The sequence below is a fragment of the Carassius auratus genome, chromosome 47, assembly GCF_003368295.1.
Source record: "Carassius auratus strain Wakin chromosome 47, ASM336829v1, whole genome shotgun sequence".
Lineage (NCBI taxonomy): Eukaryota > Metazoa > Chordata > Actinopteri > Cypriniformes > Cyprinidae > Carassius > Carassius auratus.
Window position 1 is genome coordinate 12,179,808 of NC_039289.1, and position 52,139 is coordinate 12,231,946.

The following is a 52,139-nucleotide window of genomic DNA, read 5'->3' on the forward strand; positions in this document are numbered from 1 at the left end:
CTGGTCTTTATGAAATATCAAACTACCATAATACTAACCACCAAAGTACTTTTGTAAGGGCAATATTACAAAATTGGAGTCTTCAATGTTTAAATAATGTTTTTGAAGTATTTCATTCTATATTTTATGTTAATATTTCAAACACTTCCATCATTCACTTCCATCAAAACACTCGCAGTCCTCAGCGCCACCGTATGCTTTTGGATACTATGCGTGACGCGATTGGTTTAAAGAGCGTTGATTGACAGGCGCTCATCCAATCAGATGTGAGCATCAGATAGCGTATCCCCTTCATAGGCGGGCGCTGCGCAAAAAGTGCCACGACTCCAAAAGTCTCCAAAAGTCAGCGGCGATTCTTAATCACTGTGTGTTTGACCTAAGGTAAGCGTTTTATCACTCTTTATGTGTGTTTTCTCCACCAGTGCTGCGGTAATATCAAGTGGCTAAAGTTTGCCAGTCTAACTAACGGTGGTGTTGAAACTGTCCTTGTTTAGGTTGGTAACGTTAGTGTTTGAAAATAATTTGCGTTCTCTAATTAGTTTGAACTTGTGTGTTGTGGTGATCTGATTCAAAAGTTTTGCTTCTGCGTGAAGAGAACGTGTCTGTTATTTTTTTATAGTTTCACACTTCCTTTTAATGTACCTTGGTTGGCTTTATAGTACCGTTTTGAGTAACGGGATTTTCTGCCTTCTGTCTTCTTGCATTTGATTTAAAATATTGAAATGATTTTTATCCTTTAAAAGCGTCTTTAGACTTTAACACTTAATAATCATCATATATCCCTGTTTACCTTTTAGTTTCCAATTACCTTTCATTGCGTTCTTCATGCGTCTAGTATTCTCCTGTATGTGTGATGCTTAAGTGGCAGTTCATTCAAGAAGAAAATGGTTAAAAAAAATAACAAAAACTATTCGATTGTATCAAACCAAAGTAATCATTAAGTTGAAAATTGGGGGATAAAACCGCTTTGTTTAATAAGCTTTAAAGAGAGCAGATGAGCTGGAATTCTATTGGTGGTTCTTATGTAACGTCAGCAGTGTTCCTGCAAGGGTTAATATCCGATAAAAGAAAGCAGCCTGCTTTCATTTGATGTGGAGTATGTGTCCTGCATATAGGAGCTTTGTATTTCCTGTCTGCTAAGGTTTCTCTCTTCTGGGCTTCACATGTGGATCCAAAATTGTGATCATTTCAGGAAAGTATTTGCAAGAAGGAAAAAAATGAAAAACTTTTTAATACAGTATTTCTTTAGACCCAGACCTGAGGAGTTCATGATCACATTCCACGCGCTTTCACTAACAAACCATCAGTGTTACCATGTTATTGGACATGTACCATATTAATAATATTGGGTTCTTTGAAGTAATTCATAAATATTGTTTAGAACAAGTACTGTGGTATCACCATCTGGTATCATCATTGTGCTATAGCACCACCACAGGGCTTTTTGAAGGTGCTCTTTAAGGCTATTCTATAAAAACAAAGCAGTTTATAATGCATGTGTTAAGTTATATGCTGTAAAGAGTATTTACTTTAAGCCCTATCAGCATTCCTCCTTACCTGATCGCCTGAGGCAGATATTTAGATTCCCCCTCTATAGAAATTCCAGGCTAGTTGTAAACGTGAGGTTAGGGGAAGGTTATTATGGTCTGCTGCACACAGACCTGGCCTCTGGAAACTGATTGTGAATGAGGAATGTTGAGGACCGTGGTCTCCGTGTGGTGTTGCATGAAATAGTGGGAAAAAGTTATGGCGGTGCTGGCTTCAGGGAAATTAACTTTTTTTTTTTTTTTTTTTTTAAATTTGCAAGGGGAGGAGATTTTTCACAGTGCCTCAAGGCATCATTTTTACTGCCACCCACTCAGCATTGTGCAACCAGTTTTTTGCCCTTTTATGTAAGCTCAACAACACATGACTAGCCAAATGATTAATACACAACAAAGATGGAAATATGGCTTCTAGGTGACAAATATGCTTGTAGGATATTTCTGACAGTAACTGAAAGCTTTTGCTTCATCCACACAAACAGGTGTATCCTAAAGACCAATATACCAGTTTAACAACACTTTAGTGTTTCTTGAATAATATATTTCAAAACATTATGTAGGCCCATTTATGAAGACATCTACAACTGGATAGAACTTGTTAAATTGGCCATCTACCTCAATGTAAATGTAATGATGCAAAAATGCAACATAAGTTTTAGTGTAGCTTTTTATGTCTGTTCAAGAAAAAAGAAGTTCATTTTTAAAAAAGTTCTTGGTACTTGTAGGAAATGCTAGGACGTGGTTGTTGTTGTTAACATTCAACAATCCTTAACATTAAATAGTCCTTGTTTGCATATTTGTAGGATCGGGATTAGAAGGGAAAGGACTGCGCAAAGATGGATGTTTACGACCCTCAAACTCTGGGAATTGTGGTGTTTGGTGGCTTCATGGTGTTCTCTGCAATTGGCATTACGCTTGTGTCAACATTTTCCATGAAGGAGACATCGTATGAGGAAGCATTGGCCAAACAGAAGCATGACTCTGACAAGATCCAACCCCAGCGCTCTGACAAGAAGAAAAAGGCATCTGAAAAGAAAAACAAGACCAAGAAGGAGAAGCCAAATGGGAACCTTTCAGAGCCTGAGCCTATCCCTGAACCTGTGGTTGAGAACGGTGAGCCCAATGCAGCGCCCCAAGTTAAACTAGAACTGGAACCCCAAACTGAACCTTTGCCTGTTCCTGAACCTGAAGTTAAACCCAAGCCAGTTGTACCTGAACCAGCTCCTAAGATTAAGTGTGCGGTCCCTCCCACTGTAAATGCTGTGGTGGCCCCACTAGCTCCTTCCCCCAAGGAGAAGAAAAAGAAGTTGGCCAAGGTGGAACCGGCCCCAGTCAAACTCGTAGAGGTCCCAGAAGTTGTAGTTAAGGTGGAACCAGTAGTTGCAGAGGTGGCAGTGAAAGCAGCTGTAGCCACTGAGGTTGCTCCTTCCCCCAAGGAGAAGAAAAAGAAGAAGCTGGCCAAGGTGGAACCGGCCCCAGTCAAACCTGTAGAGGTCCCAGAAGTTGTAGTTAAACGGGAACCAGTAGTTGCAGAGGTGGCAGTGAAAGCAGCTGTAGCCACTGAGGTTGCTCCTTCCCCCAAGGAGAAGAAAAAGAAGAAGCTGGCCAAGGTGGAACCGGCCCCAGTCAAACCTGTAGAGGTCCCAGAAGTTGTAGTTAAACAGGAACCAGTAGTTGCAGAGGTGGCAGTGAAAGCAGCTGTAGCCACTGAGGTTGCTCCTTCCCCCAAGGAGAAGAAAAAGAAGTTGGCCAAGGTGGAACCGGCCCCAGTCAAACCTGTAGAGGTCCCAGAAGTTGTAGTTAAACAGGAACCAGTAGTTGCAGAGGTGGCAGTGAAAGCAGCTGTTGCCGCTGAGGTTGCTGCCCCCCCTAAAGCTGAAGAACCCAAAACTGAAGCTCCAACCAAAAAGAAGTCTAAGAAGAAGCCTGAGCCAGGTGAGTTTCCTTTAGACATATCCATCTTGAATCTAAGACAGATGTAATGGTAGCCATTTAAACTTGCACTCCTTGAAATACCCTCATCAGTCCATCCTAATTTTGAATTTCTTTTAAGTGGTTTCTGTGGAAATGGTCGATGCTCCCCAGCCATCAGCATATAAAACTGTGGTTTCCAGTCTGACTAGTGCATCATTCAATGAGTCAGAGATACAGAAACTCTTTGAGATCATCAGCAAGAAGGCAGGAAAGGACTCCTGGCAACTGGTACAAATTCTACACCAGATCAACCATTCTTCAAACCCCTAATACTTGTCTCTTTCTGTTAGCACTCATATATTTTTCCTTCTTTTATCGGTAGGCATCTCAAAAGGGTGACCCAATGGCGGCATTGAAGAAGCAGCTTGAGGAAAAGGAAAAGCAGCTGACCACTGAGCAGGGAAACGTAGCTGCAGCCAAGACCCGTGTCAGGGAGCTTACCAAGGTGACCCCTATCAACATGCATAGCTGAACAAACAAGGTTCAAGCTAGTTTCCACTCTTGATCAAGCTTGAGTGACTTGAGTTGTCCTATAGGACCAACAATGATGTTGATCAAAAATGTCCTATTTGGAAAATCGACATCAAACTTCTCTGACTCTCATTGCTCTGGGTAATAGGAGCTGAGTTCTGCAAAGAGCAAGGTGACATCCGTAGAGACCCATATGAGCTCTGAGCTGAGCACCCGTGGACAGGAGATTGCTGCTCTTCAGGCTCGTATGCAGGATTCTGACCAGGAGCATGTCAAGGAGACACAACAGCTCAACAGCAAGGTCACCAGCTTCTCACAAGTTCCTTCTCACGAAGCTGACTAGTATGTTGTCAGGTTATTGAATGGTTTGTTTGTTTGTGTGGCCACAGATCCAAAGCCTGCAGGAGCAGCTGGAGAACGGACCGAATGCTCAGCTGGCCCGTATGCAACAGGAGAACTCTATTCTCAGAGATGCCCTCAATCAAGCCACTAGCCAGGCCGAAAGCAGGTATTGCCATCGTAACCTTATAGTGTATCCAATGAAGTGTCAAACTTTGGCGTAACTCTTTCCACTCCCCTATAGATTTTAAAAAAAAAAGTGGTGGATGCCAAACTGGGTGGGAAAAATCCAATAACCTGAACAGAGGGAGACCTATCTAGGGACCAGAGATTTGAGCGTGGTTTTCTTTGACTTGGACCTTAGCAACCATATTGAAATGCACTGGCTAATCTTGCTGCCGAGTTTTGCCCAGACAAGCTCCGCTGACTTTTTTCTTGAGAAAATGGAAAAATCCGACTATTTGTGAAATTGCATTTGATTGGTGCAGAAATCCCAGTTGTTAGAGCATGCTATGGAGATGCAGGATCGAATCTGGTCTACACACCCCAAACTAGCTTTGAACCTGCCTCCGTGTATAAAATGTCACATCCATCCATTTCTTCTATGTGAATCTGTGGCTTTTTCATGCACACAGGCAGAATGCAGAGTTGGCAAAGTTGCGTCAGGACTGTGTGAATCTCAGCCAAGAGCTGAATGAGCGCACGGTGGCTCAGCAAGCTGAAGAAGAGCGCAGGAAGACTCTGGAAACAAAGATGGCGGCTGCCGAAGAACAGCTAGCACAAACAAAAGTAGGCCACACATACTGTCAGGCTCCAAAAACACAAAGCACTATCCTTTGCTTCAGATTTAACTTAAATTTTGGCCTTTTACACACAATTTTAAATGGTTGCTCTGGGGTGAACTGTTCTTTTAACTAGTCCTTCTGTCTGTGTTTAGGTGTCCCATGGGGAAGCAAAGCAGGCTCTGCAGAAGAAGTTGGATCACGTCACTGAGGAACTCCGTGAGGCTCAGCAGAGCAGCACCACCCTTCAGGCTCAAGCAGACGCAGGAAAGGAGCAAGCCAAGACCCTCACCGGTCAGTACACACAAACACACACATCTTTCTCTTGATATGAATATGAGTGGTCCCTTGACTCAGTTCCCGGATGGGGGAAAAAGTCAGTTTTAGAAGACATTTAAAGGAGCCATATTCTTTTTGTAGCATTTTATGTTTATGTAATTTTTAAAATGGGAATTATTTATTCTTTTAGAACTCCAGGAGCGTATGCGTGCTACAGAGACGGAGCTGAAAGACCGATGTGAAGAGCTGGAGATACTGAGAGCACAGCTGTCTCAGGAAAAGCCCTCTGTGGAGACGGGAGCAGCAGAACAGGCGGAGGTCCAGGTACACATATTTGGCACTCTGATATGGTTGCCATTGCAATGCACCAAAATCAGGTTAATATCAGATACTGTACTGCATGTAACTTTCGGAATGAATAATTATACTGTTCTCATCCCTGTTTTGATTCCGTACAGAAGGAGGTTGAACATTTGAGGAGCAGGTAATGTGAACTCTGTTTGGATTCATATGATTGAATTACTATGTGTCGTTTTTATTACTACTGTTTGTTTTTTGTTTTTTTTGATGGTAGTATTTCGATGTATTTGTTTGCAGTCTGAAAGAGAGGGAAGCCCAGCTGACCTCACTGGACGCAGAGCTTCATCAGCTGAGGGAGGAGCTTGACACAGTAAAGAGATCTCAGGCTGAGGAAACTCTGAATAGGTATGATATCTTCAAATTTAAGATGGACTCAATCACATCTATTGTTACCAGAACTTCAGTTATCTGTACATACCGTATCAAGCTCTCTAGTCTCTGATCCAAACATGGACCCGTTTTTTCAGGGTAAATGAGGCCAACACCGAACGGAAGGAATACACCGCAGAGATCGACCAACTTAAAACCAGGTATGCAATACAGCTGCTGCTTTCTTTAAGTCGGTTTCCTAGACTATTTAGATTGAGTTTCTTTCTCTCTTTCCATCAGTCTGAAAGAGAAAGAGGATTTGGTGGCATCCCTACAGGCTCAGCTGGATAAAATGGAAAGTGTGAGTGGAGCATTTGATAATTTAATATTTCCATGTGCGTAACACGTTAATTGATTTATAACTGTATATCAACAGGCTGGTACCACTGTAGCAGAGGCACAATTTGAGAAGTAAGAGATTATTATTAATAGTTATTTATTTTATTTTTTTAGATATTTTTAAATTAAATTTTTATTTTTTTTATGCTTTTGATAATGACTTTTGGTTTTTTTGGTGTCAGTCTGGAGAAGGATGCACGCATGATCTCACTGGAGGAGGAACTTCAACAGCTTAAAGAAGAGATGGAGAGAATTAAGGCCAAGAGCAATGTGAATCCATCTATACTCTACCTTTCTATCCATACTTATCCAACTTGTCCATTACTGCCTATCTGTCCAGGCGTATTTAATCACCCTTCTGTCTACATCAAGTCTGTCCTAATCTACCCACTCATTTGTCTATATCGATCTATGCCCATCATATCTGCTCTGCACATCTGTTCATATCTAACTTGTCTGTCCATCCATATCTAAATACCTGCCAGTTCATCTGTCTATCCCTTAGTCCTTCGGCTCTAAATTACAAATCTATCCACATCTGATTGTTGTGTCTTGATGTGTGTGTTCAGGAGCTGTGTGAGAAGAACTATGCTGCGGTGGAGGCTTTGGCTTCTGCTGAGAGGCTGAGTGAAGAAAGACTGAGCCAATCCAAGGCTACACAGGTAACCCTGATATACACGCACCGTATAAACACACACTTAATTGTCCATCTACACAAAAACCATGAAGAATGGCATGTTCATTATCATCAAAATGCAGTAGTTGGCTAAAACTATTAAACATTTCATGTGGTATAATTCAGTTCAAGTGATCAAAGGTGTGTGTGTGTGTGTGTGTGTGTGTACAGAGTGAAATTGAGCAGCAGCTGAGCTCTTTTCAGACAGACACCAGAAACGCCTTCCAGAAACTCTTCCCTCACATCAGCATAGAAACACAACAGGTTAGAATTTTTTTTTTTTTTTTTTTTTTTTTTTTTTTTTTTTTTAAACTACGTACGTGTTGATTAGTTTTCGAGCAGGTATGGGTCATTTAATTTAAAAAATCATGTTTTAGTCCAACTGGCTGGAAGCTTTCACACATGAAGCACAGAAGACCCTCGCACACAGTCCAGCAGAACAGCAGCACACAGAGTCAAGCTCAGATTTGACGGTGAGAGATCATCATTATCACATATCTTCAATGCACGTTTTTTTCCTTCTCATGCTTGATGCTCATCTGAAAATATGTGTCAGGATTTGCAGCAGAAACTCGCTCTGTCAGAGGAGAGCCAGAGATCACTTCAGGCAGAGTGTGAACAGTACAGAACAACTCTCAGTGAAACGGTACAGCGATACACCTTTATCATTCAAATATAAACTAGACACTTTTTTTTTTTTTTTACTTTTTGCAGATTTTACTGATTTACCAGTTTAGACTGATTTATATTCACATGAGACTTCAGTCATATCAATAAAATTGAAAAAAATAAATCTAAATAAAAAAACTTCTCCTTTGGCTGCAATATTGAGATCAGGTTGCCTTTTTTCATACATCCAAGCCAGTAGGTGTCAGTAAAGACCTGAAGAGAAAGAATTCATAATGAATTAAAGGATTTACAGACTAGGTGGTGAATATCTAGAAAGAAAGAAAAAAAAATCTTGCTTTACAAGATATGGCTATAGAATAACCCCTTCATTATCAATCTCATAATGTGTATCTTTAAAACGCAGAATAAAACTATAATATCAAATTCTGTAAACGTTAACTTTTTAGCTCTAAAATTTTTCATGGTGTTTTACACAGGAGAGCATGCTGAAAGCTCTGCAGAAGAGTGTCGAGGACGGTGAGCTTACATGGAATTCAAAGATTTCAGATGCTGAGCAGCAAAAACAGGCGGTAAGAATTAACTTTTACTACACCGAATGGTTTTGCTCTGTCATCATTCACCCCAAAAATTAAAATTTACCCCATGATTACCGAGTTATATAAAAAAAAAAATGTCCTGGCTCTTCCAAGCTTTATAATGGCATCCCTTTTTTTTTTTTTTTTTTTTCTTCAGTAGTCCAAAAGAAGCCCCCAAAAAAATGCATCCATCATTAAAAAGTCCTCCTACCGGCTCCGGGGGTTAATAAAGGCCTCTTGAAGAAATGTGATATGTTTGTGTAAGAAAATTATCCTTATTTAAAACTTTATTAACCGTGATCTCTAGCTTCCGTTAACTGTTGTACATGTGAACACGAGAAAGTGATGTTCCAGTGGAGGACACAGTCATAGCGTAAGATCTGGTGAGAATATGCTACTGTCACGAGAAGCCAGTTTTGTTTACAGGAACAAAGGAAAACCAGTTTCCTCTTGGCTTATATTGGAATCCTCCAACTTTCTTCTTTATAAATCCTCTTTTGGACTTCTAATTCGTGACTGGTGTTTTGTCTTGCTCTCTCCTCTGCGATTTGGCTTTCGTATTTTCTGAGCAGAGTTTACGCTACACCTACATCATCCGCTGGAACGCCACTCTCTTGTGAACAAGCGTACAACATTTAGTGGAAGCTAGAGATTGCAGTTTTAAATTGAATATTTTTATTACAAAACTGCATCAGTTTGCTTTAGGAGGCCTCTTATTAATCGTGTTGGGCAGTTTTGATTATGGATGGATGCGCTTTAATGGACTTCTTGTGGACCACTGATAAATAACACCCATTCATTGCCATTATAAAGCTTGGAAGAGCCAGGCCATTTTGTTTAAATATATAATTTGGACTGGATTCGTCTGAAAGCAGAAAGTCATACACACCTAGAAAGGCTTGAGGGTGTGTAAATTATGGGATGATTTCATTTTTGGGTTAACTATCCCTTTAAGCTATATGGCTCTCCCACAGGCCCTGGATCAGGTGAAGGTCCTAGAGGAGACGATCGAGAAGATAAATGCAGAAACACAAGACACCGATCAGGTGCATGCTTACATTTAGCATTGTTCTTCAGTTTTGGGGACGTGTTATCGGGTTTCTGACTCATGTTGCTTCAATACCAAATGAGTTTTTCTTTCTATGAGAAACTGCACATGTTCTAACAGATGTATAATTTCTTGGTTCTTTGCAGCTGAAGGGGCAGGTGATGCTTTTGGAAGCACAGCTGGAGAAACAACTGGAGTCCATAACCATCAGTCAAACATATGCAGAAGAGATGTTTCAGGTAAAACGACCAACTGATTTAATAAGGTTATTTAACTTTTTCATTTCTTTTCTTTCTTTTTGTTGGTTCTATTATAATAATGTTTAATTTAAGAAGTCTTTACCCAAGGAAGGTAAAATGACTCACTCAAGGGATGTTTTTATTCTTCTCAGCTGAAGGCATTGCTCTCGGAAACTCAGGTCCAGCTGGTGTCAGCCAAAGCGGAGGCTCAGGGACAGAGAGCAGAACTTTCACTGGTAAGTTTCTCTTGGGTTTGTCTCAGGTGAACGCATGGCTTTCTACTTTGAGTGACAGCTGTGCGTTACAGGTCAAGCAGGAGATACAGGAAGTGACTCTGCAAGTACAGAAACAGGAGAGTGCACAGTCTACTCAGGTCAATACTGGTTGTGCATTTATTAACTGTATCTGTTTTCATTTCCCAGTTTGTGTTTTGTCCATCTCGTGTTCTTTGTCTTTCATAAAAGCCTTTTGGTGAAGGAGGGTGTAGCATGGATTATGTATCATATGCTGCCTGGCCTAAAGACAGCTCCCTGATCAATGTTGTTGTTTTTTAGTTTGTTTGTATTGAGCGATTTTTAATGTGTGCATCTATATGCTGTTGTGTCCTACTGTGGGTGTGTAACTGTGACAGTTTGAGTCTTATACTCCCCAATGTGAAACTTCACAGGTGAAAACACAGCTGGAGGAGGAAACAAATAAAGTGCAGACAGAAGAGGACATTCGACAGCAGGTTGCAAAGCACTATGAACAGGTGACTCATTTCAGAGGGATTTTTGGATCTCTTTATTCTGGATAACATAAAAGCTAGTCCTATTATTGTTATTATTATTAAGGTCTCCAACAAACAAAAAGCAAATAGAAATCAATAGAAATACCAATAGGACCTAAATTAATCTAATTTAATAAAAAATCTATTATAAATTCCTTTCATTTGGGTTTACTTTATATTTAGACTTAATTCAATTTGAGTTGATCTTGATTTATTTTGAAGTGATTTAATTTCAACTTAACTAGTTTGTATTCAATTTTTTTACTTTTTTAAAAATTTAATTGTTTTTATATTAATTAAATATTTGTTGGTATTATTGCCAGTTGTTATTTTTTTTTTTTTTTTTGTTATTGATTCTTTTCACTGTTGATCTGAGATTTTGTTTTAAATTAAGCTTGTTAATTTTTTTTTTAATTGCATTTATTTTGTTTTCATTAGATTTTAATAAGTTTTTATTTAATTTTAGTATATAATTTAGTTTGTTTTTAATTTCTTATGTATTTTATAAAATTTGAGTTACTATTATGTAGACTAGTATTCACAATTTAAAATTCTTAGGCCTTTTTATATGTATTTTTCCTCTCAGGCTCAGAAGTGCGTCTGGGATCTCGAAGCTCAGTTAGAAAAGTTGCAAGCTGCTGGAGAAGGACCGACTGCAGAACTTAAGGTCTCCGTCCGAGATTTATTCATAGAAATAAAGAAGAGCGCAATATTATGTTGTCACATTCAAATAACGTTTTAAAGAGCGTACTCAGGAGCTCTGCTCTCTAACAGTGTATATTGTTGCATGTGTCTGTGTCAGGAGAGACTGGAGAAAGAGAAGAAGCTGACATTAGACCTCGGCCAGGCAGCCACTAAACTTCAACAGCTTCTGAAAAGCACTCAGGAAGAGCTAGACAAAGAGACCGAGACTGTGAAGAACCTGCAGGAACAGTTACATGACAAGGTACATTATAAACTCTTTCCAAACAATTGCAAATGTAGGGCTGTCAAACTTTGCCAAGCTTATTTCATATGGAATGTATCAGTAACCTTTTTTTTTTTTTTTTTTGTCTACAGGAAGCTGAAGAGTCTAAAGAAGGGACGTCTGTTTGACAGAATAAACCCAACAACCCAAGTGCCTTAATTGTTCTCAAGCATGATTTACTTTTGTATTCTCTGCTACTGTAGCAAATATGCTGACTGATATTAGCCAGCGAGGAAGCATATCAATATATTTTGTACATTTTGATCATTAGGTGATTTGAACACCGCTCACAGTGTTAAAAGGGAGCAGTGCTCGAGTGAAAGCTACATCGAGTGAAAGATACTCATGCAATCGCTCTTTATCTTTTGTTTGCATGTTCTCATGAGGGTCAATGGAAGGAACATTTCATGATGCAGCAATGCAAGACAAGCTACTACACTTTTGTAGTTCAGCTGGTAACAAATGTGACAATAATGATATAATAATAAACGATGTACTTGAACATGTGGGTTGATCTTTACTTAATCAAGTAGTTTTGGACTACGGTATTGGAAAGTTTGTGGTCGTTGTTGTTTTTTTTTTTAAGAAATGCACACAATGTCAACAAGGAAGCATCACATTCTTACTATTCTATTATTCCTATTCTATTTCAAATACATTCATATTTTTCTTCTTTAAATTTTCTATTTGTCAAAACATCCTGGGGGAAAAATGACAAAATATGAAAATTGTTTTCAACAATAATAAGAAAAGTTTCTTGAACACAAGCAGCATATTAGAATGATTTCTGAAGGACACTGAAGCTGGAAATAATGGCGGATAAATTACATTTGAGATATTTCTATACATTCTAAATGCATTCAAATAGAAAAGTTATTTTCAATTGTAGTAATATTAATACACACTTTCGAATACATTGACGTTTTATCAAGCCCAAACTTTTGAATGGTATTGTAAATATGTAGATTTTACTCTAATTTACTGATCAGATTTTTTTGGGTTGTTAATGTGGTTCACTACATGCGTTTGAACAAACAGGACCACACTGAGGAGATATAAATAGCGATTGGTGTATTATTTGTTTGTTTTAAAAGCTTACAAAAACGTAACCACAAAATCTCATTACCTGTTTACTACATTATATACATTATATTTTATATACATAAGTTATATATTTTCATCAGCACATTACTGCATTTTTTTGTAAAGATTTTGTTTATATTTTTCATATTTACGTAGAATATATTTAATGTCCTGTTTGGTTTCATTTTCAGTTTCATTCTCGTCGCTGATTGGATGCTGCTGTTTGACGCGGTGACGCGGCAAGATGGCTGCGTGCATAGTGGTTTGTGAAACCGGTCCACTGTAAGCTTTAAAAAAAAATTAAGTGCTTTATCTGCGGGATTAAGACGTTGCTTGACCCTGTCCATCTAGAATTCGCATAAAGAATACACATCTTAAATGGTACGGCGGAGGTTTATCGACTTTTTCGAGGAAGGTTACGAGCACCAGGATATGTCGTCCGAGAGGAGACGCGCCTCTACTGTTCGTCAGTGCGGGGATTAACCAGGAACACAATCACACATGTAGGATAATAATAACACAGACATAAAAACCAGCAGCCACGTCTAAGTACAACGGTTCTGCTATGCTTTTGGACATGTACCATTGTTTTTATTTACAGCCATAAAAAAAAAATAATAATAATAATAAAAAAAAATTGTATGAGGTTTTTGGTGAATACTTCAAGATTTGGGCAATCATTTTATGTATTTAATGATGCATTTTTTTCTGTAATATCTGGACACTTCATGCCCCCTAATAAATAAAAATACTAAATTTTATTAAAAATTTGTTCACAATGCAAGAGTTCTATACAAGTTATCATGTATACGAATTGCATTTTACAGAGTCATTTGCATTTTACTCAGCCATTATATGGGCTCATTCTGTTTGTGCACGCTTGGGAGGAAAGGCGGTCAGCTCACAAATATCACAGACCTCTTGCACTGGGCTGAAGAATTTGCTCAAAACAAGATCCGAAAGGCACCCTGAACAAACTAATATACCACAATGGATCTACTTCATTCTATACTATATATTTTTGATGGTGAAACTTTGGTTCACTGCTATTAAGTTATTTATTGCTCTGTTTTGGGTACACTTTATAATGGTAGGTTAGGTTCAAGAAAATGTTATTAAATTAAAGAAATGGTATTGCTCTAAATGTATAATTGCAAATACATGATTCATATAATTTCTTGTGTGTCTGATTGTGTCAGTTAAATAACGGTGTATGAAATACATTAAAAGCACTGCTCAGGGTGTCAGAGCGCCACCTAGCTGGCAAGAATCAGCTATTGTCCTTCATCTGAGGGAGTTTTTTTGATCCTGACAAAAAAAAAGACCAGCTAACATTAATGGACTAATCATATCAGCAGCACATGTGAAAGTGTGAATGAGTACTAGTCAGGTAAAATCACTATCAGACTAATTGTAATTGTAAGAGCAGACTGATTATTTTAAAAGGAGGGAAGATTTACTTCCAATCATTGTGTTCTTGTTAGCAATGGTTACCTCCAAAGAAACATTCACAGTCATCATCGCTTTGCATCAAAATGGCCCCACATTAGAGGAAATTGCTACAAAGAATATTGCACCTGAAAGAACCATTTACTGGATCATCAAGAACTTCAACGAGAGAGGTTCAACTGCAGTGAAGTCTTCAGGACGTCCCAGAGTGTCCAGCAAGCGCCAGGACCATCTCCTCCTGAGGAGTCAGCTACAGAATCGTGTCTCCAATGGTGCATCAAATAAGCCACTTCTCCAAGAAAAACGTCAAGAACAGACTGAAATTGGACTGCAGAAAACTAATGCAAAGTTATTTTCTCAGAAGCGTCCTTCCGACTGTTTTGGAGATCTGGAAAATCGATTGTTTGGAGAAGGAAAGGTGAACGTCCTGTGACGAGTCAACAGTGAAGCATCCTAAGACCATGCATGTGTGGGGTCATTTTTCAACCAAGGGAGTGGGTTCTCTCATAATTCTGCTCAAACACACTGCCAGGAATAAAGAATTGTATCAACGTCCTGCAAGAGTGACTTCTTTCAACAATCCATGTGCAAGTTGGTGATGATTTTTGCATTTTCCAGCATTATGGAGCAAGTGATAGAGAAGTAGCTCGAAGATCATAACATTGAAATTTTGGACCATTTTGAGATTTAGTGCAGAGCAACTTTGTGGACTCCTACTTCGACCTGATCATAAAGACAATGGTGATCATGGACTGGTTGGCCACTCGTTGCCCTCAAGCATCCTATGCTATGAAGATTGATTCTGATATGTACATAAACTTGAAGAACCTGCTGAGCCTGCTATTGGCACCCAACACACCCAGAGAGAACTACATTACAGGCTACTTGATGTGGAACCAGGATGTCATTAGAAACAAAAAATCGAAGTACTATGTCTCAGAGCACCATGTCGCAAAGCACGTGATAAAGAAGTGGCTCGAAGATCATAACATTGAAATTTTGGATCTGTGGTCAGGTAACTCTTCGGATCCCAGTCCCATAGAGAACATGTGGTCAGTCCTCAAAAGGCGAGTGGACAAGCAGAGGCCCACACATTGTAATCAACTCTGAGAGATAAGGCAAGAATGAATCGCCATCAGTCAGGATTTGACCCAGAAGCTAATATCCAGCATACAAGCAGTGCAGATGAAGTTGAAGACAAGGGGAGTAGAGAATTTATTTTTTTCAGTATACCTTTGAAACATGGAAAAATGATCTTACATACTGAAGCAGCAAAATATGCAAAAATATGATTTGCAATGACATTTCAGTCGTGTGATATTTCCATTGAGTTTTGCATTTTGACTTCACTTTACAAAAATCTGCATATTTGTAATTTGCACCTGCTATACATGCAACCAAAAAAATCAGGTTCTAATCAGATTAATGGCTCAATTGGACTCAGGGGCAGACGTAGTGGGCCCCCAAAAGCCAAGGGCCCTCTAAAATGCTTTTCATATGCGAGATGTGCATTAAGCACGGACATGCAAATGGTTGTTGTTTACATTGTTTATTACCATGACAACCATCTGCATGTACGAGTTGAACGTGCTTCTTGTGTAGCAAAATTGCTTTTAGCAAATGAGAAATATTATGTATCTGAAGCACTGACTTTTATATATTACACTTTGTCCACTGTTTCATAGGAAGGACCACCCACTTAAACATTTCAGGCATCACACATGGTTTGGAGTAAACACACACCTCTGTCCTATGTGAGGGACAGACTTGGTAATGGTGTTGCAAACAGTTTAAATGTTAGAAAATGTAATTAAATTATTTATTTATTTATTTAAGAAAAGCATTTGAAAAGGTAATGTTAGGTAACAGTTTATATAAAAAATTTTAAATGTAAAAGACAAAGAAAAAAAAAGTATTTAAAAAATACATTTGTTGAAAGTTCCTCTTATAATTGTATTGGAAGAGGTTTCAGCTCCACCCCCATCAGGTACTAAAGGAAAAAAAAAAAATGCATTTTTCAGTTATTCTTTTAGACGAGCAGTCAAACACACAGACATGGTGATCAGAAGCACGTGGAATAGGTATGTTCATCTCTGCTTTCATTTGCTATTCAAATTGTGCTTTTCATACAGGCGAGGACTATGAGTATGAGGAAAGGGGCTAGTTATAGAGACTAGTTTCAGATTTTTGCAATTCAATACATCAACAAACTTTAGTTGGCTATCATTAGACATTTCAAATTAGTTATAAATAACATCGCCTGATTATAGACTGTACACTACTGGCTAAAATGCATAAAATATGGCAACAAATACAAATAATATTTGGTTATTACTCTGGAAAAAGATGTGTCCCAAATGCATGTTTCTTTGTTTTAAAATTCATGTCAACCTTCCATTTATAGCAATATTTAATCACAAACTGTGAGAAAGAAGATTGTGTAATAAAGACAGAAAACCAGCCCAGCAACTTTAGGACAATGAGACTGATTAGCATCATAACATGTTTGAATGTCAAACACATACAAAAACCATACTCAAAAATGATCAGTGTTGGGTTAAGAGATTCTTTTGAAGCCATCTTCGAAAAATATATATTTTATGAGAATTTGTGGTGTTATTGTCCCTGGCTGTGTGCGTGCGACATTAAAATGTTCTCATCTACTTAAGTATACATTTAAGAATGTAGTATTATTAGTATAAGTGTAGTACATTTTTAAATGAAATTTAAATTAAATTATTTGTGCTCCTGTGGCTCAAGTGGTAGAGCATTGTGTTAGCAGTGCAAGGTTGTGGGTTCGATTCCCAGGGAACACATGATAGGTAAAAAATGTTAGCCTGAATTCACTGTAAGTCACTTTTGAGAAAAACATCTGCTAAATGCATACATTTATTTACTTATTTAAGTGTAGTAATATTCAAAAGATTCATATTTTCAGTAATATAATAAAAACTGATCCGAAGGAGATTATATAGACACTTATGTTTCTCTTTCTTTCTCAGGTGCTGTTCCGCTCATGACAGAGATTTAAAATGCCACATTAAAACAGGTTTTGTTCTGCTGGTTGCATTGACATTATCATTGTCTGTCATCTTTTTTGTCTATGATTTCTCATTCAATCCAGTTAAAGACCGTCACGCTTGGTTTAACCTTGTAAATAAGACTCATAAGTCTTATAATGTGGTGACTGAAGGCTTATCTGGCAAAAGATTTGTCTGGAATTTTGCAACTAATCGACAAATCATTCAAACAATTACCGCACAAAAACATCACATTTTAGTGCATCATCATGTGGCTCACCCGAGCAACTATCATTTCCTTCTGGACGAACCTGATAAATGTAGACAGTGGGATCCGTTCCTGGTCTTTATGGTCCCTGTGGCGCCCCATCAGGTAGAGGCTCGTAACGCCATCCGGAGCACATGGGGGAATGAGAGCTCAGTGCAGGGAAAAGCAGTGCTGACTCTGTTCTTGGTGGGTTTGACTGGAGGACCTGAAGCTCAACAGAAGCTGGAGGAAGAGAGCCGTCAACACAGAGATTTAGTGCAGAGCAACTTTGTGGACTCCTACTTCAACCTGACCATAAAGACAATGGTGATCATGGACTGGTTGGCCACTCGTTGCCCTCAAGCATCTTATGCTATGAAGGTTGATTCTGACATGTACATAAACGTGGAAAACCTGCTGAGCCTGCTATTGGCACCCAACACACCCAGAGAGAACTACATTACAGGCTACTTGATGTGGGACCAGAATGTCATTAGAAACAAAAAATCTAAGTATTATGTCTCAGAAGACCTGTACCCCGCATCAAAATACCCCACATATGTGTTGGGAGTAGGATATGTGTTCTCCAATGATCTTCCAAAAAAAGTAGTTGATGCTTCCAAGGACATGAAGCCATTTAACATAGAGGATGCGTATATGGGCACTTGTCTGAAACGGCTGGGCATAAAACCTTCACGGGCTCCAGATCCTTCTCAATTTCAGACCTATATGAAGGATTCTAAAGGTCACGACCTTTCCAAGGTCATTACAACAATTGCAAGGTCACCAAAGCAGATAATAGAGTTCTGGCAAAAAGTAAAAAGACACAAGTGAACAGATACCAGCACACAAGGAACAGGAATGAGCAAAATTAAAAGCCAACATGTCCCCTTTGAATGGATAGCAGATAACAAAATCATTTGCTGTGTGAAATATGATTTTTGTTTGAATAAATGTATAAATAATGTGTATAATATTTGCATGTGTGAGAGGAATATATCAGCAGCTATTAATAGCCAGGGGTGCACATAAGTGGTCCGCAGGTCCGCATGCGCGACCAAAATAAAAAGTGCGTTATATTAATATGTTCTGACAGCGCATTTGCGTACCGACATGGTTGACAGCTGTTAATATAAAATTACCATTTTAGATCACAAACTGTACTATATAAGTTTTATTTTCAACCTGAAAGCATAAATATGGAATGATATTACGGACATTATTCAAAAGGAATTGCAAATTGGATTTGCAAATGCGTTTTCAATTTTTGGACGCATAAATTGTGATATAATCCAAACGCAAATGCAAATCGTGCATTACCATTTGCATTTTCGTTTAAGCGAACGCACAGTGTCTGCCAAATTTTAAATGGAAATGCAAAGTCCGTTTGAAATTGTGTTTCCCATATCTTACGAGCTATGAGCTTGTCATATTTAAATAGCAATATTATTTACAACATTTGCCTTTGACTTCATAAAAGTTGCAGGAATTTCAGAAAACCTTGATGGTGGATACCGCCATTATTAGACAAATTCTAACATTTTAATATTTTTATTTAGTTTTTGTGAGCTGCCAAATACATATTTGAGTTATGTTATATACAGAGGACAACTAGAATCCTCTTGTGGCTCTTCCTTTTTCTTTTTCTCAGTACTTTTTTCACGTTTTAGCCCCACCCCTGGTTGAATGATTATAAGAAGGAACACATTAACTCAGGTATTGTAGGGCAAAACAACTGAGATACTTTTGCTTTCATTGGATTCTTTAGATAAGAATAACATGTGGTAATGGCGATCGAATGCATACGGAAGAGGTATGTTCACCCCTGCTTTTTTATTTCCTGTTTAAACTATAATTTACATACAAAGACCAATACAGTAAGGGATGAATTTTCATATGCTGTTTTTAGGCAACAGTTTATTTTATAGTGGTGGATCGTGTCAATATCATTCTGACCAAAAATGTTAGATCAAGTCTTCATGTCAGGAATATTAAGTCCAGTCTATTTACAAGATCCTATAAACACCAAATATTTTATGAGACCCCAAATGATATTAACAATCTTCTTTCAGTCTTCACAACATCATAGTGTGACATTAAAACCTTTAAAATGAAGACAATCATCTCTTGAAACCACACAATAATAAAAGCAAGGAAGAACGAGCAAGGAAAGGAAATCAGATTAAGTAATAAGTTAATATAATCAAATGTGATAAATGATTATATGGTTAAATGATACATGATTATAAGTTATTTAAAAATGAAGATGTATATGATAAAGGCTTTATATGATCTTACGTTTCAAGCAGTTCCTCTTTTTCTATTTGAAAAAGTTAACATTTAACAGTTAAAGAATGACAGTTACGTGTTCAAGTGTCCTGTCACTGTATTGCAGTGAATATTTCCATGAGCATTGTTGGGGTTACAACACTTTAGAGGTAGTCGTGGCCTAGTGGTTAGAGAGTTTGACTCCTAACTCTAGGGTTGTAGGTTCAAATCTCAGGCTGGCAATACCACAACTTAGGTGCCCTTGAGCAAGGCACCGAACCCCCAAATGCTCCCTGGGTGCTGCAGCATAAAAGGCTGTTCACTGCCCCAGGTGTGTGTTCAATGCTGTGTGTGTGCACTTTGGATGGGTTAGTTAGATGTTAGTTACCCTTTGTTACTGCCTTTACTGACATAGAAACCACATGACAACAGTGTTCGTGGACAAATGCAGAAGTAGTGTCTAGCGTCCAGCAAACCACTAGCTTGCTTCAAGCAGTTCCTTATTTACTTCTTTGTGCACATTTTATGGTGGATTGTGTTACTTATTTATGGAGCATAATTACTGTTTACCGCCTGCCGCTGGTTCTGTCGACAAGGACAGCTCCCGTAAACGTAAGCATATGGGCCAACCAAACGACCCAAGAAGAGTTTGGGACAAGAGGAGAGAAAGAGCGAGGATCAATATAGGTGTTGCATTTTCTAGATGGAGATAGCTTTGCGACAAACTTCAACTAGAAAGAGATGCCGATCTTGCTTGTGTTTTACTCAACAGGTGAGTTGTTTTGATTCGTATCTTTACAGAAAATGTATGCTATTATAACGATCAACAAAATTAGTATTATGGGGCATACACGCCAAAGGCAGGGCTTTGCGTCTCTAGACCCGCGCGAGGATGCGTCTGATCCATAGTCTGATCTACTAATCTACTCGCGCTAATCGTTGAACTCGCTTTTGCTATGTATGACCAATGTTGTGTTAGAAGACAACAAATCCCATCATTCCACGCTCCTTCGTAGCGTCATCAAACCACGCGACTGTTATTGTTTTGGTAGTGTGCCCTCTAGTGGCAGGTCCTACAACCTGTACCTTTAATTATCTATTGTCTATTTAATATGTTTTTCACTATTTTCAGTTTTCATTTAAGTTTAGATTAATTTAGTTATTTGTTTTTGTATGTTTTATTTTAATTTCCTTTCATTTAATTTTTAATAATAAAGGTGCCTTAACTTATTTTAAGTCAGATGCCAAGGTAACATTTGTAATTATTTTTCAATAACAAAAAAAAAAAAACCCAAATGTTATTAAAAAGAAGAGCTGCCTTTGACTTTGCACCTTACTCCAAATTTATCACAGGGACAGAAACGGTGTCAGTGAGTAAAGGGAAAAGCAAAAGCATCTTTCACACAGAGATTCTGGAAATGCACGGAATATATGTCCCGTGATTTGTCCCGGGATCGTTTGATTTTGGTTCCTTCATGGTGCCAGTGATTTTCTCTAGTCTGAGTGTATGTTCACACCAAGCAGCAACCTCAACTGTATTTCCTCAACTAGCCACTGGAGGCTGGCTCAAAAAGGGAGTCAATCCCATAGACTCCCTGTGTTAAAATGCCCAACCTTACAGCATAAAAAACATGTTTACAGCCTGGTTCAAAAAATGGTTTTGATCTATATAGCTAATTTTGCCCTTCATGGCAACTGTGAGGTGGGTGATTTTTTTTTATAACTCATCCGTTCAAATTATATTAAGCCTCATATTTCTGTATATTTAGAGGCGCGGCCACTTAAGTAAAAGGTGGAATGCCGCTGCTGTCTATATGCACCCGCCTTTTTGCCCATTTCGGGCATGATGTGCTGCAAAGATGGCGATGGCCCACTCTGCCTACTTTTGCCTTTAAAAACGTTCTTCTGAAACCTATGATTGATGTCACGGACACTATGTCCATGTTTTTATACAGTCTATGGTTGACACACATCCAGTAACGATCCCGTATGTGACATTAGGATGTGACGTGTAATGTGATGCATACCGTTCCACTAAACTGGTAAACGATCTCGGCTTCAGTGCGGACAGTGAGGAGCTCCCTAATCTCTGCTTCATTTTAATTTTTTTGTTGTGAACGTTGATCTGCCTTCAAAAAACCCAGGAAAAGAGTCGCACAATTCTTGTAATACGTCACCCCAAAACTGCTCATAGACATACGTTCAGGCCATGCTGACTTCACAGAACCCACTTCCATACAGTGACAGGACACTTGAACACGTACTGATATTGTTTGCATTTTGAAATACTGATAATTTTTTCGGTAATATTTCTTAACTGTTATTGTTTAACTGCTAAATGTTAACTTTTTTTAATAGGAAAAGAGGAACTGCACAACAGGTAACATCATATAAATATTTTAACATATACATCTTTGCTTTTTTATTCATTTATAATCATTTAACCATATAATCATTCATCCATTTTTTATACTACTTCTTTTTTCTTTTCCCTTTCCTTGCTCTTGCTTCTATATATATATATATATATATATATATATATATATATATATATATATATATATATATATATATATATATATTGTAGTGATATGCCATTCATTGACCTAAAAACTAGGATAATTATTCAATTTGAATTAGGAGAAGGATAAAAAAAAAAATTACACAAAGGTTTAAGGTCTCTACCTCCACAGTTGGGGTCGGTTGTTTTAGCAGGACAATGACCCAAAACATTGTTCCAAATCTACAAATTTATCAGTGGCAAAGATGTGTCGACAGGCTGTTATTGCATAAAACTGTATATATACAGTGCTTCTTGAACGTTTGTGAACTCTTTAGATTTTGTTATATTTCTGCATAAATATAACCCAAAAATTTCCATACAATTCCTGAAAGTTGAACAAGAGAATTCAATTGCTGCCGGTCTGCAGTTTGCTAAAGATCATGTAGAAAAGCCAGAGGAATACTAGAGAAATGTTTTGTGGATGGATAAGACAAAAACATTTTTGTTTAAATGAGCAGTGTTATTTTTGGAGAAAGAAAACACTAGCATTCCAGCATAAGAACCTTATCCCATCTGTGAAACATGGTGGTGATAGTATCATGGTTTGGGCCTGTTTTGCTGCATCTGGTCCAGGATGGCTTGCCATCAATGATGGAACAATGAATTCTGAATTATACTAGCAAATTATGAAGGAAAATGTCAGGACATCTGTCCAAGAACTGAATCTCAAGAGAAAGTGGGTCATGCATCAAGACAACGACCGCAAGCACACAAGTCGTTCTACCAAAGAATGGTTAAAGGAGGACCAAGCTAATGTTTTGGAATGACTGAGTCAAATTCCTGCCCTTGATCCAATTGAATTTTTGTGGAAGGACCTGAAGCAAGCAGTTCATAGGAGGGAACCCACCAACATCACAGAGTTGAAGTGGTTCTGTACTGAGGAATGGTCTAAAACAAAACATTGTACAGGACTTATCAGCAGTTACAAGAAACGTTACTTGCAGTTATTGCTGCAAAAGGGGTCACACCAGATACTGAAAGCAAAGATTCGCATACTTTTGCCACTCACAAATATTTAAAATTTCATCATTTTTCTCAGTAAATAAATCACAAAGTATATAGTTTTTTGTCTCCTTTGTTTGACTGGATTAATTTAGTCTAATTTCAGGATTTGTGTGAAAATATAATTATGTTTTGGGTCATATTCATGCAGAAATATAGAAAATTCTAAAGGGTTCACAAACTTTCAAGGAGCTCTGTACAAATAAATAAATATATTAAAGCAAAAACCAGTCTTAAGATTATTTTGTCTTTTAACCTTTCTGTTTCTTTTGTCCCCACATTTTGTTTCTAAGGTACCATTTGGCTCAAGGGAGAGATGGGTCACGTTAAACAAGGATTTGTTGTGCTGGTCATCCTGACATCATTAGTGTTTATTATTGCTTATGTTTACGATTTCTCTCTCATGCCAGTCACACACACTCTCACCTGGTTTAACATTGCAAAGCAAACTAAGCTATATAATGTGTCTGAGGAATTGTCTGGCAAAAAAAATGTCTGGAATTTTTTAATTAATCAAACTATTCAAACAACTACCACAGTGGAAAACCCCATTGCATCCGTTAGCACAGAACCTAAATCAATTCTCCAATATATAGCACATCCAAGCAACTATCATTTTATTCTGGATGAACCTGATAAATGTAGTCAGTGGGATCCGTTCCTGGTCTTTATGGTCCCTGTGGCGGCCCATCAGGTAGAGGCTCGTAACGCCATCCGGAGCACATGGGGGAATGAGAGCTCAGTGCAGGGAAAAGCAGTGCTGACTCTGTTCTTGGTGGGTTTGACTGGAGGACCTGAAGCTCAACAGAAGCTGGAGGAAGAGAGCCGTCAACACAGAGATTTAGTGCAGAGCAACTTTGTGGACTCCTACTTCAACCTGACCATAAAGACAATGGTGATCATGGACTGGTTGGCCACTTGTTGCTCTCAAGCTAATTTTAGTATGAAGGTTGATTCTGACATGTACATAAATGTGGAGAACCTGATGAGCCTGCTATTGGCACCCAACACACCCAGAGAGAACTACATTACAGGCTACTTGATGTGGGACCGGCCTGTCGTCAGGAGAAAAAACTCAAAATGGTATGTTCCTAAGGAACTGTACCCTGAACCGAAATACCCCACGTATGTACTTGGAATGGGATATGTTTTCTCCAATGATCTTCCCCCCAAAATAGTTGAGGCTTCTGAAGCCATAAAACCCTTTAACATGGAGGATGCTTATGTGGGTGCTTGTCTGAAATGGTTGGGCATAAATCCCTCTGGCCCTCCAAATCCTTCTCAGTTTCGGACCTATATAAAAGATCCTAAAAGTCAAGACCTTTCCAAGGTCATTACAGCAATTGCGGGGTCACCGGAGAAGGTGGTAAAGTTCTGGTTAAATGTGAAGGGACATGAACAGATAAACCATGACTCAAAGAACAAGGATGAGCAAGATTAAGACCCAACACGTCCTTTGTGTATGTATGGTTCTGATATACTTGAAAGGTTGTGATATCTCAAAGAGATTAAATATCAAAATTGACTGCTGTGGAATATAGGACTGAATGAAATTTACAATAAAATGTGTCTATAAAGTAGCAAGTTTTTTCTTTTTTTTTTTTTTACAAAATTTAAACATAACAAAAATAAACTATACATTTAAGGTAAATTGTTATTATTATTATTATTATTATTATTTATGCATATCATGAGTTATTATATGATGTCATGCGCATTTCGTCAGTAAAGCCAGTTCTGTGATTAATAGTACCAATAAATCTTCATTCAAGATTTCAGATGGAAATGATTCAGGTGCATTTAATACACAGAGCTATAGATCACTGACAAGCTACACTATTCATTAGATGAATCGCATTCCATTATGAGCGTGATATTGCATAGATTGTCTGTGTTTGTGTTTTTATTAATGCCATTTATGTTTTTGTTACAGCACATAGCACAAGTCAACTAAATGAATGGAACATGGCAAAGAAGATGAATGCACTTTTGGAAGTTGAATGTATGGGAAATGTCATGATTTAATGGATTTATTGCATTTTGAGAAAAAAAAAGTATCATGGATTTATTGCATAAAAAAAGAGAAAAAAAATATATTTAGATTTATTGCGTTTTGGAACCAAACTGCTTTATATATAAATATATAAGCAGTTTAACATAAGGCAGCAAAATAAAATAGCGAAAGAAAAAAAAAACATACAAAGTAAAAGTGAGAAAAAAAGTCACAAAATGCTCCTGTAGTTTGTCTCATCTCTGTTGCTAATGTGACCAACCACAGTTGTGTCAGCCGCAAACTTAATAAAGAGGTTGGAGTTGTGTGACGGTGTGCAGTTGTGGGTCAGCAAAGTGAAGAGGAGGGGGCTCAGCACACATCCTTGGGGGGCCCCAGTGTTCAGTGTGATGGTGCTGAATGTGTTACTGCCAACCCGTACTGCCTGAGGTCTTCCAGTAAGAAAGTCCAACAGCTGGACCAGTTTTGAATGAGCTGTTGAGGGATGATAGTGTTGAATGCTGAACTGAAGTCTATGAACAGCATTCTAACGTATGAGTCCTTTTTGTCCAGATGTGTGAGTGCTGAGTGGACGGCAGTAGTGATGGCATCATCGGTCGAGTGGGTGGACTGAATATGCAAACGGGAAGGGGTCCAGGGAGGGGGGGGGGCAGACTTGATATGGTGCATGACTAGCCGTTCAAAGCACTTCATGATAATAGGAGTAAGAGCAACTGGACGGTAGTCATTGAAGCATGTGGGGACAACAGCCTGACTTAGTGAGATGTTGAAGATGTCTGTGAAGACATCAATGAGTTCCACTTCACAGTCTCTCAGTACATTCCCACGAATGTTGTCAGGACCCGGCGCTTTGCTTGCATTGATCCTGCTGAGGGATCTCCTCATGCTGTCTGGGGTCAGCGTCATCACCTGGTCATCGGGAAGAGGTGGAGTCTTCTGTGCAATGGAGCTGTTTTGTTTCTAAAAGAGCAAAGAAGGCATTCACTTCATTCAGCAGAGAGATGTTGCTGTCACAGGTCCGCGGTGTGGGCGTGTATTCCGTAATGGGCTGTATCCCCTGCCACAGGCTTTTAGACAACTGTTAGTATGAAAATAATTATACAAGAAAAAACACTTAGGCAAAACATGGACAGGTCAAAGTGTCTGAATGTGTCCAAATGTATTTTATTTATTTTTTTTATACATTTTACTGGTAGTCCACTGCATGAAGAATTTTTGGGTATAAGATGTCACAGTTTACTTTATTTTGCTATACTCGCTTATATTAATAAACTATAGTGCCTTGCACCCACTAGTAAAAAACTATCAAAATTTGTATTTTCTTGTTGCAACCAGAAATTGTTAAAACTACAATGTAAATCAGTCAAGAGTAGTGAGTGATTTTCTTTCTTTCATTTTCTTGGATTAACATTGAGAACACGGACAGAAGATAATAAATTAGAGGTGGTCACTTTAAGAGACAACGCATCCAATATAATGATACACATCCATTTCTTTTCTCCAATGTTTACTTTGACTTAAGACATAACCAATTTATCTCTAGAGAATACTCTCCAAGACTGGTATTTTGACAAAAATTTGTATGTATTTGTCGGTAAAGGGAAAGAAGAGGCAAATTTCTGTGTTGAAGCTCTTTGAAATACCTATCTCTGCGTGCGTAGGTTTTTCCGAGTCTTGTGCTTAATGCTTTAAACTATTTTGAATGTTTAAATTGGCAAGTCTTAAAAATACATGCAAATGATAAGCTTTCGTGGCGATGCACAGCAGTGGCCGTCAACTGTCCTGAGCATCTTTTTAGACTGGCCTCAGCCAGTCAATTGAGATCGCCATGGGGCCCCCTTCAGCCATGGGCCCCTATAATCGTCACCACTCTTCACCCTACTAGCAATGGCCCTGCTGAGAACAAATGGTGCTGAAGTAAATATTCACCTGTAAACAACTGAAAGAAAATGCTACATTTAGAGAACTGACAATTACAAAAATTACAACAGTATAAATGATGTTATGAGCTTGGTGTTTTAAATGTATTTTTGTTTGTTTGTTTGTTTTTTAATATACAAATAAGAACTATTGGGTGGGAAAAAAGCAAAGATAAGCTCCTTTTAAATATGAAAGCAATCCTCCAGTAGGTGGCAGCAAGTGTTTGTCTTAATGAATAAAAAAAAAAAAAAAAAAACTTTTACATATATTGCTTTTTTTTTTTTCAGCTTTAAAGTTGTATTAATGAGTTGTATTTTATTTATTTTTTTAAAGTATGTAGTACCCAGTATATACTGCTTGCTATAAGCTTACTGTAGCTATACTGAGGTTTATAATCACAGGAATCTCATTTAGGCTTTCTGGCTTTATTCCAACACATTTTTGTGTTTTACATTTAGATACATGCGATGCCATGTAACAGAAAAAAATACTGTTTCTGTTCAGGGTTTTCCTTCATGAAATCCATGCTATTTTAATATTTTAGCCTACTTAAAATCATTATCTAAAAACAATGTAGCTAAGAAAAGAAAGATAACTAGCAATTTCAAAGTTGAAGTCTATCTTAGCCATCCAACAACATTTTTCCCAATTATAATTACATGATTCTTTTGTATGTTTTTTCATTAGCCTACAGATTAAAAATGCTAGATCAGAAATGTCTTGTCACATCTGATTTGAACAGTCAGAGTCATAGGTTATAGATAGATAGATAGATAGATAGATAGATAGTATGAAAAATAACCATTGTTGTTTTGTTGTTTCTGTTGTTAACCGCATCATCCGCAGCTATAAACTTGGCCTCGGCATGTGTATGGAGAGAGAGGCTTGAATAAAGCACAGCTTGCGGTCCAGATGGATGCCGGGGTGTGGATGTGGTCCACCTTTTGAATATCAGTTAAACAAGTATTTAAGAATAAAAGTCTCAAGTTCCTTTTCAAATATCCATGAGTCCTTTTCCTCGAGTCAAGTCTGGAGTCATTTCAGGTCGAGTCTGTAGTATATAAAAATGTGACTCGAATGCGACTCTAGTCTGAGTCACTAACTCAAGTACCGATCTCTGCCGTGTACAGTGCTCCCCAACCCAAATTGTTGGAGACCCTTCCTTTTGGAGGTCTGTCCCAATGGGATGCCTGACTGAAACAGGCAAGACGTTTTCCAAGGAGCTACAGATCAGATGCAGCAGTGGGTTACCCTGAGATGAAAAAGTCCCTGGTGCCAAGTGTGGGATGGTACATTGGTTCTGAGCCAATATTGGAGGGGTCGCATGTGAAGCAGACCCAGAGGAATCACAGAGGAAGCGGCTTGCAATACCATTTTCTTCAGCACTGTCAACAGAGGTGAGGATGGCAGACTTTGAAGAGTGGATGCATGCTGAGTAGGGCCACACCATGCCTTGGTAAGTCCATTGTAAACTTCTGGGAAAAACAGTTTCAGGCGGGAGGTTCCATGATGACAGCCCAGGAGTTCCCTTTCAATAATTTACTTGAATTGCAATGCTAAAACGTGGGGGGAATACTCCATTTCTCAGATTACTGAAGACTTTTTTAATCACAACAGTGCATCTGCACTGCCATGGTTTCAGAAATGAACCAATGATGGCGAGGAGGAGCTGCATGTGTTATGATCCAGATGGGGATCGAACTCAGGTATGTAGTGTGTATAACCTTGGCACTAACCACTACTCCACTGAAGCAGGTCTAACCCAAATGCAGAGGAAATAACCAAGAGGCCCAGAGTCCTTCGCAGCATCATACTCAAAAAGACTTTAGGACTGAACAAGAACAATAGTCAGTGAGGCATTTAAATAGGGTGTGCAATTAGCAAAGAATCAATACAGGTGTGCTACAAGGCTCTAATAAAGAGGTGATCTGGGGTTGAAAGTACGCCATCCAGTGGTGAAACCAGGAAACTCAGGCAGAACATTACAGCATGTGCCTATAATAAAGCTATATAGCTATATAAGCGGGCGCTCGGCATAGGATCACTGATTAATTTTCCTTTGGCAACGACAACTCTGCTCCTTGCTGATTCCACGAGACTTGAAGCAGCCTTTTCCTGCAAGCTGATCCCTTACACTCTGTAGTCTTCTGAGGTCAGATTTGGTAGCTGAGCTGAGCCAGTCATTGAAGTGCAGAGGATGTATTAAATAGAAGGGAGTAGAACTGTTTCAGCAGCTTCTGTAGCAGGTTGAACTTCCTCAGCTGGCAAAGGAAGTGGATCCTCTGCTGGAGGGTCCTTAGATGTGCAATCCTTAGTGTACAGGGAGAAGAGCAGTGGGGAGGGAACGCAGCCCTGAGGAGCTCCGGTGCTGATCGTATGTGTGGTGGATGTGTATTTTCCCAGCCTCACTAACTATTGCCTGTTTGTCTGGAAGCTGTTGATCCATTGACAGATAGGAGTTGGGCATGGAGATCCAAATTAGTTTGGGCAGAAGGAGGTTTGGAAGGATAGTGTTAAAGGCAGAGCTGAAGTCCACAAACAGGATCCTTACATAAATCTGTGGTCTGTCTAGATGTTGAAAAACATAATGCAGTCCCATGTTGACTGCATCATCCACAGACGATGTTTGCTATGTAGGCAAACTGAATAGGATCCAGTAAGGGTCCAGTAATGTCATTCAGATGGGCCAGCACTAGTTTTTCAAATTACTTCATGACCACACACTTTAGAGCCACAGGCCTGTAGTCATTTATTCCTGTAATTTGGGATTTCTTTGGGATGGGGTGATGGTAGAGCATGTGAAGCATGAAGGGACTTCACACAGCTCTAGTGATCTGTTAAAGATCTGTGTGAAGATGAGGGCCAGCTGGTCGGAACAGGAATTCAGACAGACTAGTGTAACACAGTCTGGCCCTGGCGCTTTTTTACTTTTCTGCTTCTGGAAGACCTGGTGAACTTTGTCTTTGTGTTGTGAATTGTAGGGGTGGGGGAGAGGGGGTTGTAGGAGGTGTGAATGGTTGTGTGGAGTCCAGATCGGTGACAGCTGCTTCAAAAAATTATTATTGAACCATTGCAAAAAATGCATTGAACTACTGCAATCAGCCGATATTCGACCCCTGTCGCCCAAAAGTGCTTTCCTATTAGCTTTGGCATCAGTTAAACAAGTTGGAGGTTTACAGGTGGTTTCTGTGAGCCCCTCCTGCCTTGAATTCAGGCCTAACGACTCTAAGGTTGTCCTGAAACCTAGGAGTGGTTAGTAAGTAATCACGCTTTCTGCAAGATGACCAGAAGCTAAATCTGCTCTGTCCTGTCAGGGCGTTAAGAATCTACATTGACCACTCCACCTCCATTAGGCAGTTGGGGCAGCTCTTTGTATACTTTGGTGACTGCACCAAGGGGCTTTTGGTCACAAAGCAAAGACTATCCTGTTGGATAGTTGATGCAATACTTCTTGCATACACCTCCTTGGGCCTTCAATGCCATCGGGTACAGAGCACATTCCACAAGAGGCATGGAATCCTAGGCGTGGTTCAGTGATGTGTCTATTGCAGAAATTTGTGCAGTGGCAGATTGGTCTTCGCCATCCACATTTGACAGGTTCTACAACCTGGACATCCCAGCTTTGCAGGCTCAGGTCTTTTCTGCCTATCTATCTCTCTGAGCTCAATGCTCCTGGAACCATATTCCCGCCCTAAGGTTGGATTTAATCCTTGCTGGGTCTGATGATGTCCTGAACCTGCTGAAATTCCCACATCTGGGCTTAGGATCCTCTACATTCTCATCCCTATCTAATTCCGAAGCTGTGCAAAGCTCTAGAACTATTATATGAGGTCGAGCTCGACCGCTATGAGTTAGCCTGTTATCCGATAAAATCTGAGTCTCTGGTTGTGGCCTGATTCATTGTAGTTGATCTACAGGGCCCCCTTCCGGATGCCCCAGACAATTACTTATTAGTCATTCATCTACCATAGTAGTGTTGTCACGGTACCAAAAGGTCAGTATTCGGTACCAATACCAGTGAAAATCCATGGCTCTCAGTACCAATTTCGGTACCAAAGCAAAACACAAAAATATACTAATTAAAAAAACACAAACTTTTTATCACTAAAAATAAAAACAATGCCATTCTTTATACTTATTTACAATTGTACGGCTTAACATTTAAAGATACTTGTCCATAAAGAGATTTTATTTTATTTTATTCATTTATGCTAACTTTGACAAATTCCGTGACTGTCCATATTAAAATGTAAATTTCTTTTTTTTTATGGATTTGAGATTCCGTCCACGTTTTCTGCTTCACGGAAATCATAGCGCTGTATGTGCCAAGAACCGGGTTGACCGGGTACTTGGTATCACCAGTACTTAAAGAAACCTGGTACCATGACATTTTTTTAATTTTAGTTTCATTTCTGAAACAATGGCAGGTCAGATGTACTACTGTGATTAAAAAGGGTTTCAGTAATCAGAGAAAAGGAGTATTCCCCCAGCGACTGTGTTAACAGGGTTTCAGCAGGTACTATCAAATCTAACATATATATCGGGGTGTTTTCTTCGAGGAGGGAAAAAGTTGAATTAGATTATGAATAAATGATTAATAAGTTTAAAAGTCATTCCAACAGCGACACCTGCAGGTAAAGTTACAGAGGATGCTTGCCTCCATTCGGTCCATTGACCACGGACTGATTTTTGTGTTAATTTTTATATTTGTTTTGGAATACTCTTCTGATGGAAGATCCAAACATGGTCCATTATAAGATTTTTAACAGAGGCAGTCAGGTTTAGATTTTTTGTCTGTTGGTATTTAATAGAATCCATATGGTGACGTAAAGGTTGTTTGCTATTTTGACGAGTGGGGTAGGGAAGAGAGCCGTGGGAACGGTGAAGTAATTGGAAATAAGTGACACCTTTGGCACTCACCGGTCTTGAGTCCCACGGAGGAGCTACAGAAGGATAAAAGGGGGAGTTACGACAGTGAAGGATGAGAAAAGATCTGACCTGGGATTTTATTTTATTTGTGCATGGCAGTCGCCCGTGAGGGGCTGTCGTACTGTTTTGTATATTTTATTATTAAAGTTTTTGTCTGGATGTTTGCTGGTTCCCACCTCCTTCTTCCCATCTTACAAATAGCATTACTGGTGACAAAACTCGGGAGGAAGGAGGGACATGCTGCCAAAGATCTCTCGTCGCTTTAGTGAATTTGCGGTGCCATCGAGCATGGTGGAGCAGTCTGCTGTTGTTGACGCTCGGGGTGGTGGGATGGAGGGAGTTGCCAGGGGGATGGACGAACACACTGCCGGCCACCTGAGATGTGGAGGGATGGCTGTGTTTTGGTTTTATTTGTAAACGGCAGTCGTCTGTTTTGTGTTTATTTTATTATTAAAGTTTTAGTTTTAATGTTCATCAGGTCCTTCCTGACTTACAAACAGCATTACAGCTATATTTTTTTTAGGCTTTTTGACCCGAAGACTCAACTAATCTCTGCAATTCTTCAGCTGTGTCTTTGCTCACTCAAACTTTCCTCTTCACCTTGCATTAGGACAATATAGACACATGTCCTCTTCCAGGCAGACTTCTAACAACTTTAGTTGATTGGAACTGTGATGGCCGAACCTGTGGCCACACATTGATAAGGGTAACATCAACGCATTAATTCATGATACATACATTCATTCACATACTGATAGTTCTTTTCCCGCATTCATTCACGATACATACATTCATTTACATACTGATAGTTATTTTCTTCCTTTTTATCATTCATTTATATTTGAATTTATAGTATAGGATTTAAGGTTTATGTATAAGAAAATCACTACACAGACTTTGTTTGGCAAATTGCAAAGCTTTATTTATACATGTCAGTACTTCTTTCGTTGGTTTGGAGTGCACACTTACTAGCTTGCGTTGTACTATTTCTGTTTCCTTATCTTTGTTTCTATTTGAGTTTAAGTTACCGTGGCATGGAGGTTGGATGAATGGCGTTGACTCAGGTGTGCGTCTTTCCGTCATCGCGGTCTTGACTGACAAAAGGCTGAGGCGCGTGCGGCAGTCAATATTTATGGTCTGAGCATTCCACTGGACGATACCAACTAGATGCTATGTCATGGGGGGGGTGAAGAAATGAAGTTATATTTCTGATTGGTTCCAATCTATTTTTATTATTAATATTTGTTGTTTTGTATTATTAGATTGTTTTGTTTGTTACTCTATTTACTTTGATTAGATAACTTGTAACTAATTTGTTGATTTATAAAGTGTTGATTGTATGTTTTCCCCTGTCTTGTTTAAGTGAGCTCACCGTCTGTGATAAATACCTGTTTGTTGTCTCATTTAGGGGGTTAGTTTTGTTTTGTTCAGTTCTTCTTAAGTTTCGTTATATTGAATTAAAACTTGTTTTGTTTACTTTATTAAAGTCTAGCTAGATTATTTGTTAGAACAAGTTGATTTATTTTGTAACTGAGACCTTTTTCTTATTTTTGGGTAAAATAAAACCCTTTTTTGTTGGCAATCCTGTGTCCTCGTGCCTTACTACTTGGCGATATCCGACATATGGTGGCAGCGGTGGGATAAGCCAGTAGAGGACACAGGTTTTTGTTTTTTTCCCCCCCCCTTGTTTAATTATATTTTTTGAGGAGTTATGAGTCGACCGCCAAAGAAAGGAGTTCCTAAGCTTGCTCCAACTGAGCGAGAAGAAAGAGATGAGGAGAGGACTATAGACGAAGAGGTGTTTGATGGGGAAAAGGAGGCGGCAAGTAGAGAACCATCATTGGGTGATTTGACTGGCCTGTTTCGAGCCCATATGGCGAAAATGGATGTCCGGGAGGCAGCAAGGAAGCAGGAGTATGGAGAACAGGAGCGACGATTTAGAGCTCTCCAACATCAATTCAGCTTATTACAGACTGAGGTTCAGGCTCGTACCTCCTTTACTCCTGAGCCACGCCCGACCAATTTAGATTATCTTGATGGCCAGGGTGGAGATGCAGATCCTGGAACCCGACGTTCTCCTCACCAGTTTACCTCCCACACAAGGGATGCTGACCCTAATGTTGATTATTCTGGACCAATGTGGCCTCGTGAACCTCGACTGGAAAAGTTAGCTGACTCTGATGATATAGAGCATTTTTTAATAACTTTTGAGCGAATCGCCACAGCTTGCCGCTGGCCCTGTGGAAAAGAGCTGTGCAGGTAACCGGTTTCTACTGGTGATCACCGATTATGCTACGAGGTACCCAGAGGTATTTCCTTTAAAGTCTGTCAAAGCTAAATATGTTGCAACTTGTCTAGTCCAGTTCTTTTCCAGAGTCGGACTGCCAGCTGAAATTCTCACTGACCAAGGGACCAATTTCATGTCCAATCTCCTGAAACAAGTCTACCAGTTACTGGGTATTAAAAGTTTGCGGACAACACCTTACCATCCTCAAACTGATGGGCTCACAGAACGATTTAATCAGACATTGAAACAAATGCTGCGGAAATTTGTTGGTGAGACTGGCCGGGACTGGGACCAATGGCTCCCGTATCTTCTTTTTGCTTATAGAGAAGTACCCCAGGCTTCTACCGGGTTTTCTCCGTTTGAGCTCTTATACGGCCATGAAGTTCGGGGACCTCTGACACTACTTAAAGAAGTCTGGGAAGGAGACCATGGTGAGAGTGAGCCTATTAACATTGTGTCTTATGTCTTGCAAATGAGGGAACGTCTGGAGAAAATGAGGACTTTGGCTCAAACCCACCTGATGGAGGCCCAGAAGCACCAAAAAACATGGTACGACCAATCGGCACGGGAAAGAGGCTTTGTGGTTGGAGACAGAGTACTTGTGATGCTGCCGAGTCAGGAGAGCAAGCTGTTGGCCAAGTGGCAGGGCCCCTTCGAGATCAGGAACCAGCTAGGTCCCACCACATATGAAGTGGTCATTCCAGGGCAAGATCGTGCTAGCCGAGTACTTCATGTCAACCTTTTGAAGAAGTGGGTATCCCGACCTGAGCAGAGAGCGCAAGTGATGATGATTCGTCATGTGAAGGAGGAGGAGGAATGGGAAGACCAGTACTTGCCTCGACCAGTAGCTGGAAATATTCATCTGGAGCATCTGCCTGAAGATCAGCAATCCCAGGTGAGAGCTCTATGTACCCCTGAAACCTTCTCAGAATATCCTGGTTTGACATCTTTGATACAACATGATGTGATATTAAAACCTGATGCAGCTGTTAGACGTATGAGTTGCAGAATACCTGAGAGACTCCAAGAGGACTTGAAGGAGGAAGTGAACTTGATGCTGAGACTGGGAATTATTGAACCCTCTAAAAGCGAGTGGTGCCATCCGGTGGTCCTAGTACCGAAAAAGGATGGGAGTATCCGGTTTTGTATTGACTTCCGGTACTTGAATTCTGTATCACAGTTTGACTCATATCCTACTCCCCGTATAGACGCCTTAATTGATCGATTGGGCAAAGCCAAATACCTGACGACCATCGATTTGTCCAAAGGGTATTGGCAGATACCATTGACACAACAGGCCCGTCCTTTAACAGCATTTAGGACACCATGGGGGCTATTCCATTTCCGGGTTTTACCCTTTGGCCTGCATGGGGCACCGGCTACCTTTCAGAGACTTATTGACCAGGTGTTACATGGGCTAACCTTTGCTGCAGCTTATTTGGATGACATAGTCATCTACAGTACTACCTGGGAGGAGCATGTTCAACACCTTCAAGAGGTTCCACAGCGTCTGCAAGAAGCAGGCCTCACAGTGAATCCTGCCAAGTGTGCTGTAGCCAGGACGGAAACCAAGTACCTGGGCTTTGTCATTGGCAACGGGGTAGTGCGACCACAAGTCAAAAAGGTCCAGGCATTAGAGGAAGCTCCCATTCCTCAGACCCGTAAGGAACTCAGGTCCTTTCTGGGAATGGCGGGATTTTATAATCGTTTTATCCCTCACTTCTCTAGCAGGGCTGCCCTGTTGACAGATATGGTGGGGGTTCGATGTCCAAATCAATGCCAGTGGTCAGAAGAAAGGATGACGGCCTTTCGAGATATTCAATCGGCGTTAAGAGAAAATGCTGTGCTGTACAGTCCAGACTTTGATCAAGAATTTATTGTGCAGACGGATGCCTCTGAGAGGGGCATAGGGGCTGTGTTGTTACAGGGACCACCTGGTGAGCGACGGCCTGTGGCTTTCATTAGCCGCAAACTCTTTCCAAGGGAAGTCCGCTATTCGACAATAGAGAAGGAATGTTTGGCAGTTAAATGGGCCCTAGACTCCTTGAGATATTACCTACTTGGAAGGGAGTTCAAGTTGGAAACGGACCATAAAGCTCTCCAGTGGCTGGAAAGGATGAAAAATACCAATGGGAGGATCACACGGTGGTATCTGGCTATGCAGCCTTTCCGGTTCACTGTCCAGCACGTTCCGGGCAAGTCCAATGTGACCGCTGACTACTTCTCTCGTTGTATCCACGAGATGCCTGAAGGGAGGGGGTGTGTGATGGCCGAACCTGTGGCCACACATTGATAAGGGTAACATCAACGCATTCATTCATGATACATACATTCATTCACATACTGATAGTTCTTTTCCCGCATTCATTCACGATACATACATTCATTTACATACTGATAGTTATTTTCTTCCTTTTTATCATTCATTTATATTTGAATTTATAGTATAGGATTTAAGGTTTATGTATAAGAAAATCACTACACAGACTTTGTTTGGCAAATTGCAAAGCTTTATTTATACATGTCAGTACTTCTTTCGTTGGTTTGGAGTGCACACTTACTAGCTTGCGTTGTACTATTTCTGTTTCCTTATCTTTGTTTCTATTTGAGTTTAAGTTACCGTGGCATGGAGGTTGGATGAATGGCGTTGACTCAGGTGTGCGTCTTTCCGTCATCGCGGTCTTGACTGACAAAAGGCTGAGGCGCGTGCGGCAGTCAATATTTATGGTCTGAGCATTCCACTGGACGATACCAACTAGATGCTATGTCATGGGGGGGGGTGAAGAAATGAAGTTATATTTCTGATTGGTTCCAATCTATTTTTATTATTAATATTTGTTGTTTTGTATTATTAGATTGTTTTGTTTGTTACTCTATTTACTTTGATTAGATAACTTGTAACTAATTTGTTGATTTATAAAGTGTTGATTGTATGTTTTCCCCTGTCTTGTTTAAGTGAGCTCACCGTCTGTGATAAATACCTGTTTGTTGTCTCATTTAGGGGGTTAGTTTTGTTTTGTTCAGTTCTTCTTAAGTTTCGTTATATTGAATTAAAACTTGTTTTGTTTACTTTATTAAAGTCTAGCTAGATTATTTGTTAGAACAAGTTGATTTATTTTGTAACTGAGACCTTTTTCTTATTTTTGGGTAAAATAAAACCCTTTTTTGTTGGCAATCCTGTGTCCTCGTGCCTTACTACTTGGCGATATCCGACATATTGGAACCTTTTAATTATTGCCCTGATGGTGGAAATGGGGATTTTCAATACTTTAACTATTTTCTTAAAGCCACTTTCTATTTTGTGATATGCAACAATCTTGTTTGCACACCAGAACTATATTCTTTAGTTTTTTGGTCTGGGCAAGCCTGCTGGTGTTGCGGGATCTGGACCATTTTGTGGACAGGTGTTGTTATGGAGGTGGGGACGATGATCCGGGTCCCGGACGTCCCGCAGGCTGCCCCCGGTCAGGCTGGGTGGTACCAAATACCTGTGGATTCAGGATGTAACCAAACCTCAATACATCAAAGTTTGATACAATCCGGGGCATTGGATAGGAGCCGCATGGTTAAAATACGGTGTGTACACGGGGATGTGGTTGAGTGTCCTATTTTGCCAGTCTTTTTCAAATTTAGGGGACAAAACCATAGTGTTGAGGTGGCAGTTAATCCACACCTCCGGCATCCGTTAATTTTGGGGACGAATTGGCCAGCGTTTAAAGAATTATTGGGGGCTTTATGAATGGATGCCTCTTGGGGAAAGAATGCACCGGAGGGGGATGCGAGTGTGCAGGTGGGAGAGACTGAACCGGGACCACTGAGTACTGCCTCAGGGGAACAGAGCAAAATCGAGAGAATTATTCTCTCGGAGCGCGATGATTTTCTCCTGGAGCAGTCTCAGGATGAGATGCTGAAACGCGCGTTTGAACAGGTCAGGACCATGGACTGTCAGCCTCTCCATCCTGGACAGCCGCTTACCTGTCCAAATTTTTTTCTTTTAATTAAATATAGGTTGTATTGAGTGACCCAAGACTCTCAGACAAAAGAAGATACAACCCGGTTATTAGTTGCTAGGGAAATGCTTTTTCAGGCGGCTCATTCTTATCCAATGGCTGGTCATTTAGGACAAGGAACGACACTAAATCGCCTCATGACCGTTTTTTTTTTGTCCGGGCATTCACGAGAATGTGCGCAGGTGGTGCATGAATGTCAATGAATGTCAGTTGGTAAACCCACCGGCCCTCCCAAAAGCGCCTTTGCAGGTCCCCATTGATGAATGTCAATGAATGTCAGTTGGTAAACCCACCAGCCCTCCCAAAAGCGCCATTAATGCAGGTCCCCTTCGAGAGAATTGGCATGGACCTCATCGGGCCATTAGAGCGATCAGCACGAGGACATTGTTTTGCATTAGTCATTGTGGATTATGCAACACGATATCCAGAAGGATATTCCTAAGGAAATCCTCACTGATCAGGGCACTGCGTTTATGTCACGGACATTACGCAGACTTTATGAATTATTGGGCAAACGGATGGGCTGGTCGAATGTTTTAATCACACGCTTAAGACATTGATTCGTAAATTTGTTCAGGAAGAAGTCAAAAATTGGGACAGATGGTTGGAACACCTGTTGTTCGCTGTGCGAGAGGTCCCTCAAGCCTCCACGTGGTTTTCCCCCTTCGATTTGCTCTATGGTCGCCAGCCCAGGGGGGTGCTGGACGTCATAAGAGAGACTTGGGAGGACGGACCTTCTCAATCTAAAAATGAAATTCAGTTTGTGATGGACCTGAGAACAAAACTCCACACTTTGGGCGGCTCTCTATGGAGAATTTGTTACAGGCCCAAGACAAACAGAGCCAGCTGTATAAAAGGGGACCCAATTACTCCCAAGCTTGTATTACTCCCAACGTCAAGTTCAAAAATACTTGCAAAGTGGCAAGGACCATTTGAGGTCACACGGCAAGTTGGAGAGCTCGATTATAAGGTAATACACTCAGATAGGAGAGCACGTCAAATGTATCACCTCAATATCCTAAAAAAATGGAATGAGGAAGAATCAGTGATGCTGGTGATTAGTGGTTAGATGGTGATTAGTGGAGAAGATGATCTTGGACCATAAAGCGAATATTAAAAAAACAATCTCTCGCCCTGGCTCCAGGGGGAGATCATCTCTTGCCCTTCCAGCTCATTGATTTGACTACATTACAGGCGGAGTTTGCTGACGTGTTTTCTCCCCTACCTGGCCGTACAAATCTCATTCAGCACCAAAACAAGAAAAAAATTGTTCAGGAAGAATTAGGTGCTATGCTTCCTGTGTCGAAATTTGACGCATATCCAATGCCATGGGTTGACGAATTTCTTGACCGACTCGGTACAGCTCGTTTTTCGACATTGGACTTAACAAAGGGGTTATTGGCAGATCCCCTTGTCTCCATTATCCAGAGAAAAAAACGCTTTCACGATGCCGTTTGGATTACACCAATTTGTTACACTCCCGTTCGGGCTGTTCGGCGTGCCGGCTATGTTTCAGCGACTGATGGACAGGGTGTTGTGGCCCCATGGTGCATATGCTGCTGCCTTTCTAGATGATACCATTACATTTAATAATGACTGGCAGCGGCATATGCAGCATGTGAGGGCGGTACTGAGGTCGCTGAGAAGGGCTGGGCTCACGGCCAACCTGAAGAAGTGTGCGATTGGGCACGTGGAGGTAAAATATCTGGGTTTTCACTTCGGACATGAGCAGGTGCGTCCCCAAACTGATAAGTCTGCAGCAGTTGCGACCTGTCCGCGTCCCAAGACCAAAAAGGAGGTGAGGCAGTTCTTGGGCCTGGCGGGATACTATAGAAGGTTTGTGCCTAATAATTTGGACCTCACCAGCCCCTTGCTTGACTGATATCACTAAAAAGGAAGCACCAGATATGGTTCAGTGGACGGAGCCGTGCCAGCAGACATTTACCCAGGTGGAGGATGCTGTATGTGACGGGCCGTTGCTTCACTCTCCCGATTTCTCTCCCCTTTTTTGTTGCAGACGGACGCGTCGGACAGGGGGCTGGGTGCTGTCCTGGCCAAGCTCTCTAAGAGAGTGACTAAATACAGCACCATGGAGAAGGAGTGTTTGGCCATCAGGTGGGCCGTCCTCACCCTCCGCTATTATCTCCCGTCCCAGGAATGCAAGGTTCGGACTACGCTCCCCTGCAGTGGCTCCACCGCATGAAGGATACCAACGCGTGGATCACTTGTTGGTATCTAGCTTTACAGCCTTTTAAGTTCAAGGTGGTCCACAGGCCGGGGGTTCAGATGGCTGTGGCCGATTTCCTCTCCCAGAATGGGGGGGGGGGGGGGTTAGCAAACCCTGCAGCGGGGGGTAGAGCGTCAGGAGACGTGCGGTGAGTGAGTGGGTTAAGCGCAAGTAACGAACACCTGTCTCTTGTTGCAGTAATTGGCGTGGAGAGAGTATATAACACTAGGAGAAACAGGAGCGGGGGAGAGAGAGAAGGACTGCTGGCTGCTACACTCCTGGACCACGGAATTTGTGTTACTGATTATTATTTTCCTTGCCCTTTGTTTTGTGTCATTTTTTGTTGAAATAAAAGCAGTCAGTAGTAACAGCCGACCCTGCCGTCTTCCTTTCTACACAATGAACATTGTTACACCGGCATATTCACCTTATCTCATTCCAATAGTCGCTCACTCAATGCTGAATAAAATGTTGGAGGGAAGGGCCATGTCTGAACTAGTTGATGAAGGAAATCAGCACCCTGATAAAGAGGTTGACTGGCACAAAGTATTTTATGTATTTTCAAATAAATAAATAAAAAAATACTTATTCTTAAACGGATTTAAATACAAATTACATTAGCTTTTTCTCAAAGCTTTAAAATACAAAGTAGTTTTTTGTATTTCAAATACGTATTTTAAACACATTTCTAAAATACTGCCCATCCTCATTACCATATTTAATCCACTTGAGGGAGACTAAACAGCAGTAATGTCAATAACATTAGGGGAGAACAGGGGGAAAAAGCTCAACTCCTCCAGAAGAAACAAGATATGAGCAAGCAAGAGTGATGGCAATTAATCTGCTCGTATCAGCACACCTCTTCTCACTAAGACGGAAGATTCTAAGTAATAGTAGTATTAGTTTATAGATCAAGTAACACAAGTGTGCATACCAGATAATATGAGTTTATTGTTTAAAACAAACTGCCAGGATCCTGGTTTCACCTTCTTCTTGAGAATGTGTGTTGTGTGTGGACATTTTATAAATTTTTGTATCTTTTTTTTAAGTGTACTTACTGCTCAGATTTGCTGCCACAGCCAATGTAATCAAATACTTTTTGTATTAGCTTTTTTTGTTTGTTTCTCCTTTCAAATAAATGTCACCTTACTCAGTGCCACCTTTGCTCTCTTGTGCATGGTTAGATATAATATATATATATATATATATATATATATATATATATATATATATATATATATTTTTTTTTTTTTTTTTTTTTTTTTTTTATTGGAAATGTTACACTCTCAACCCCTCATTTGATTTGGTATGCTCAAAGAATGTATCAGGTTCTTCAAGATCTGACTGGTAATATTAGCGAATCATTTGTTCACTGATAAACTTTTGAATGTTTGTGATATCAGATGTTTCTCTAACCATTAGGCCACAACTGACCTTTGTTTCTGCTCAAGAAGTAGGAGCAGTTGTGGTTAGAGAGTCGGACTTGAAACCCAAAGATCTTGGGTTTGTGTCTCAACATCAGCAGGAATTGTCGCTGGGGAAAGTGAATGTACAGCGCTCTCTTCCACCTTCAGTAACCACAACTGAGGTGTCTTTGAGCAAGGCATCAAACACCTATTTGCTTACCGGTTGCTGGAGTGTGTGTTCATGGTGTGTGTGTGTTCAGTTCTCACTGGTGTGTGTGTGTGTGTGTGTGTGCACTTGGATAGGTTAAATGCAGAGCTCAAATTGCCAACATGTCACGAAAATAGCAGAAAACTCAGAACTTCCTTGTTATTCCTAATCTCTTGATCTCTCTTCCTAAATGAAGATCCTGGTACCTGGGCAAACAATGCAAATCCAAGAAAGAGTTGTTGCGCTTATCCAAGAGTACAACAGACTCCTCTCAAAGACTGAAGAACATCATATATATCTAGATCAGATCTCACTTTTGTTCCAAATTCCCTTTCACTTTTTAACATTCTGTTTGCTAATTTTTTTTAAGGCTTTCTGGCCCCAAGACTCAACTAATTTCTGCAATTCTCCAGCTGTGATCCTTGGAGAGTCTTTGGCCACTTACACTTTCCTCTTCACCTTGTATTAGGACAATATAGACACATGTCCACTTTGTAACATCTTTAGTTGATTGGAAACTTTTAATTATTGCCCTGATGGTGGACATGGGGATATTCAATGATTTAACTTTTTTTTTTTTTAAAGCCACTTTCTATTTTATGAAGCATAACAATTTGTTCCGCACATCAGAACTATATTCTTTGGTTTTACACCTTGTGATGGATGATTAAGGGAACTGGGCTTTTGTGTTCCTCATATTTATAATACTGTGGAACTGGAAGCCATGGCTGAACAATTTCATGTTCCTAGTCACCCCTGTGTGCTAATGTATTTATTTTTCATATGAGTGGGAATATACTTCAGAGATATTTCACTCATAAGAATTTCTAGGGGTGCCAATAATTGTGGCCAACATGCATTGGAGAAAAATATTTCTTTCACAATGAGACTCCCCCCACACACACTTTCATCTGTCCCCATAGTGTGTTAAATGTAAAGGGAGAGACCTTTTGAAAGGGGATGAAAATGTGCAGTTGAAACTTTTTTTTTTCTGCAAATATTTCAGCAATTATTTGTGTTCTGTATTTTTGTATTTTGTATACCTATGCGTTCCATATTTTTTACAGTTGCAGTAAGTAACTTTTGCTTTTTTCTTTGGATAAAAGCGTCTGCTAAATGATTGAATGTAAATGTAAAATAAATACAAGCAGTCCACGTCCCGTCCGCGCTGTCAGTGTACACATCTGGATTGCTCATGTGGAAAGTATAACACAGTCAGAATACAATACATTATTCTCTGTATTTACAGGTCATCTGTACTCAAAAACTCCGTACTTATCATGCATCTCAATCTCATAACATTTCAGTTATAACAATTTAACACCTTATCAGTTTAGTGAGGTGACAAGCTGGCACTAATTTTAACATGGACAATTCGGCATGTGACCCACACACTCATCTACAAGATACAAACTCAAATGAGAATAAAAAGTGTGAAGAGATAATAACATATAAATATGGTAGGTCATTTGCGGGTGAATTTTTGATTTACAAATTACAGACATGGCCGATTCGCACAGGATTAAGATCACAGACATCCTCCGCAATTATTACAAATGACTGGAGGTCACCAGGTAATACTAACCCTGTGTGAATAGGACTTAAGTTAAGGACCCAAATTGTTTCTATAGCTCTATTCAGATGGTAATTGTTTCTTGTGTGGACGTCTGTAAAATTAAATATGACACCTCAGTGATTAAACAGTGGAGAAGCAAGTTCTGTGATCCTGCAAAACCAGAAAGCACTGCTCATGCGGCCAGTTTCATGTAGTAGTAGTAGTATTCAAGTAGTATTTTGTATTTCAAATACGTATTTTAAACACGTTATTAAAATACTGCCCATCCCCATTACAATATTTAATCCACCTGAGGGAGGCTAAACAGCAGTAATGTCGATAATATTAGGGGAGAACGGGGGCAATTGTAAAACACTCAACTCCTCCAGAAGAAACAAGATATGAGCAAGCAAGAGTGATGGCAATTAATCTGCTCGTATCAGCACACCTCTTCTCACTAAGACGGAAGATTCTAAGTTTAGTATTAGTTTATAGATCAAGTAACACAAGTGTGCATACCAGATAATAAGATATTATGAGTATATTGTTTAAAACAAACTGCCAGGATCCTGGTTCTACCTTGTTCTTGAGAATGTGTGTTGTGTGTGGACATTTTTTTTTTAATCTTTTTTTTTAAGTGTACTTACTGTATATATATATATATATATATATATATATATATATATATATATACATTTTTTTTTTTTTTGGAAATGTTAAACTCTCAACCTCTCAATTTGATTCTCCACTAGAAGTAAATAATGTATCCAAAATACAATCCAGTTAATTTGTCCAATATGGTATGCTCAAATAATGTACATGTATCAGGTTCTTCAAGATCTGACTGGTAATATTAGCGAATCATTTGTTCACTGATAAACTTTTGAATGTTTGTGATATCAGATGTTTCTCTAACCATTAGGCCACAACTGAACTTTGTTTCTCCTCAAGAAGTAGGAGCAGTTGTGGTTAGAGAGTCGGACTTGAAACCCAAAGATCTTGGGTTTGTGTCTCAACATCAGCAGGAATTGTCGCTGGGGAAAGTGAATGTACAGCGCTCTCTTCCACCTTCAGTAACCACAACTGAGGTGTCTTTGAGCAAGGCATCAAACACCTATTTGCTTATCGGGTGCTGGAGCAAACTCCTCTGGGTGTGTGTTCATGGTGTGTGTGTGTTCAGTTCTCACTGGTGTGTGTTTGTGTGTGTGTGTGTGCACTTGGATTGGTTAAATGCAGAGCTCGAATTGCCAACATGTCACGAAAATAGCAGAAAACTCAGAACTTCCTTGTTATTCCTAATCTCTTGATCTGTCTTCCTAAATAAAAGATCCTGGTACCTGGACAAACAAGAATACAACAGACTCCTCTCAATGACTGAAGAATAAACAAGGTTCGTTATGCAGATTGTCAGATATCAGTTTCCAGGTCCCCGCAAGAATGCTGTGGTTGAAGGACTTGTCGGATCAACATAAATATCTAGATCTCAGATCTCAGTTTTGTTCCAAGTTCAGTTTTTTCACAAGTAAAGTAGTTTCACTTTTAAACATTCAACTTCTACATCTGCAACAACTTTGCAGTTGAAGGACATGTCGGATTGTCTTCATAATCTAGATCAGATCGATCTAGATCAAACATGTTTGATATTATCGGGGAAACCCCAGTTTATGTGCAAACAGACTGGGAGGTGCAGAATAATTTCTTAGGACTGCCATACTGTAAAAATATGTACTGCATTTGACAAAGCTTGAAAAAGCTTCTAGACCATTATTGTACTAACATCTGCTTCAGAATGGCAGCAAAAAAGTAAGCCATGTGGGAATTTCTCAACTACAATTTTCAAACAAATGACTGTTATCAACTGCTTCCTTTAATGAATCATTAAAAAAAAAACTCCTATTGGCAGCCAACACACCCAGACAGAACTACATTACAGGCTATTTAAGTTTTGATGGAGGATGATTGCATTGTCATAGAGAAGTCACATATTAGGCACACGTTGTAAATATTCATGTGCAAACAAATCGTGTACATTATGTGCACTTAATCCAATACCTTCCCCTAAACCTAACCCTACCCATAATTTATTTCTAAAATCAGTGGGAAATGATAGCTAATTATCAAGGCTGTAGAAGCACCTAACCCTGATTGTAATCCTAAAACAGATATTTTCTGTAAAGTTATATATCAATTCATATTGGCTGATTGGAATGTTGTTCCAGGATCAACAAGGAACATGTTGTACTTGGTGAAATCATGCTCACCCAGTAGTATAGGAAGTCTGAATGGATCTGTATAGAAACATATGCAGTCAAGGCAGCTGGTCTTTTGCCATCACCATGTAACATTAATCATAAATGCAAGACATATTCATAAAATAAAAATTTCTTCCCAAGGTAATTTTTTTTTTTACGTGAGCAAAGAGAACATTTTGCAATACAGTCTGCTGTCTTTCTTTTTTTATTTTATTTTTTTAACAGTCCAGCTTTCCCCAAGCCCTGCTTCAAGAAAATTCTAAATTATTTTTTTCCTAAAAAAATACATTCTTAGTCATTGGTTTTTATTATTATTATTATTTAATAGCTAAATACACTGCTATTAATAAAAATTAATAATAAAAAAACTCAACAGATCATTACTAGATTTATTCAGTAGAGGAAATGTCAAGAGTAATGTCAATATTACATTAGTAGAATAATATATATTAATCTGGATCCTTTTAAAACAGGAATTTGTTTTGAGCAGCATTTTATTTTGTTTTCTACAGTACATTAAATACATTAAGGCCAATATGGATTTTTATGCCTTTGTGAGCACACTTATGAGCCATCACATTTTTCAACAGAGTCATGAGGGCCAAATAAATTATTATTGTGTACAAATAGTAATAGTTTGAGTTAACTGGTTCTGCCCTGTCACTGAGTATGAGTGTTGTGTGCAAACATCTTTTAGTTTCCAGCTCTATTTGACTCTTGCACTCTTGCACGGATTTACTGCCACAGATGAATATAATTGTGTGACATCTATTGAAAGATTTTTTTTTTTTTTGTCCCTGAAGATTAGAAGTGATTCTACAGGTATCACATATTTAGGAAAACAGGTCTGGATGAGTAGGCAAGCTACAGTATGAATCACCTCATTTATGGAGGGTGGAGAGGAGAAATTGTTGGTTCAGAATGTTTAATGATGCATTTCAAATAGTTTTTTTTTTTTGTGTGAAGTTAATCAGTAATTTTTTGGGCAGCAGTCCCTAGTAAATCATGAACAGTAAGGCCTGAGCAACAGAAACCAAGACGGTTGGCTGTAATCTAGATGGCAGAATGCTTAATATTAAAGTTCACTTGAATGTAACTTGCTGCCAAGATTACTTCAGTATTGTGACTTATTTCAAGATTAAACATAATATTGAATAGAGGGCGTGGTTTTATTTTAATGCACATCCTTTCCATCTCTCACTCATTGGTTGAAGGGGTGTGGTTAAAGTGATGTCATCAGGGAAAGAATGCATTTCCAGAGTTGCAACCCTGGCTCTGGGGAATCAAGATAAAACATAAAACAGGTTTACCTAATAAAATAAGATTCATTACTGCCTAGCTGCCTACTATTACTGCAAGATTGGAGAGAGAGAGAGAGAGAGAGAGAGAGAGAGAGAGAGAGAGAGAATGAGCTGAATTTAAAAAGGCTCCCTTCAGGTGTTATCAATTAACTAGTTGGTCATAGCTGAGTTGTCATGCAACTGTAATGAATAAGACTGCACGATAAATTGAAAATAAACAACACATGATTTAGCAGTTGGCTGCAATTCTTAATGTATGACTTGTCAGTGAAGTAAGGTGGAATGCTGCTGCATCTTAAAGCAAGAGGCCACTCTCGCTCTCACACTCACTGTGGTGAGAAAAATTCTAGAGCATCATGCCACTAGCTGCTTGATTAACGTACAGGTGCGAGACGCTCCTGAGTGGCAAGCTAGTTTGGACGAGTGGCCCCACTGTAGAGTGGTAGTTCGGACTGATTAGATACAAACAACAGACCCTCTGTACACCCCATGGGAATAGCAGTATTGCGTAACTCTGAACGGACCCTGGATTCCACCCCCCACATGACCGCTCCCACAACCCTTTCAGGAGGCAGAATGGGCACAGGGAGGGTGGGACTAGCCTCAGCTTCAAAGATCCGCGACAACGAATCGGGCTTGCCATTCTTGGACCCCAGGTGGTACAAGATGGTAAACCTTAACTGTCCAAAAAATAAGCCTGCTGAGAATTTAGTCTCTTGGCGGTGTGGATGTATTCAAGGTTCATGTGGTCAGTCCAAACAATACAAGCAACCCCCTCTAACCACTGGCGCCACTCCTCCAGAGCCAGCTTGACAGCAAGTAACTCCCTATTCCCAATGTTGTAATTCCGTTCCAAGGGAGTCAAATGATGAGAAAAGAAGGCACAGGGATGTATTCTATCTTCCGAGGGTGATCTTTGGGACAAAGTAGCCCCAACCCCCACATCTGATGCATCCACCTCCACAATGAACTGACGAGACAGGTCGGGTGTATTTAAAATGGGAGCTGAAGTGAAGTGACTCTTCAAGTTTTCAAACACAGTCTGAGCCTAGGAAGACCAACCTTAACGCTTCTTAGTGGAGGTGAGATCAGTCACCTGACTAAAAGACAATCAGCAACTGCTTTTACCTTGGGAGGATCCATTCGCATATCTCTCATTTGGAGAAAGAGAGAGAGAGAGAGAGAGAGAGAGAGAGAGAGAGAGAGGGTAAATCCCAGGAACAGAACCGACTGTGTGTGAAACTCACCCTTCACCACCCTGGCGAATAGGCGATTCAAGTAGCCGCTGGAGCACTCGCCTGATGTGCTGGACATGATTGCGTTCGTTCTGGGAGAAAATCTGAATGTTGTCCAGATATACAAAAACAAAACGATAGACCATGTCTCTGAGCACGTCATTGACGAGTTAGAAAGCTCAAACGGCATGACCAAATACTGAAAGTGCTCAGTGGGGGTGTTACAGTACTGTGTTAGACATAGCTCTACTATAAGGCTTGAGATAAGCCACACCCCTCCGATGCTGGGAATGGAGAGCAAGACAGTTATCCACCTGAAGGGGGAGGTCAATGAGTCCGTCCAGGCTCGAGGGTAATTCAAGGTAATAAATCATATACTTGATGTGCTCGGTCAGACCGTGTAGAAAGTGATCCCAAAGAGCCTTGTCATTCCAGCCACAGGATCCTGCGGACATGCGAAACTCGATCAAGTAACTGGACACTGAGCCCTCTCCTTGCCGTATTAGTGTGAGGGCTCATGCTGCTTCATTTCCCTAAGCCAAGTGATCAAACACTTTGCGTAGTTCAATCGAGGAAACTCTCAAAGGAGGAACAGCAGTTGTGCTCGTTATCCCACATTGCCATTCCCCACTCTCTCGCTTGACCCACCAAGAGCGTTATGGTTTAAGCTGCCTTGGACTGCTCTGTAGGAAAACAGGAAGGCTGCAGCGAGAAAGTCAAAGAGCATAGGGACAAAAAGGAGCTTGAAGTCTTAGGCTCACCTGAGTAAGCAGCAGGAGGATTGAGTGGTTCAGTGCGATTGCTACTAGATCCAACTGGGTTGGGAGGAGGAGTTACCGTAGGAGCCGTGTGAGGGCTGGTGTGTAGCTGATCCAACCGTTCAATCAGCTGGTTAAGCTGGAGAGAGATCTCAGCGTATGCACGGCGAGAAGCCGTGATCTACTCCTGATTTCGACCTAGAAGAACATCCTGCTGCATCAGGGCTCAGCGCATCTCATTCTCCTCTGCTGTGTCCATAATTTCTAGTGAGTAGATTCTGTGACGGGGAGATGAGGACAGAGGACTCAAAGGCAGAGGAAAGATGCAAGGAAAGTTTACTATCAAAAGATAATCAAAACAAATAAACTGTAACAAAAATAGTGAGGCAGTCTCTGGGGTAATCCAACTTCAGTCGGCAAATAGATGCAGACCAAGAAGGTTGAAGATTGCCCAAGACTCAGCGCTCACAGTATATATTTACCCAACTATTATCAAAGGTATTTATATATATAAAAAATAATAATAACACAACCAAACATATTCTTACAACCTTACGTGAATCATATTAACATGTTTTAACCTAAAGTTAATGTAGACTAAAATTCTAATTTGTCAAACTTTGGCTTGATTTTTGTCATTTTTGTCTTGCCATATCATTTGTTTTTCGCTATTGTATTAGTATTCTAGTCTGACGTTTGCTGAAAAAATAAATAAATACATAAATCAGATCTATATGACGTAATGAAAAAAAAATCCCCAAATTTAAATGGTGTTGTTCTCTTATTCAAATGATAAATGATATGACTAAAATGTATAAATATTTAGGTGTAGCTTTGTGCATGAATTTGTCATAACATTCTATGCAGTGTGGTGAATTATTTATTGCTCATTTTTGTCTATAGGCTATTTTACTCATTTAAATAGCATGGATTATCTTAATATATTGATTAATGACATTGTATAATGATATTAAACCACCCAAATATTTAGGCTACTACTTTCTATTTTCTGTTGTCATGTTCTGATTCTGCCTGAAGAAATATGAAGTAAATATATCTATATATTCCCATGTATATGCATCTATGGACTACAAGTTCTTACTGATGCTGTTTAGTGAAGCTATGAACACAAATAAACAGCTATAGAGATGACTCAATATGATTTCATGGTGGATTTCTATTACAAAATGACAAATACAGGTTTATTATTTGCATTAAATTACTACTGTCACTGCAACATTTTTTTTTAATCAAAACAGGAGTCAAATATCAAAGATAGAGTCCTTAATCTTTCTACTGATGCACAGTTTGTCCAGATTGTCCAGACTGTGATGTTATAACGTGCTTTTAAATGGTAAATGGTTCGGAAAGTTTTTTTCGAGTATGGCTCTGTGTGACGTTAGATGGAGCGAAATTTCCTTATATGGGTCCTGAGGCACTTCTGCCGGAAGAGCGCACACTCCCGTAGAGCAGAGCACTGAGAGCAAAACAGACATTCACTGATCAGAGCGAGAGCGTCACGAATGTCACAAAAGAAGTGTGTTTTTGGTTGCCAGGGCAAGACAACCCTGCACAGATTACCAAAGAAAAAACAGCATTAAGGGACCAGTGGATGGAGTTTATTTTTACAGAGCATCAACGGAGTTGTGCAAGTGTTTGTGTTTGTTCCCTGCATTTCGAAGATGCTTGTTTTACAAACAAGGCCCAGTTTGACGACGGATTTGCGTATCGTTTATTTCTTAAGGATGATGCAATCCCAACGAAAAAGGGTCACGATCATGTGTTGGAACCGCAGGCGGTGAGTAAAACTACTTAAAATATCTCTGCCTACTTGTTAGTGCATCCGCCTCCCATCGGAGACCCGGGTTCGAGCCCCGCTCGGAGCGAGTCGTTGCTGCTGCTGCTCTCGTTCAGTTTCAGCCTCGGGATCTGATTCTGGATCATAAATAAATGGCTGAATCTGACCGTTAGCCATGGTTTGTTTTGGATGATGGTTTTTTCCTCAAGGTAATGTCAGCTTCCAAACGCTCTCTACGCAAAAGCCTACTGGTGCTTGTGATTCTTTAGCTCCGCCCACACGTCACGCCTCCAGTCGGTCGTGTTTTTCCGGGAAAAATCGGTACAGACTATCTTTCTCTTATGAATATAATAAAACTAAAGACTTTTTGGAGTTATGAAGGATGCAGTACTACTCTATAGGTACTCAAGATTAACAGGATATTGAGTGAAAACGAGCATTTCATATAAAAAATTGTCCTTGCTCTTCCAAGCCTCTCAAAGCGGGTAAGCAGGTGTTTGTTGTCAACAGTTCAGAAGACGTGAAATAAAGTGTGTGCATCTGTAATAAAACATCCCTCACGTGGCTCTTGGGGGTGAATAAAGGCCAACTGTAGCAAATTATTATATATTTTTTGGTAAGATAAATATCCAAATTTCAAACGTAATAAACACTTTTTTCCTCACGTCTGCTGATGCTGGGGAACAATAAGAGTAGAAGATGGACGAATTTTAATTCTCAGGGGTGAACTAGCCCATCAAAATGAAACAACAATAATCTAGGGCCGTTGCCAATCTTTGACAGCTAAGGAGTTTTTGTCACGATCGGGACACAGGAAAACACAGAGAGAGATCCAAGTGCAGGTATGTCTTAATTGGGGTAATCCAAATCGTAATCCAGTCCAGGCAGGGGTCGAAACCAAAGTAGCAATATAAACATAAACAGACACAAAACAATCGGGCAAGAACAGGGCTAGAAGTGGCATGATAATTTACAAGGACTCCGTGACACATACTAAAACAGACAAATACATGGGGAAATGACAATGCTAATGGGGAATTGTCTTTGTGCAATGATTAATGATCAGTGACAGCTGAGTGCATTGAGGAGACAGAGATCATGGGGAATGTGGTTCAGGAAGTGACAGACACCGTGGGGAAGGAGGACATCTAGTGGCTAAACAGGGAACACAAACCAGACACTGTGACAATACCCCCCCTCTACGGAGTGGGTACCAGACGCTCCAAGACGAGACTGACAAAACAAGAGA

General features: G+C 39.8%; 3 protein-coding genes across 5 annotated transcripts; all 3 read left to right on the forward strand.

Annotated features, from left to right (window-relative positions):
• The first annotated feature begins 279 nt into the window (after window positions 1–279).
• LOC113065126 (ribosome-binding protein 1-like) lies at window positions 280–11,863 on the forward strand. Of its 3 annotated transcripts, XM_026236326.1 has the most exons (29): window positions 280–381; window positions 2,348–2,836; window positions 3,275–3,479; window positions 3,598–3,746; window positions 3,841–3,963; window positions 4,138–4,290; window positions 4,379–4,497; window positions 4,964–5,117; window positions 5,266–5,404; window positions 5,580–5,713; window positions 5,848–5,873; window positions 5,987–6,094; window positions 6,217–6,279; window positions 6,359–6,419; window positions 6,495–6,529; window positions 6,640–6,727; window positions 7,027–7,119; window positions 7,305–7,397; window positions 7,511–7,606; window positions 7,690–7,779; window positions 8,240–8,332; window positions 9,313–9,384; window positions 9,533–9,625; window positions 9,778–9,861; window positions 9,933–9,998; window positions 10,293–10,376; window positions 10,981–11,061; window positions 11,197–11,340; window positions 11,454–11,863. In XM_026236326.1, the coding sequence occupies exons 2-29, from the start codon at window positions 2,381–2,383 to the stop codon at window positions 11,487–11,489; spliced, it is 3,138 nt and encodes a 1,045-aa protein (XP_026092111.1). In that variant the 5' UTR covers window positions 280–381; window positions 2,348–2,380; the 3' UTR covers window positions 11,490–11,863. The 3 variants fall into 3 exon arrangements, with proteins under 3 accessions (XP_026092111.1, XP_026092109.1, XP_026092110.1); XM_026236324.1 differs by having other exon boundaries at window positions 2,348–3,479; XM_026236325.1 differs by lacking the exon at window positions 9,933–9,998 and having other exon boundaries at window positions 2,348–3,479.
• A 4,070-nt stretch (window positions 11,864–15,933) lies between these two features.
• On the forward strand, window positions 15,934–18,125 carry LOC113064631 (beta-1,3-galactosyltransferase 2-like). Its single transcript, XM_026235459.1, has 2 exons — window positions 15,934–15,974; window positions 16,896–18,125. The coding sequence occupies exons 1-2, from the start codon at window positions 15,949–15,951 to the stop codon at window positions 17,992–17,994; spliced, it is 1,125 nt and encodes a 374-aa protein (XP_026091244.1). The 5' UTR covers window positions 15,934–15,948; the 3' UTR covers window positions 17,995–18,125.
• A 767-nt stretch (window positions 18,126–18,892) lies between these two features.
• LOC113064632 (beta-1,3-galactosyltransferase 2-like) lies at window positions 18,893–24,536 on the forward strand. Its single transcript, XM_026235460.1, has 2 exons — window positions 18,893–18,973; window positions 23,287–24,536. The coding sequence occupies exon 2, from the start codon at window positions 23,310–23,312 to the stop codon at window positions 24,432–24,434; it is 1,125 nt and encodes a 374-aa protein (XP_026091245.1). The 5' UTR covers window positions 18,893–18,973; window positions 23,287–23,309; the 3' UTR covers window positions 24,435–24,536.
• The last annotated feature ends 27,603 nt before the right edge of the window (window positions 24,537–52,139 follow it).

Excerpts from the sequence above, each read along its gene's own strand:
- LOC113065126 (XM_026236324.1), top strand. The coding sequence starts at position 2,381 with ATGGATGTTTACGACCCTCAAACTCTGGGAATTGTGGTGTTTGGTGGC. Across the intron at positions 6,420-6,494 it reads AGCTGGATAAAATGGAAAGT|GCTGGTACCACTGTAGCAGA; the intron begins GTGAGTGGAGCA and ends GTATATCAACAG. Across the intron at positions 11,062-11,196 it reads GACCGACTGCAGAACTTAAG|GAGAGACTGGAGAAAGAGAA; the intron begins GTCTCCGTCCGA and ends TGTCTGTGTCAG.
- LOC113064631 (XM_026235459.1), top strand. The coding sequence starts at position 15,949 with ATGGTGATCAGAAGCACGTGGAATAG. Across the intron at positions 15,975-16,895 it reads ATCAGAAGCACGTGGAATAG|GTGCTGTTCCGCTCATGACA; the intron begins GTATGTTCATCT and ends TTTCTTTCTCAG.
- LOC113064632 (XM_026235460.1), top strand. The coding sequence starts at position 23,310 with ATGGGTCACGTTAAACAAGGATTTGTTGTGCTGGTCATCCTGACATCA.